The sequence below is a fragment of the Chanos chanos genome, chromosome 9 (genome assembly GCF_902362185.1).
Source record: "Chanos chanos chromosome 9, fChaCha1.1, whole genome shotgun sequence".
Lineage (NCBI taxonomy): Eukaryota > Metazoa > Chordata > Actinopteri > Gonorynchiformes > Chanidae > Chanos > Chanos chanos.
Genome location: NC_044503.1, coordinates 14,286,589 through 14,358,677, shown reverse-complemented (window position 1 = coordinate 14,358,677; position 72,089 = coordinate 14,286,589). Strand labels below are relative to the sequence as shown.

Below are 72,089 nucleotides of genomic sequence, written 5' to 3'. Positions count from 1 at the left end.
TTGGCTCATCAATAATTAGATAACAGGACAAGTTTTTCCTCCTGGGAACACATTTTCATACCAATAAAAACATTCAATTATGTAGCTGTAAGTTTTATTAGCTCTCCTCATGGTAATTTGTCAGGGAATGACATATTGATCTTGGGACAGCTGCTGCAGTTTATGAAGAGACTTGTAGCCTAACTATTCAGATTAGCAACTCCGTTTAAGGATAACATACGCTTTCCATTCCAAATCCGGGGAGAATGTTTCTGTTAAATTTCACGTTGGAGTCTCCGGAGTGTGGAGAGGGAAACATTTACGATTCTTGCCAATTAACTCCGAGGCAAAGGCCTCTTTAACCAAACCGGATCCCTTTGCAAGAGTACCATGCTCTGAAAGACTAGAAAATTCCTTGGACATGGCCAAGTAGGCCTACTCAGAAGATGGCATAAATCCGAGCAGCGAGGTCTCCAGAAATCTAATCTAATTATTGCCCTTCAAACAAAGTGCAGACAGATCTAAGAAATCTATTAGGACATAATTGTATCGAGAAACCGTTTTGAAGTACCATGTGGTACTTTTGCCATAAATCAAAAACAGTTGGTCTATCTAAGTGTGTTTTGATGGCTCCGTGTCCTGTTCCCAGCAGACAGTAGTTCTTCTCCACTCTCCGCTTTAGTAATAATGATAATAATAATTATTGCATCCTTTCCTCAGAAACAAATCTATAAAACGGCAGAGTTCGTATCCCCTCTGGAGCGCCAATAAAGTGCTTCCACATGTTCCCCCCCCCCCCCTTTTTTTTTTTCCATATCCTGCTGCGATTCTGGAATTTCGTTTATGTACATTGTCAAACTTCTCACAGTGTGAGAATAAAAGTAAGAAAAGCAATTATGAGCAGGGTAAAAAGCAGGAAAAAGGGAGGGAGAGGGGGAAGATGGAGATGAGTGGTGGGGTCTGGGTGAGAATTAACCCTTGAACGCTTAACCACCACCATCCCCCGCAACCCCCCCCCCCCCCAACCCCACCCCCAACAAAAATCAACGACTATGGTTTATTCCCAACGGCGTAGCCATTCACACGAGAAAGAGTGTTGGCTGTATCCCATGCAGTGTCCCTGCTGTAAAACCGACAGCTCGCTCTCTAAGCTTAACGTTGCCCTTCCCGGCACAAAACCACTTTGTGCCCCGGTTTACACAGGGTCCTGAGAATAGGAAACTCTTCCAACCTCAGCCCTATCAGATGTGCCGCTCGGTTATACTAGCCCCTTCGGCTTCTGAACTTCAGTTTGTGAAGGACGTGAGAAAACAATCAAGGAAATCAAGAGAACAAGCTGTCGCCAAGAAGCGTAAACAAAGTCAGAAAATGTGCGACAGACCACAAGATATACTTTACGCTGTGTGTTTGCATTAACATTATTGTGTTAAAACAGATAGTTTACACCGAATGTTATGTAGTATATGTTAAAATGTTATATTTATGTCAGAATATTAATATCACAAGACGGGTGTAGCATTTTGTATTTCCAATCCAGTGTCTTATGTATTTTTAATACAGCTATGCAAAAACAATCTTACTCAAAGCATCCTTTGATCACCACACCTCCAAATGAAGCATGTTTTCACTGGGCTGCAAAAGTGTGTAGTCTTGTGGGTCTCTAGAACTGAAATTGGGAAATGCCAAAATAGATTTAAAAAAAAAAAACCCCTTTGGCACAGCCAAAATAGTCCAATAAACTTTACAGTGGGGGGGGGGGGGGGGGGTGCTGCGCGGCACACCCAGTTGTTTGAGATCCACGGTTGGAATATCCCAGCTTTGCCACAGTCGTTTACTGGCCACAAGTGATTACTGCGGCCTGGGTTCCAAGGAAAAGAATTGTTCCTGTTCCACTCCAAACTGATGAGTAATCCAGCATCACTCTCCCCCTTACGTCTCTGCACCAGTCACTGATGATCAGGCACCCATGGACTTGTGGGTAGAGTGGAGACTACTCCAAGTGCATTGTGTCACCTAAACTACGCCACTCGTAGTGTGAAAATATGAGTGATTGGCTTCCCACGTGCGCCAGCCTGACACACCATGACTGAACACACAACCATGTGCTGAGAACAATTATGAGATCACGCTTTATTGAGCATTCAAAACTGGGGAGAAAAAGAGAGAAGAAGGAGACGTGACAAAAAAAAAAAAAAAGAATTGTACAGACTGCACATAAGTTTGTGTGTGGATACGTTCTCATCAGAACAGACTGGGAACACTGGAGGACAACGGTGAGTTGACTGGAATCTGTGTTCTGCCATAAGCCTTTGTCTCTTTCAAGGTTAGATAGACTAATGGTTGCGTTTATAATGTGTAGAGAAAGTGGAGATTAAAGACAGTTAAAGAGCCAATCTAAATATATATTCAACGAGGCCCGTTTTGTGCGTGCGTGCATGCGTGCTTACAGACATATACATCTTCATCCTCTAAAACTGCAGCTGCTAGAGGACCCCACGCATACTGCCGAAAGCATCCTGGGAGCTTCCACACATGGAAAATATTTACATTCAAGAAGCGCAAATTGTGTGCAACACCGCAATATGGTATGCCCCATACCCTACCCCCCACCCCCCCATCATTGACTATAGACTAAATAATGCTATGAAATATACATATACATCAATATACGCAAACCCACACACACACATAAACACACACTAGAACTGTGTCATCAGCTCTACAGCTGTGGATCCCTGGAAAGGCCTAGAGGTTAGAGAGGCGGACTAACTATCTCCCCCGCTTTTTCTTGACGCCCTCTGTCTGTGATTGGATCACTTTAGAGATGAGGGAGGTGGGCGTCCAGATGTGAGCCTGTCTGGAGCACACTGAATAGGAGCCAGATGTTAAACCTCTCAAACAGGAGAAGTGTGGAAGATGGACCACCTCCCCACCCCCGCCATCCCCCGATTAAGAACTACCACCATCATCACCATCAGCACCACTTACTCTCACACACACAAACACACACACACACACACACACACACACACACATACATACACGCCCCCGAGCTATAATTAGCAGCCTCTGATTTGAAACCACCATCATGGACGTGGTGCCAGCATCTCCAGAGCAACTAGGATGAAGATGAAACTGTTTAAAGAAATGGTTTGGGAACCTGGGAAAGTAGTTGAAATCAAGCAGTAGGAAAAATATACCATTGTGAGGAAGAACAGAAAGCTGCGTATAAGATACATTTTGACGCGTTCCAGTGTGTTTTTGAATATGTTAAGATTCACGCGAGAAATCATCAAAAATGCCCCAAACGAGACAATGCACCGACGTTTCCAGATGTAGTTTTACCAACTGAGTTCCCATGTTCTTTTAAAATTGTAGAAAAGAAGCAGTGTGCTTCTAAATCTTCAAACTGATTTCTGCACGTTTACTGAGTAACTGACTAACTTTGCTGTATAAGATGTAAGCAACACAGTTCCAACACACTAAACTCAGCTAATCAAGATTTTGAGGAACCAGCAAAAACCAGTGCAAGGTGATCTGGACCTGGGATGGATCAAGAGGCCCTTGGATTGCCCTTTACCCCTCTCCAAAATTATTGGTGAAAATGAGGCAGAAAAGAGAGAAGCCTGATGGATCTTATATAAGAACTGCTGACCTAAGAGTCAGAGAAATTCACCATGAAGGAATAAAAAAAATGATTCGCAGTGACTCCCAGTGCAGCCTCTAACGTGATACTTCTGATTCATATCTAAGTAAATCTGCCACGATCTTCTCCACAGCTAATAAGCCTCAAAAAGCACAGGCACCATTGTAAATCTGAAATGAGCATGTAATGCAGGAACAAAATATCAAAACCATAAGGGGAGAAAAAAAAAAATACGATTAAATCCACCCCTCTGCGAGCACGAATAATATTTTCATGTCCAATTTAGAGGAGAAGTGGAAAGCCGGCCTCTTTGGTAAAGAGTTAAGTTAAGGTTTCATTGCTGAGGGAAGACGTCATCTTGGCTGAATGGACTTGAATGAGACTTGCAGCCACTGTAAGAGCACTGTTATGGCAACACCACGTCCAGTGTGTTTAGACTACGCTACAGGAACGGTGAGGTCACGCCGATGATGTAACCTGAGGGGAAAAAGTGAAGGGGACCAAGAGGAGGAGGAGGTGGAGAAAGGGAAGGAGGGAAGGGAAGGAAAGCACAGCCGTCACGCACTTACATTAGCCAGACGAGAGCTGCAGGAAACAAGAGACGACAGAAAGGTCTGGAAATGGATGATGGCGAGGTGCGTGCACGCCTCAAGAGCGCCCGATGACAGAACTGAATAGGCACTGGAGCAACTGGTCTGGGGTTTTGTTTTTTTTTTCCTTTTTTTTTTTTTCTTTTTTTTTTTTTTTTTTGGTCATAAACAGTTATGGCAAGTACTGGGTGACACTCTGGGGCCCTGTCGAACGTCTTTTAAGAGCAGTATTCACCAAAAGTGCTTTAAAACCTCAAAAAGTTGAATGGCAACTGAGCTATAGGTATTTTATGAATACACATGGAGGGTTGTTTTTTTTTTTCCTTTTTCTTTTTTTAAGGAGTTTGTGTTACAGAAAACGTCTTTTAGTGAATGGAAAATATTTTGCGAGGAGCTTTTAATCATTTTAAGCTGATGATCAAACAATTCACTCTTATCTGGTACACAGACAGTACTGGCCGATGAGAATGAAAGGGAATCTCAAGAAGCAAAGATAAGGAAGAAAATAACTGTCTCACGAATAAGTTTGGAAATCGATAAGATTTAAAATTTGTTTGAAGAAGTACATTTACTTTTGATTTCCTGACCCTGTCTAAGTGCATTCCTCTGAATTCCTCTGAACACAGCAAAATAAATATTGTGCAGGGTGGCAACAAAACAAACTATGGAGGATTTTCTGTGTGGTTCACTACTCAGTGAGTTTCCTGCAGGTCAAATGGGTTTGCTTCTACATTCCATCATTCTACCATTCCACCATTCTACCATTCTATCATTCTGTCTGTCTGTGTGTATCTGTAATGACTTGTCTAAGAGCAACAACACACAACCCAATCCCTAAGGATGCCAAAGTAAACAACAGGTCCTGAACTGCGCAGCTTCTGAGAAGGAGAGAAGGGGGGGGAGACAGCGAGGGAGAGAGAGAGAGAGAAACAGACGGGGAAAGAGAGTGAGAGACAGGGAGGGAGGGAGAGAGAGAGAGAGAGAGAGAGAGAGAGAAGCATTTGCCGGTTGTAATTAAAGGCTTATTTTCCTCCGACTGTGGAGCATCTGCTCGATACACCTGCGTGGGCGAGCGTGCGTCTATCTGTACATCTCCTTATCTGCAGCCCCACGCTGCCAGCGGTGCGGGCGTCCCAGCGGTGAGCAGAAAGACTTTAATGGAATGCATGTGCCTCAGTCAGAGCGTGCAGCACATGCTAGCTTAGTAACAGAGGGAAAGCTCAAAATCAGTGATCTTTCAATTAACCGCGTCAGCTCCTGACACACCGCGCCACCACAAACACAGCTGAGATATATATATATATATATATATACACATTTTTCATAATAAATCTTTTGGTTTTTCATTTTGTTTCGCTCTGTTTTGTTCGGTCTTTGGGGTTGGGGGTGGGGGTTCCAAGCAAATGTTGAGACATATTTGCATCTGTTCTTCATTAATCGCACAATATAAGTTAAACTGTGTAGAATTTCTGACATCTTTCTTCTACATATAGATATCAGCTGTGATCTTTGTTTTTGGCAAACTATTTTAGAGAAATAAGTATCATCCCCTTCCAAACTGCCCTTTTTCACGCAGTGTTTTGGACCATGCATACATTAATCATTGAAATTGCAAAATCAGATCCAAATCTTTGCTTCTGGCCCCCAGTGATGCTTTGTTACACGTCTGTTCTTTAATGCAGCCCAATCCAAAACAGCTGACTATAAAACGTTGAATGGATTCATTGTCTACGTACAATAAAGGGACATTTGGATACCACTCTGAGCCTGGATATTTTCGCACTAGAATACGTCATTGTGTACACTTTATGAAACCATAAGGAGAAGGATATGGATGGTCAGCATGGCTTAATCTCACTCCTTTTCTTCAACGTTCAAATGCTGAATACGAGTCTATAATGACTTTTTCACATAATCTTCACCTCACCGGTAAGTTTAGTCACTGTATCATTTTAATCACACTGAAAAGTACTCTCAGTCAGGTTCAGTCTGTTCGGTGAGGCACAACTTTAAATGAAGTTTGAATCAAATTCTGCTCAGACAGAAAACGTGAGAGAGAGAAAGAGACAGAGAGAGAGAGAGAGAGAGAGAGAGGGAGAGAGAGAGACATTTTGCATGCTAGGTCCTCTCAGTGTGGATGAAGTATATGAGGAAGAGCAGACAGCTGGGCTAGGAAACATGGATCTGATAATGAACTGAGAACTTTGGCAGGCAGGCACCCAGAGAAGCTTCATCTATGACTGTGCTCTACCGTAACATTCAGATTCAACTGAGGGCACAGACAGAGGAGAGAAACAAATGAGTAAGATGACAAAAAGTAAGAAAGAAGGAAAGAATGTATTTGCTTTCATAATAACATTTACATGGGCTTTCGGCTGGCCGCGAAGCAGAGCGGACGTCGTGCAGTCATCCCTTCAAGTGATTTACAGAAATTTACCACATTCAAACTTTGGTACAGAACAATAAGACTCCATCATTCCATCCAACAATGCAACAGTGAAATGTGTCAAGCCTACTCCCTATGCAGGGTCATGTGTGCTGTACAGTTAGGCCTTTTTAAACACACACACACACACACACATATGCACATGTGCATGCACACGCGTACGCACACGCGTACACACACATACACACACATTTACGCACACACATATATACACACACACATACACACACACGTTTACTTTTAGCTCTTTTGTCTCACTTGCTGACCTTGAATGTAGAGGTTATTAATCCCATTATGCAAATGAAAGTGATAAATTGTGTCTTCTTTTTTTTCCCTCCATACATAAAAATTCACAATACCTCTGTGGGCTTTCCTGCTATTCAATTAAGATAGAAAGCGGGAGGGGAGAAAAACAGGAGTGTGTGCCAACGTTTCAAGCCGGTGTTCAGTTGACAAACCACAGGGCATGACAGATTGGCACCACACAGCACCCCCCCCCCAACACGCAAACACACGTGACCTGTACAAGGACAGTTGGCAGTACCTACTGCCCAGTAAAGCAAGAAGTACCCCCCCCCACCCACCAACACACACACACACACACACACACACACACACACAAACTGACTGGAGGTTGGCACAAGGTCAGCTCCACACAGGGAACCAAAAGCCCCCCCTCAAAGGAGCCTCAGCCATAGACATCTGTGGATTAGTCACACCTAAGGAGAAAATAAAGCTCTGGCAACCACGGTGGTCGTCATTCTCCACACTACAATACTCCCATATGAAGTCATGGACAGTGTTGAAAAAGCGTTAAATTTTCATATATATGTTTTGTGCTTAGCAAGTGTATATGAATGAAGGGGGCAGAGGCCTGCACAATGAGATGGGATAAATCACTAATGCATATGTGAATTATGCATGGAAGACCAAAATATACAGCAGAGCACAAACTCACACTTTGCACTTTACGTTCCATAGCAAAATAACACATTGAAGGCCATAACCTATTAGCATTTTGAGAGGGATTAATCCACGTAACACACTGGTTTAAAAGCTAGTAAAGAACTGTATGGTGTTTATGATAATATTCCATTAAAACATTGCTATAAGGCAAACATACATGATTACAAAAAACCAAAGAGAGAATAGTTTTATGAGATTAAGTGAGATATAACAGTCCAATTCATACTGTGTAATGTGAGCCTGTGCTCTTAGCGAGCACTGGCTTGTTTTTGGCAAATCGTTGGCGTGAGTGGTTTGAGAGAATAGAAACAGATATTTTCAGTATAGTCATGGTAACAGCTCTGAGCACAAAATAGAAGAATATGACCTCTATGACGAAATCTGAAAAAAGAAAAAAAAAGCAGGTGTAAAGATTATGGTGGTATAGCAGGTGTTTGTGTTTTTTTATAGTTAAGGAAAAACATATGTATACACATATCTCATATCATGATTATGGGCTAATGCCCATAAAGTCAAGTGCCATATACGTACTTCATGAACTCTGTAGCATTCCTACAAACAAATGTATGAAATTTAAACAGAATTTATTTGAAGCTGACAAAATACAATCACTTTTACGCTCTGTATTTGGCTCGTATGAAATCGGCCAAGAAGCATTCCGTGATACATGTATTTTCCACATGATACAATGTGCAATGTACATGCCACATATGTGACTATCACATAATTCCTCCACGTGGAAAGTTCCAGAAGCTGATCACTACATTCTGTATCCTGCCCTTTTATGTTGATGAGGCTGACGGCGACTATCAGAGGCAGGTCTGCGCTGAGGCTATGCCAAGTTTGATAAAATTCCTTAAATATGTAGCATAAAGAGTGAAAAAACAAATAAAGTAATCACATATGCTGTATTGTATTGTAGACAGATAACTCATACGTAAATCTATCTGTATGTGTGAACTGTATTATTGTGTTGTATTCTATTGCATTGTATTACTCTTAAATCATGCATAAATTTATCTGTATGTTTTCATTTAAAGATGACATGTAGGCCTAGTTGTGAAATACAAGCTAATAATACTGTGTTTCTAGAACATACTGTCCTTCATAAACACCAGTTAGACAGAAATGTATCACGTCTCGTGATTTTAGTTGCTTTTTTAAATGTGTTTTTTTCTGTCCTTTTTTTTTTTTTTTTTACGTCAGTGTGGCTGACTTTACAGACTCCTCTCCCATCATTCTACTGTGCTGAAAATCCTTCTTCACGCTGCCCGGCAACAGACAGGCTGACAGTGTGAATCAGTGTGACGGCCATCTGGGGCTCTGTGCAAGTCGTGCCAAAGCACACACACACACACACACACACAGAAGAGAGAGAGAGAGAGAGGGAGAGGCTTTGCATTCCTCCAACAAAGAGATTATCTCTGTCTCTTAGGTCTTCCCTTCTGGGAATAATTGAAGTCATAGACTATCAAGTGCAAGAGATCTAATGGTTTTGCCAGACAGAATGCGTGATTGTTAAGACACTGAAGATGTGAACTGGGATATTTTTCATGTCTTAGGATTTGATCATTAATATGGGTTTGTTAGCAACCTCGAGAATTTACAATTACATCAGCCCAAAGAATGTCATCAAAAAAAAAAAAAAAAGGCAGAGCAAAAGACTAAAGAGCAAGAACAATAAAAGTAACGCAGCATTAACTGCACACATTAATATAACTGATTCGTACTGTTCTGGAATTATTTTCCTGTTCTTAAACATTATTAAGTACCACAATACTAATCACATACAGGCACATGCTGGAGTCACTACATATCATGGCAATGCATTGAACATTCAGGTGTGAAACTAACACACTTGTTTTCTCAGCCCGCGGGAGACTGGCAGTTAGCAGCAGGCACCTCCTGCCCCAGGCCGATCCGGACGGAGGGGGTCTTGGCCGCGGGGTCCTGGCCCGGAGATAGACCTGTGCGATCGAGCGCGAGCTGGAACGCCGCCAAGTCATGACAACATCTCCAGCCATGGACTCTGGGAGTGATAAATCTAGTAAAAAAAAAAGAAAAAAAAAACGGGCTGTGCACAGGCACGTTGGAGAATACGCTATTGTCTAATGCACGCACAACCCAAGCACAGCTGCTGAAGCCATAAGGCTGGAGTGTACAAGGTTAACCCATTCAGGTACACAGAGTCCTCTGCACTGCAGTCCAATCTGCCTCAGAGCGAATGACTCAAAGACTGGTATACCCAAAAATGGGTCTATCTGTCTGTCAGTGCAAGCTCCTGAAAGTATAGCTATAGAAATATTACTATCTAAGTAAACTAACTAACCAACTAACTATATACAGTGTGTGTTTACTGTTTACTGTGTAGTAATTTTGTGTATGTATGTATCTGGTAAGAAAGGGTAGTAATGTGTAGTAATTTTGTGTATGTATGTATCTGGTAATAAAGGGTAGTTATGTGTAGTAATTTTGTGTATATATGTATCTGGTAATAAAGGGGTTTCAAGATTAGCAGTTTTCTGCAGCTGAATTTGAATCTTGTGAATATAAAAATCCCTCATCCAGCCTGTGTGGATTTGACATTAACACATCATCAGTTTCCATGGTGACTGTGTAAACAGGTCCTGTGACCTGGAAATTCCACGCTGGTAATGTTAAGTTGGATTGAAAGTGCAGTGCCTGACGTATTGTAAAACACATGGTTTCTTTTGGCTTTAATTGTCGGCTGAGGTTATGCTGTCGCTGACGGGAGAGGTTGCATTTTTTTTCTGTACTTTTTATTTCACTGTAATAAGCAGCTGAATGCAGTCAAATTATGATTAATGTATGCGTGTGTTCAGCCTAGATACTCAGGCACTATATGGTACACACACAGCTGATTCATTCTGGTTATTCTGAAATAATTTAGAAAACTATTTGTAAATGAGATATAGGGTGAGAGAGAGAGAGAGAGGGAGAGAGAGAGAGACAGAGAGAGAGAGAAACAGAGAGAGAGGACAAGGGGATATATAGAAAAAGTCACAAAAAATACCTGGGAGATACAATAAGACATCATTTGGCTTACTGTAAAGAAAGAGAGAAAGAAAGAAAGAAGCAAAGAAAGAAAGAAAGAAAGAAAGAAAGAAAGAAAGAAAGAAAGAAAGAAAGAAAGAAGAGAGTGAGAAACCTTGGAGTGCTATCTCTTGTGTGTGAGTTCTAACCCTGCAGCCTGTATTCCTGGGTGTCTGTCTGGTATAGATTACACTGGCTTCCCTCCAAGCTAGAGCCAGACCTCTGTGAGCACTCCCTGATCAAGAGAGTGCTCTTTGTGCTGAGCTGACAAACCACAAAGTCAAGACAACATCTGCAGGAGGAAGGGAGGGGGGGGGGGGGTATCTGCAGGAGCACCCAGAGATCAGTATAGTATGCTTCCCTGCGTACTCATACACTCGCACACATTAACAATACAAAGTCAGATGGAGCTAAAGCATGGCCTATAGTGTCTAAGCTATAGCCTGTGGCACGGTGTAGGCTACAGTGTACAGTGTAGACTGTACTGCACAGTGTAGGCTCTAGAGTACAGTGTAGACTGTACTGCACAGTGTAGGCTCTAGAGTACAGTGTAGACTGTACTGCACAGTGTAGGCTCTAGAGTACAGTGTAGACTGTACTGCACAATGTAGACTCTAGAGTACAGTGTAGACTGTACTGCACAATGTAGACTCTAGAGTACAGTGTAGACTGTAGTGCACAGTGTAGGCTCTAGAGTACAGTGTAGACTGTACTGCACAGTGTAGGCTCTAGAGTACAGTGTAGACTGTACTGCACAGTGTAGACTCTAGAGTACAGTGTAGACTGTACTGCACAGTGTAGGCTCTAGAGTACAGTGTAGACTGTAGTGCACAGTGTAGGCTCTAGAGTACAGTGTAGACTGTACTGCACAGTGTAGGCTCTAGAGTACAGTGTAGACTGTAGTGTACAGTGTAGGGTATACAGTGTACAGTGTAGAGTGTAGTGTACAGTGCAGGGTATACAGTGTACAGTGTAGGCTGTAGTGTACAGTATGGGGTGTATAGTGTGCAGTGTGGGGTGTAGTGTACAGTGTAGGGTATACAGTGTACAGTGTAGACTGTAGTGTACAGTGTAGGGTATACAGCGTACAGTGTAGACTGTAGTGTACAGTGTAGGATATACAGTGTACTATGTAGACTGTAGTGTACAGTGTAGGGTATACAGTGTACTATGTAGACTGTAGTGTACAGTGTAGGGTATACAGTGTACAGTGTAGACTGTAGTGTACAGTGTAGGGTATACAGTGTACAGTGTAGACTGTAGTGTACAGTGTAGGGTATACAGTCTACAGTGTAGACTGTAGTGTACAGTGTAGGGTATACAGTCTACAGTGTAGACTGTAGTGTACAGTGTAGGGTATACAGTCTACAGTGTAGACTGTAGTGTACAGTGTAGGGTATACAGTCTACAGTGTAGGCTGTAGTGTACAGTATGGGGTGTATAGTGTGCAGTGTGGGGTGTAGTGTACAGTGTCTCTTTAAACAATAGCAATGGCTGACTCATGATTGCTCCTCTGAATAATAATAACTTTTGAAAACACACTTTGGGACCTTTCTGTTCAAAGGTTTGACCTAGTTCTAGTGAACAACCAGGCATCTAGACATTTTATTTCAGCTTAGATTTCAATAGCTTAGTAGTATCGATAAAATGACCATTAAAGTGTGAAAAACTGAAATCAGAATACATATATAAAATGAGTCTGGGTCAACTTAAAAGGTCAGGCCTGGTCCTAGTGACAAACGGATGTAGGTATTTCATTTCATCTTAGCACATAAATACAATTTTGAAACTTCTTAGAAATTCGTGAAATCATGTAACACGTGAAAAAAATGTTTTTGGGGGTCAGTTGTAGAGGTCATGCTAAGTCCTAGTGACCAACCAAAGGATGTAGGCATTTCCTTTCACCTTATATTTCAATAACACCCTAGTATTGATGAAATAAACATAAAAATACAGTTGTGAAACTTCTCAGAAATTTGTGAAAACAGATTATAAGTCAAAAAAGTGCTTTTTGGTGTCAATTTCAAAGGTCAGGCCTAGTACTAGTTCCAGCTTATATGTCAGTAACACTCTAGTGATGATAAAATAAACACATAAATACAGTTGTGAAAGTTGTTAGAAATTTGTGAAATCAGAAAACATGTTAAAAAAGCGTTTGCACAAAAATTGTATTGTTAACTGGATGGTAAAACATGGAAAAGGAGTGTTGAATAAAGATGGTTAAGTTGATTTCAGCTCTTAGTATTTGTTTGTATGTGGGTGTTTTTATGGGACTGTAGTGTACAGTGTAGGGCATATAGTGTACAGTGTAGGGTATACAGTGTGTTATGCAGGCTGTAGTGTAGAGTGTAGACTGCAGTGTACAGTGTAGGGTATATAGTGTACAGTGTAGGGTATATAGTGTACAGTGTAGGGTATATAGTGTACAGTGTAGGGTATACAGTGTGTTATGCAGGCTGTAGTGTAGAGTGTAGACTGCAGTGTACAGTGTAGGGTATATAGTGTACAGTGTAGGGTATATAGTGTACAGTGTAGGGTATACAGTGTGTTATGCAGGCTGTAGTGTACAGTGTAGACTGCAGTGTACAGTGCAGGCGGTAGTGTGTGCTACAGTTTGAAAATGATGCTATCATTTTTTTTTTTTTATCATAACTAAGAAAGAATAAATGGAGAGGTCTGGTGAAACTAAACAAAATAAGAGAATATAAACTTTCAGTCTCTAAATCTGTCAGTTAGCCTAATACCTCCTATGCCCTTGTCTTTATTCTTGCATTATTTTCATTGGGAGGAGGATATGGGGTCAGAATTGACATGGTTTTTTGCAGTACCACTTTAGAATTCAACTTGGACTTAATCCATTAGTTTCAGCAGAACAAAGGAACCTTAACACAAAATCAAACAAGGACCTATGTGTAGCACAATCTGCTTACAATCTGTTTAGGAAAACCTAAAAGAGAAAGCAAGAGAAAGAGAGAGAGAGAGAGAGAGAGAGAGAGAGAGAGAGAGAACAAATCCCCAACTTTTTTTTTTTTTCAAATTTCAATTAAACACACACAGTAACTATTTCACTTGCAGGAACTACTCATAAGGGAACAGTAAAAAGCATAATAATGATGAAAAAAAGGCTTGTTTTTACGTGCAACAGGGTGGACACACATGCCCACTGTTCACAGGTTTTAACTGAAAGCGATTAATCATCTTTTAAACATAATGATGTCAAATCCAGTTTCCTTACGCCACCTCTGCACTGGTTTTAATGAACACCGTTCTGGACCTGAAATGAGCCTTTGTAATGAAGTATTTTGTCTGCCGGGCTATTCCCGTAGAGTAAGGCAAGAAGTGGGGGGCAGTGGATGGAGGTGTGTGTGTGTGTGTGTGTGTGTGCATGTGTGTGTGCGTGTGTGTGTGTGTGTGTGTGCGCGTACGTGCATTTGGGGTCGGGGGGGAGGGGGGGGGGGTCATTTTACAGCAGCAAACCATTATGGTCATTCAGATTAGCATACAGTAGTTTTAATGAAGAGCAATGAATAGTTCTAACTCACCCTGAGGATGTAGTAGACTGGACAGAGAACAGAGAGCTCAGTAATTGAGATTAGGATTCTATTGCATCGCCATTTGTTTTTTTATTTCTGAGTTTTTTGTTTGTTTGTTTTTTTCTTTCAACAGTACATCAGACATGTACAGACAAGAGTTATGGTGTGAGCATAAGAGCTTTATCTGAGCAGAGGGGACTTTCTGCTCACACTCAGCTTCAGTTCTTTCTCTTTTAACATTGAGATAAGCAACTGAAATGGTTACACTTGTTTGAGCATAACATTAGGACTCCGAATTGGCTTCCTAAGAGCCTCTGTGTCTGATAGTGCAACTTTTTTTTTTTTTGATGTAGAGCAAGAACCAATATTGCACAATAACAGGCAGTTTTTTAGCAATAAGTTGTGGAGCTGGTAAACAACACTATTCACAACTCATGATAAACATTTTTAAACATGCCTTAAATATAATCCAGAGTGAAACAAAATGTCCTGAAATCCAGATACACAATATGCAACTTACATATAATTTTGCAAACAATCTTACATAAATGTGTTATGTGAGAGAGCCCAAATAATCTTAACATAAACTGTGTCAACCGCATCCACTAAACCTGGTCCTGTTCAGACAGAGGACACAAGTACGGACTCAGTCTGGTTTACGCAATGGGCTGGACTGTCAAGTGTGAAAGGTAAGCGTGTGTAGGATATTTTGGTCATCTGAGGTCTTTCTTATTTCTTTCTTTCTTTCTTTCTTTCTTTCTTTCTTTCTTTCTTTCTTTCTTTCTTTCTTTCCTTCTTTCTTTCTTGTGAGCATGAGCACAAAAGCTTAATTCCTGTCTGAAAGCTTTTTATTCTCATGTTTGCTGTAACCTGAACTTGCCGTTGAATTATGAAATCTGAAACCCTGTAGAGGAAGGCTGGGGTGTGGAGGGGGGGGGGGGGTAAGAATCACTCTAGAAGCAGAAAGGAGACATTGCCAAAAAAAAGATGCAACCTCTTTATTTGAAAACAAAGGTTATATAACAAGACGCATTTTATATTAATCAAAAAATTAATGTTAACTTTACAATTGCAGCAGTTTTCACCATTAATGTCCAACACAATTCATCAGTCCCACAGTTTGACTACTTTGTTCTGGATTTCTCCTATATACCACTTTCTATAGCAAAAGAATAACTTTCAGTCAATAAGCTTAGGTCAAGGCAAGTTTTCTTTCTCTCTCTGATTCAACGCTAATATGACTCAGAAAGAAGAGTCACAACTCACCTCACAACTAGACAAGATTTAAAAAATAGTATTTATCAAGGTGATAGGTTGCTGGTTGGCCTAGGTTTTGAAGAAACGGGGCAAGCACTGTTATCCCAAGCCAAGAACAGTTCAACATCACTATTAATGGAGGCCACATAAAGGCGCACCCAGTTTCCAGTGCTGTTTTAAGCCATCTATTTGTTTCTCACAACACTCTGTGTGAGACACCATCTGTACATAATACCAGCATAGAAAATAAATGCATGAAATCTTCATGTACCCCCTTCCATGCCTTTGAAGGAATGCTGTGTTTTTCACAGAACACAGACGCCATGGGAGGCTTTTTAACAGACAAGAATGGCTTAGACCTGGGCAGCTCAAAATACGAGGTGGGGTGGGGTGGAGGGAGGTTGGGGGGGGTCCTTCGTTTTGACAGACTTTTTGAGACCTGCTCCTGTGAATGAGGAGGAATGGAGAGGTATTCTCTGTGGCCTCCGTGTTCTGGACAATCACACTCTGGGCCTCTGCTTCTGCAGCTGGATGGCATATTTCAAAGGTCTGAGCAAAACAAAGACTGAAAGAGAGAGAGAGAAAGAGAGAGAGAGAGAGAGAGAGAGAGAGAGAGGACGGGGGGGGGGGGCGTATATAGAAAAAGTCACAAAAAATGCCTGGGAGATACAGTAAGTCGTCGTTACACACCCCCCCCCCCCCCCCCCCCCCCCATCACCACCACTCTCTCTCGTCCTCTTCTGCTGTACACAGTTTCTTTTCACTGCATAAACAATATGAGTAGCAGCTTTGAAAGTGCGTTTCTCTGTGTTACTCACCCCCCTTGGGGAGAGTATCCCTTTCCTTTCTTCTTTTTTCCCTCCATCTTCACGAGAGAGAGAGGCAACAGAGAGATGAGGAGGGAGGAGAAGAAAAGAGGACCATCACTGAAAGCCTGAGGAGCGGGGAACCTCATTGTAAACAGGATATGTAGTAGCCTTTTTGAGCGATGCTGAAAGAGGAGGTGGGGTGGGGGGGGGTAGGAAATGTCTTTCAGAACAGTCTCTCAGTGGCATGAGATGAACAAAACTTCAGGTTGCACAGTTCAAACTCACTTATTACTTTAAAATATTATGGCACAACAGCAGATGGAGTGTTGCATCTATAATGTTACTGAAGGTGAATAGAGTGTGAGAGCAGCCAAAAGAAAAGGCAGCCTTGAAAAAGTGGCCATGTATTGTATTCCAAAAGGGAGAGATTTTGGGGGGGGGGGGGGGTAAGGATCCCCACGACTCTTAATCTCTTTGAGGGATATCACCAGTCCAGTCTTGTGCATGTTTGGGACTACACTGCACCTGACGCAATGCATCAAAAATTGACAATAGACGATCTCCTCAATGGTGCTGTGTAAGGAACACACAAAAGGGGCATTGTTTTCTTTGAGAACATGAAATTAATATTAATGCTCTGAGGGGGGTGAGGTTTCAATATGCCTTTACTTTTTGACAGTGCCCTGTCACACACATTCCCCCATCCTGAGCCCCATGCAGGGAATAACTGTACAATGTTCTGTTCTTCATCAGACAGGGAGAGCGAGCCCAAAAGGCATGCATCCAGGGCTCTTACCCAATTACACACTGCAACATATACGTACGCGCACACACACATACACACACACACACACACGCACACACACAGAGATTGCTCATGCTGACTTCATTTCATAAAAGTTCTTTTTTGGTTTTGAGTGCTTTTTGGGTTTTGTTTGTTGTTGTTGTTGTTGTTGTTGTTGGTTTTGCTTGTAGGGTTAAGTCCCCATGCAACGCCATTCAAGTCCCACCGAATGTTGAGATTTTTGGTGGTATCACGTCACACAAGAGATATGTGAGTCAAGCCCCCGAGGATTATGGGCCAGGACCCAGAAAAACCCAAGCATTTCTCTCTCTCTCTCTCTCTCTCTCTCTCTCTCTCTCTCTCACTCACTCTCTCTCTCACTCTTTCTCTCTCTTTGCCAGCTGCTTTCAATCCCAGCCCAGCACACCTGTTTTTATTTATTATTTCTGTGGTTGATAGGAAAGGAAAGGGATTTTGAAACCTCAGGTTTATTCACTCTGTTAAAAAATATAATTTTACGGTTTTGTTTTCTTATGTTGTCTTGAGAGTAACACCCCCCCACCCCCCCCCCACCATCACTCCTGGGAGTGGGAGAAACATAACTGAAAAGGATGGCTAATGCTACATGACACTATGACCATTGTATGGTTAGTTATTAAGTAGGTTTATGGAGGAGATATTGTCCTCTATGATCTATTTCCAAACCATTTATTGTTCGAATAAAAGAGTCTAGGGACCAAATGAAGAAGCAAACACATGAAAAATAATGTACAAACCTGAGTGGTTTCATACTGGATGAGTAATACAAATGTTTCTTAAGAAATGCAGCAGTTTATTTCTGTAATTAGTGTATTTTTCTAACAGAAACTAATAATTTCACCTTCCAAGGAATACTGTTGTGTAAATGACTTCACTGGAACAAATGGTCAGTTAATAATTGTTCCATGTTTGGTTTGAGGGAGGCAATAACCAGATTGCAACAATTACTGGACAGGTTTTGCACTTGGATATTATATGAGCATATGTAAGACATGTCATTAAGTCTGGCATTGTGCGTCCCACCATTGTCCCCCATATTCTAAACACCCTAAACACTGAGATGAGGAGACTTGTACATCACGGAACATCTGAGTCATCATGCTCTTTGCTCGACAAGTATTTTGGATATAGTGATTGGGGTCCTTGAAGATAAAAGTATAGTAGATTTTATTATGTATAATATTTCCTCCCACAGAACAGCTCAGAGTCCAGCCTCATCTTGATTTTATATATATATATATATATATATATATATATATATATTTTTTTTTTTTTTTTTTTTTTTTTTTAGGTAGGTAGGTTAGTCGTGCACCTGTTTTTCTAATTACTTAATCACGTGTTTTCTTGCTCGTATCAGTTCTGTTTTATTTTACAGCGTAAAATGGCATGTCTCTCAATTATAGCGGTTAGAGTGGGTCATATCAACTGCAGTGATAATTCAAAAAAGGATAATTACAGCGGTTTCAAGTAATCGTGATACGTGGCGTACTTGATCAAGCAATCAAAATGAGTCATGATTAGTTTAGCTATTCTGCTCTCCTGGAGAGAAACTGTCACTTCACTGGCTGGGATTCGAAAGTGCCAAATTTACAGGAAAACCTGAATCGTAATAGCCTTAAATGGATTAAGACACACTTCAGTAGTGATTACTGGGTGATTTCTATATCAGGTCCGCTGAATGAACGGCTAACTGCTAAAAAAATGCAGTCTGTCAGATTTCTTCCTCCATCTCATTTATTGTCCTCAGGCCTTTAAGAATTTAAGAAATTGTAGGAAAAGTGTAAAAAAAAAAAAAAAAGAAGAAAAAGAAATTGTATGAAAACGCAATTTCTTTCACTTATAATTAGTAACAGGTGATCGTGTTATGAAAAAAGGAGACAGACAGCTATTGAGTCGTGAGGTAGGCAACGCTGGCCCGGTGTAACAATCTCCATTTACACCGTTCCCTAAAAACATAAAATCTACAAAAGGTCTACACACCGTTTTGGCACTCGCGTCAATTACAGCACTCGTTTGGTATGAAGTCACTGCAGATTGTAAAAAGAAAAACTCTTCCGTCAATGACGCTTTTGTGTGGGAGAAAGCGGGAGAAAGGTTCCCCAGATTAATTGGATCAGTGATTAAGACAGAGGCATCTCACCCGGCTGAGCAGAGACAATAGTCGCATGCTAGGCGCCACATAGGGCTCCGTCTTGAACTGACACATGAATTAGTTTGGTAAGAAAAGAGAAAACAGAGGAACAGCTGACTGTGTGCGGGCTACGTTGAGGGATTTGCTTTCACACTAGGACATTACTAGAGGATATGCATTTAGTGGTTCAAAACCTACTCTGATATGGATTTGTAAAAAGAACTGAATGTGTGGCCCTTTTCTTTCTCCAATGAACAGTGTGTCCATTCACAATTTAAATTCACTCAAAATAAAGTAATTAATGTGAAATGGTGGGTTTGCCCTTTTGTACTAAGACTGTTCAAATAGGTTCACACTGAAACAGGATGTATCTGGAAGAAATACAATGTGTGTCATGCCTTTTCTGCCCAAATGACAAGGGAGTTCTGCAAATAGTTCATTGCACGGACAGCTAATACTATAGCGCTCTTGGCACGCTGCCATTCTTAAAAATGAAGAAATTCACAAACGTTCTTTCGTAACGTGGTGACTCAATTTTTACATCATCGGACGGCGAAATGGTAAGTACAAGGAGGATGAAAAACGATGGCGCATGGTGCTAACGCTATGCCTTAATCCCGTTCCGTTAAAGAGAATGAAAAAAGGGGTGCTGGAAGATGACAACCACTCCTCCCGTTGTCCGCGATAACAATAACCAGTCAGTCTCGCAGCAGTTTAACCCTCTGCTGCTCTACTCTGCGTTGTATTGTGCAGATTCTATGCCTCCCGTCCAGTGAAAAGGTTTCTTTTAGCCGTGAATGGCTAATGAACTGCATAGTGGCATGCTGGGTGCGCTGATTATGAGAGAATGCTCTCAAAACACATTTGTGTCACCGCATCCCCTCCAGCTAGCCAGTCTTCCAGTGATTAATTCTTCTTTCTTTCTTTTTTTTTTCTCATGAAGACTCTTAATTATGTCCTCACTCTCTAGTCAGAACCTGTGCTATACACTGTCAGTGTAACCACACCTCACATAGCGGCCTCCACCGTCTAGCGCAGTGCGTTTCAACGCGATTTCAAATGTGGCCGCTTTTTTGTGAATGACATAAATTTTTGCTTGTAAAATAGTTGGAGCACTTAAGCACTGCAAAATAATGCGGTGTACTTTAGTATAAATAAGAGAGAGAGACACTTGGAGCCCGGAAAAATATGAGACATATTGCTGGTGAGAGGTGAGAGCTTATTCCTGAAGAATCCAGAGTAGACCAATTACAAACTTAAGAGTTGATCAATTGTCTGAACTGATATAAAATACAAATCTATTTATCTAATAAACTATTAACAAAAATTGTATTTTTGCCCTGCATTTACAGGGCTTTGAGCAAATAGCACTATTGTTCTATGTGTTGTTGTTGTTTCTAATTAAACATTTGATTTTTGCTTTTGCACACCTGTTTCAAAGAGGTAGAGGAAAATTGAGTCTGCACTCCTCTTTTGCCACGTCGCCATGGTAACATCTGGGCACTGTGACTTGGCAAAGCTTCATTTATGGAGTTGCTAAGTGCATGAATCTGCCCTCTCTCTCTCTGTGTGTGTGTAACAGCTCCATACTTACAAGTTTAGCAACTGTTTTTATGTACCCAGTGACTGAAAAGGAAATGACTGCAGCTAGCTTAATAGAAGAGTCGAGAAGAAGTAAAAACAGCTTATTTTTATTGCTGTGTTGTAAAATTGAGGTAAAGACATGAAGATTTCCTTAAAATAAGTGAGGCTTTTGAATGTTTTTGGCCTTTGTACAAGAAAACTAGTGTCAATAGTCAAATTTCTTTTGTTGCTTGAGTTTGAAATAGAGAGGTCAAACCAAGAAATGATGGCAATAACAGGTAAATTGCATAAAATGGACTTTGGAGTAGGTGGTTTCTTTTTTAAGACTCAAGCTTTTTTAAGGATTTGAATCACGAATCTTGATATTTGCAAGATAATGTCGTGCCATCTAATTTTTTTGAAAATTATGTGAGCGAGTAAGCTGTTTCATACAAACTGAACTGGACCTGGACATTCATGCATTTGTGATTAAATGATTTCGGAGTAAAACATCACAAATGACACCTGTTTTTCATGCATGCGTGTGGCTGCGTGTCTGTGTGTGTGTGTGTGTTCGCCCCCTATGTGTGAGTTTTAATTAGGATGATTATAGGTAAAGCTGCTGGATAAAGGTTAGACTGGTCCTTCTGGGACTGAGCAGCAGGAAAACCATTAACCTCAAACTGGCAGTGAGAGGGCCAGGCCAGGGCCCGGGTGGTGTGGGGAGAGAGGTGGGGTAGGAAGAAAACAGTGAAGAGAGATGTTTGAGGATTAGTCTACCACAACCTTTTCACACAAGAGAGCATCTATATGAATTATCGTCTTAAACAAACAAACAGACAAAAAACTAGTGAAAGCTAGAGCTAAAGCTAACAATTTGTAAAGCAAAGGGAATTTCAGAAGGAAGAAAGAAACAAAGAAAGAAAGAAAGACCTCAGATGACCGAAATATCGTACACGCGCTTACCTTTCACACTTGACAGTCCTGCCCATTACATAAACCAGACTGAGAAAGAAAGAAAGAAATGCAGCCTTCTCACAGTAACTTATGAATAAATGGTGAAGTTCTTCCCTCTACTATTTGTTCATCATTTCTAGGTGCACATTTTTCAAGAATTTTAAGACACTGAGCAAAAAGAAGAAGGAAACAAACCATTTCAAACACATCCGCGTTTACAAAAATGAACTCGTCTGAGAGAAAGCATGCAAAAAAATCTTTTTTTTTTTTTTAATTTAAAAACGTGTTCTTTGTGATCAAGGTTTGTCAGGGCAAAGATAAAATATTCCCTACGTACAAAAAGTCTTTTTTATTCATTGAACAATCTTAGTATCCTCAGGTGCCTCTCCTAATGGAAATCAGAATACATGATAGAAAAGGTCCCTCTGTGCCTTGAACACTGGACTTTTCATTTTCACTATCAAATAACCAAAATGTGAAAGGGAATTACTCAGAAACTCAAAAACGGCCTGAAAGACATTTTTTTCCCTCTTACATACAGGGACCGCCTGTTCAACAAAAAAAAATAGAAAATAAAAAAAAAACAGAAGAAAAATATGATTTTTCCATTTTGAAGAAGAAAATTGAAAGCTGAGTTATTGCAAAATGAATTCTAATATAACTGTCTTTGCCATATATTCTATGATTAAAGCTAAGCTAAGCTACTGGTGGTGCTCTTTAGAACCAGCGGGTCTCTAAAGACCAAGGAGAACATAACTGAGTTAGTGTGATTAGATGTACTTGACCTATGGTTTACAGACCTAAAACTTGAATCTTCGACTTTAATCATCCTTCGATGAGATAAAGGATGAAGTTCCATATTTCAAATGATCACAAAGCTTTTCATATTTCATTTTATTCTTATTTTCGAAAAAAAAAAAGATTTGTGCATTAACACCTTAGGTTTAAATTCGTACTGGCAAGCAGGGGTGGGTGTATATGCAGAAAATAAAAGGAATAAAAGATACAGCGGAGAACAGCAAGTGGAGAAGAAAAAAAAGAAAAGAAAAGTCAGCGGTGTTGGGACAATTAATTGCTTGTGAAGGAAACTGTGCGCTTAGAACTGATCAGAATCAGTCAGCCGCCATTTCAGCTGAAAGCCAAGTGTTTTACACAGCAAGAGACTCCGTAGTGCTGATGCATTTCCCACTCCATTTACAACAAAGGACACCCTGATAATGAATCAAATCAGAATTAGGATAACTGCTGTCTCTGCACTCTCCTCAGCGTTAACAGCAGGCAGGTGGTAACGAGGGTACAGATGCTGACATGGGGGTGAAAGGTACTCTCAGAGGCAAGAGGAGAGGGAGGAAGCAAAAAAAAAAAAACATGCTCCATTAAGTCTGAATTAAATAGCTGACAGCCCTACTGAATATGCCCTTAGCCATTAAAACCAAAAAACTTGACGTCAAAGTTAAGACTCTTGTGTATGCGTACGACGCGTTATGCCCTCTCCCTTTGGATTTGGTGTCATTTACACCCCCAGCCTCACCCCAATTATGATTCAGAAGTTGTGAACGTCATTTTAAACCGAGGTATGTGCCCCAACCTGCCTGCCTCACCTGTAATTAAAAGTCAAGTCTAATTGATCTTACAGCTTTAGAAATACACCTGTGTGTTTGTCCCTTTGTGCTGAGTGATGTAGTTAATGAACGAAGCAGACAGTGTGTAGAGTTGGAATATGACCTTGATGGTTTGCCAAAATTCTATCAAGGTCATAACAAAAGTTTCAGAATTAGACTGTTCTTTGAAAACTCATTTCTGAGTTTCTTATTCTCATTTCTTATTCTTCATCCTATCAGCAATGACCACGTTAATGACAATGGACTTGTATTTCCAGTACATACTGGAAAAGAAATACCACATTATTTTTCATACTAGCAAATGAGCAGGTGTAAACACATGATAAAGAAGAGTCATACAGACAAGGCTGTAGACCTGGTTTAAATGCATCAGCACCGTATCATACTCATTTCAAATCATTCTGAATCATTCTGACAATCTGATGCAGTAAACAGGCTCCCACAACCAGACTAGAAGGACCCAGTGGGGACTTGGAGAACCTCAGCAAGGGTGGGGTGGGGGGTGGGGGGGGGGGGAGGGAGAGGAGGAGGAGGAGATATATTTGAAGAAGAGCTTCTCTGGGCGAAATGTAACGACCTTGATCTATTTGGCGGGAATTCTTTCCACACCTCTCCCTCATAAATCCCCACGGCCAGTGCCTCCAGATAGTTTTGATGATCAATAAAACATAATTGAATTTTCTTCATATATTTGACCACGTGTTTTATAAAACCAGATGGAAAACTATAAATTTCAACGTCGAACACCAGCCAATGACATGCTCTGTAAATAAATCTCCCAAGATAACTGGAGTCTTACACCTCAGGACCTGCAAAAAGTTACAAGACCTTTATATTCTTCCCCCACTCCCATCATATCTATCCTAAAAGGCAAAGAGCGAGTGTGAAGAAATATGAAGAAAGCTTTAAGACAAACGAGGGTCAAATTAAGACATTTATGGTCTCGGCGTAATAATCTGCTGATTAATTGTGAAGCCTATTGACTAAATTTGTGTGAAACAGATAGGATGCTTGGTAATCTTCCAAAAACTATTGCATTGCAAAAGGGGGAATTTTTTTTAAAAAAAATCTTGACAAGGAAAGATATAGACATAAAGAGGCATCCTTAAGAGACAAACATCTCTATGCAATTACAGCTTTCAGAGCATCTGAGGAGATAAGAGAGAACTTTTTTTTTTTTTTTTAAGTGTGCGAAAAAGGGAGAGGAAATTAGCTCCGTGTCAGTCTCTCCACCTGAGTCTCCAGTGAACCAATGCGTGGCAGCAGGCGTGAGTTAACGAGGCAGCTTAGTAGGCCATACAAGATGGGTTTGACCTTCATTCCCCTCCCAAACCTCTGGCGTAATGTGCGGATCAGTGGATTAGCTCTGGAGCACCGATGCCCGACTAGTGCCCGCCTTTGAACTTTACAGCCGACAAACAATCAGCCATGTCACAGACTAGGGGAGTGAGAAATCAGCTCAGACAGACCCTAAACCATGATGAAATTGCCTTCAGGAGTACTTTAAACATTCTTTTTCTCTCTCTTTTTTTTTCACTGAAGTTTGCTGTTCATGTAAAATTATCAAACGCTGTAAAATTATCAAACACTTTGACAATTCATTCTCCTAGTAAATTTTTTGCTGTGGTATTTTGTAGATTACAGACTACAGACGTCTAAAAAAGTCTCATCCATAGAAAACAACACAATTACAGACGCACGTGTGCATACATAAAGAAAGCCTAAACCGCTTAATAAGCTGGGTATATTATTTTTTTCTTCCTTTTACTTCCTTCACTTCAGATATTAAGTCCGTTTTTCTCCCGGAGGCCTGCTTGTGTGTTGACCCTTTTGGGCTTGGTGCTAACACGGCAGCTGTCTGCTTTAGTCTCTGGAGCAAAGTGAAGAAAATGCACTTATAATTTAATTACCTCACAAGAATCATGCGTTCAGTTTCCTGCAGATTTCCTCTTCCAGCAAAACTTATAGAATTCTGTGTGTGTGTGTGTGTGTGTAAGAAAGAGAGAGATAGTGTGCGTGTACAGCAGGCTATCTGCTGCTGATCATAACAGATTACTCTCAAACAATGCTTCAGGAGCCTCTTTCAGATAAACCTTGGAAGTTAAATAGTTTATGAATGCATTCTTTAGCTGTCCTTTGAGAAAACCAAACCAGGCTCAAATATAAGTCTTATATATAATATTTAGCCTGGTCTTGGCATCAACAGTACTGTGGTTGTGGCCTAGTCTCTCCTCAGCATTAAGGTGAAGTTGTGTTAAACCCAGAGAAGAGCTAAACATCTCCACACAGGTAGCAGGAGCAGAGTACGGCCTTTGATGATTCTCAACTTTTCCCCAACCCACCAGGGCATCGGTGGATTTAACCAGAGCAAAGAGGGTTAAGCCTCTGGAGCTGCCGCTGGATCTAAAATCCTTCTCTCCATCAAAGCCTGGCTAATACATTCAACTCACTGTGTGAGGAGAAGAGTAGCAAGGGACAAGAGTCGAACGGGGAGACAGAGAGAGAGAGAGAGAGAGAGAGAGAGAGAGAGAGAGATGAAAAAAGAGGGAAAGAGCTAATAGAAATTGATCTTCTGTGTTCATTTTTGACATCAACCAGATATAATTTCAATAATAAATGACATAATAATTTAAATCATTTCAAACAGGCGCCATCCTGTTTTGTTTGTTGTGAGCATGTAAAGCCCTTTGAGACTGTAAACAGTGATACTGGGCTCTAAATAAACTTGAACTTGAACTTAAATGATTTCAGCAAACGTCAGATTCCAACAACCATTTATATGTCATCACAGTATCACAAGTTAACAACAGACAGTCATCATATCAGATTTTGTGCAATTATGCTTTTCATTGACATTCCTTTCATCACAGCAGGCTAAAACAATTTTTTACAGCCAGAATGGCTGGAGTGACAAACCAAGATATATTGAAGACATCCTAAATGTTCCATCTAATTAGGAATGAATAATGTGGACGAAAAAAAAAAACCCTCAACGATTTCCCTCAACATGAAGCTCAAACTTCCCTGCAGACTTGAACAAGCAGGTTTACACCCTGTCCTGCTTTTCACTTGTTAAAATAAACCAGGCGTTCAGGCCCCAGCGGGCTGAGAGACACGCTCTTCCCAGCCTCCATCAGAGACAGCTGAGACACCATCTCCTGACATCCCTCAAGTCCCTTAAAAGGCTGTGCCATGACAGGTCTCCACAGTGAGAGCTGTCACACCGACGCCGGCTCCAAAGCTCCGCATCACCATCATCATCTCCTGATGGGCAACGAGCTCCACCTTTCTCCCTCTTCCCTCTTCCCTCTTCTTGCACTTGTCAAGGTCCGACAGTCGCCACGACAACCACTCAGAGCCTGGCCGGTTTCACCTGCAGTGGTCTCGCGCAGGAAAATGCATAAATAAACAAATAAACAGAATGTGCCGGAACCGCACGCTGTCTCCCAGTTAGCAGGCCGGTCAGCCCACTTTGATTCCTCCCAGAGGACCATCAATAATGCATGATGAAGCCCCTCTTAACTACCCCCCCTCTGTCCCCGACCATGTGACTCTTCAGCTGAGACTGGGGTGGGGTGCAGGACAGAGGAAGGGGGGGTGGGGGGCGTGATGATGCCATTACAATGCATGCACATCTGCAGACATCAATATCTGACAGCGGGTATAGGTTGGGATGCCTTCCAGTGTCATAGCCCCAGGGGATCATGGGAATAAAACCATAAACAGCCTGTCTCAGTTAACATTTGAAACTTAAAACAAAAAGGGAAAAAGAGGGGTGGGGGTGGGGGGTATGAATAAAAAAACTCATACACATCCATAAATGTGTGGAATTTACAGAAATAAATCCCAAACCATCCTGGTTGAAATTTCTAATTCACTGTCTACAGTGAGGCTCATCTATAGTCGGCATATTGGAAGCCACAAACTAGTCATGTGGGTATTAGAAGGCTGAAAACTGGGGTTGGGCCACTTATAGTCTAGTTCAGCAAATCATCATTTTGATTGGGGAAAATCAACAGAAAAACTATATTCAGTGTGACTATTCACTGTGCTTAAGCATTGTCATTTCCAAGGTTATAGAGAACCCAAATTCTCATCCTTAAATTTGGTGGTCCTCCAGTTAGAACAGCAGTTTACCATTCACGTTAAATTAAGAACTCATTAAGAATATAAAAACTTATTACGAACATCTTTACCTCATGAATCAACAGTGTGCACTGCTTAATGAATTTAGTGCACTTTAGTGATCATTTTCATTCAGTCTAATGGCCTTTAATGTTTTCTGCGGTGTTACTGGGTTTACAAATGGGCTTTTTGCTCGGCCTTTACGGGAGTTTTCGTCAGTTTTGCTTTAGGCTGACCACGAGAATGTTCAGATTTATATTACTCCCTTTTACCATAATAATATTTAACACAGTTTTAGACACGGCTAAAATAGGACTATGAAAATGAAAGTGACGTGTAATTAAAATGTAGAGCGGCATTACAGTGCTAACTGTTAAAACGATTCACGTCCATTCGTTAATATTCATTTTAAACCGTACTCATCACAACATTGTGCATCAGCCAGCCAAACACCACACTGATGATTTATTCAATGTTTCTAAACAATTTTAAAAATCAAAGATTATGTCATAATAGTTAAGATTAGAAGCTAACTATGGTGGGCAGCCATGGTCTAGAGGTTAGAGAACCAGGCTTGTGACCAAAGGGTTGCTGGTTTGAGTCCCTTGGTCAAGGCGCTCATCCCCATTGCTCCCCTGGGCGCAAGGAATGCTGTCTACTGCTACTGTGTCTGGTGTGTGTGTTCACTAATGGTGTGTTGTATGGGTTAAATCCAACACACTGGTAGTACACACACCTTTTAAATGCAGAGGACAAAGTCGCTGCTCGCTGTTCAAAGTGAGCCAGAATGGCTGAGATTTACATTTACATAAGCTGCAAGAAACCACACAGCTTCATAATATATGGGCAGTTAACTCTTGAGTATGACGCTAGAAATGACTGGGTATACCTTACAAATGAAAAATAATGGAGCTCTTGTTAAAATATGCATTATTGGCCTTGCGTAATTTTCTTTTTTCCGTCAATTACTGTCTGTGCAGATACATCAGGAAAATCACTAACTGCCAACAATTAACCCTTTTCAGAGTCTAGATCTCTGCAAATGACATTTAGCTAAAGGATATATTATAAGACGGCCCTTTGTGTTCATGTAATATAATTTTTCACTGAAAGAAAGGCCAGGGACAGCATTGGTTAGAACAATATTGAATTTAAAAGCCTATATATATATATATATATATATATATATATATATATATATATGTATGTATGTATGTATGTATGTATATTTATATATACACACACAATTTGAGACAATTAAAGTCTTTTTTATGTGTCATACTGATTAAAACCAAACACAAAAAAAACGTTTTACAGTTAAAAGCTTAATTAAATTTGTCCTCATTAGCAGTACAGAAACCCCTTTTTTTCAAAAGAGCAGGAAACACTTGAAATGTAAAATAAATCTTAATTTTGAGATTCGGCTGAACAAAACTAACTATTAAACTCATACACAGAATATTCTGTCGTATTAATACATGTTTGCAGTACATTGCAAGTTTTAAACATGTTTTTGGTGCTGTTAAACTGCATAATAGGATGTCACCAAATCTGGAGAATGGCCCTACTCTTTTGCATGGGTCTTAAAGGAGGAAACACAACACCAATTAGGTAGCATGAAACATATCCTTATTCTCAGTCTGGATCCATATCCATGACAAGTTTCACTGTTATCGACCACTACGAGGAAAAATCTGACTGTCAATAGCAGTGGACTGACTCAATATAAATCAGAACAAATGAAAAAGACCGGGGGGGGGGGCTTCAATATTGTCCAACATCCAAGCAGACACCTGATGGAGTTCTCACTAGACAATCACCCCATGCACTGCTCCAACTCTCACAGACAGACAGGTCCAGAACGCTGTATCACGGTCCCCGTGGACATTAAAGCAATTATTACCCATTGACCGTGGCAGGAGTTAAATGCTGCGTTTAGTATTCATGAGATGCTTTCAGGATCTGCTGCTGTTCTCACTCACCCTAGAGAACACCTGTGGATGTCCTCAGAATTAGTGGTAAGGGAGGGAAAATGTCAGTCAAGGAGGTCCTCCATATCATTTGATTAGCACAGCTGGGATTCACTTTGTTAACAAGTTGACTTGTAATAAAGGAAAGTTCTATCCTGACCAATAATCTAACAACTGTATTTGGGGGAGTTTCTTTTCAATAATAAAAGTGTATGCTACAGTTAGCGTCTCTCTCAGATCTGCTACTAAAATCACATCAAATCAAAACATAGTCTTACTATGAGATAACGTCATGTATCAGCATGGTACTGTGAAAGTGTCCTGCATTGTAGGCTCGTCTACCGCTTTTTCAGTGTACGCCTATGTGCTGTATCATAATGTAGGCCTTCCTGCACAACAGTACAACTGCTGGGAGGTTATCGTTTGAAATGCAAAAAATAAATAAATTATCGAATGAATAAATAAATAAATATGCCGAAAAGTCAAACAAAATCAGTGGGATCAACGCCTAACGCTGGCTAACGTACCTTTTGGGTCCCACACTCAAAGGCCCATGTACTGACACTTCAAAGAGGTGATGCGGTCGATTTGAATTTCTAATCCTGATGCCATCAACCAGCCTAAGGGGATGGATGAGAAGAACTTGGCCAAAACCAGCGCATTGAGGAAAACTATAGGCCAAAGCGACCGTGCACCTAGTGCACAATCAGTAAATGAACACACAATAAATGAATACATATACAGACGATAAAAACAATCTTAGCCACAGTCAGAATCGTTAAAGCGCACGCTGTTTTTCAGGATCATTAAGTGTTTCTCATTTCAGTGTTTTATTGACTAGTTAATTCTGCTCCCTGACATTCTTTAGCAGTGGTTCTCAACTCCAGTCCTGAGGGCCCCCTGTCCTGCACGTCTTTGTTTTAACTCTTCATTATCACTTGAGCTAATCAAGGGCTTGATGAATAATTGATCAGTGGAATCAGGTGTGTCAGTCCTGAGTTAAAACAAAGACATGCAGGACACGGGGCCCTCAAGACTGGAGTTGAGAACCACTGCTCTATAGCACATTTAACTGAATTCGTGAAGAAAGTGCTGTTTTCTGTAAACGAAACAAACAAAAAAATCTAACCAAATTTAAAATGGCAGCAAGGGGGTTCGGCACCGCAAGACGCTTCTTGATTTGGAGATGCACCTGCTCGAATTATCATGTAAAATGTCAAAAATGATGGAGTAAATTTATTGTATTTTGTGATTTCATACATTATGCATCAGTTTTCAAAGCCTGCGACAGTTTTTGGAATTTGAATTTTGGTAAGACTGTTTTGTGGATTGTATTTAGTCTGTAGCAAGAATGGAGTTTTTTACGGTTTTGGCAATCACGCAAACTCTACAGGTATACGATGACAAGAACATACTACCAATATAGCCTACAGTGAGGTTTAAGACCTGATATGTCTATGTGCACTCTTGCTCCAAAGATGGGAAATAAAGTCTCTAAAATAAATACGCAAATTATATGTGGAGCGTAAATTCTCACAGCTATTTCACAAGCAAAAAGTTGTCAATTACCAGTCCTCAACTGAACTTCAAGTTAGCAGGCTAATTTATGAATCCCATTTCATAGCACAGCCCTTAGGTGCTATAAACTTCCGCCTAGCTTTCAGAATCTGCCATACAACCAGGCCACTATTGATCTACCATTTACAATTACCTTTCAGTTCTGCCAGCCCCAGGTGGGGGTCCAAGCCTGCTGTGCTGAACCAAGGGGATATAATCAATAGCAGTCCTTCCTGTGGCCTATTGGGGAGATCGCATAGCCACAGTGTCTATGGGTCCCTGCCAGCTATCAATCAATGTGACCCGCTCCATAATTACTATAAACAAGTTCAGCCCTTGGAGACACAGTTTTGTTTTTCAAATTAATGCACTGCATGCACCATGTAAGTGAAATTTTAACCCCGAACTCTTTATGACTATGACCTGGATTTTAGAAAGCTTGTGGGCAAATAAGGTTTTACACTGCTGGTCGGTCAGATTTGGGTAGCACACAGCAGTTATGAGGCTGCTTGTGAAAGAAAGAAAGAAAGAAAGAAAGAAAGAAAGAAAGAAAGAAAGAAAGAAAAGGGGGAAATCAGTCACACTATACACTCTCTGGCTACGTTTTCAGTGTCTCAGATAAATCAGCTCAATACAAATGGAATGGAATTATGTTCTACTCCAAGAACCAAACTGCTGCTGTATATCTGCTTTACAGTAATAGTAAAGAAGCTGAGAACTCTGTTTTGCTTCTGGCGAACTGAAAGTAATAATTAGCAGAGGAAATAGAGCCGATCTACAACTTCAGCATTGTATAATCAAATGCAACAACAGAAAAAACACACAACCATTGCCTGCGTTACGCTATTAAGGTCGATATTCCAAATGCACAGCAAAAAACAAAAGGTAAAACAAAAAAATACTAGTTGAATAGCGTCATAATTACGAATTCATTCTCTGCTGAAATGCTCTGTCACCATCTAGTGGCAGAAGCGGCACTCAAACGCCTAAATTTGTACACATTAATACCTTGTGTACTTCTGAACGCTGTAGAGTGAATAACGTATGCAAAGTTTTGCTATACGGCGATTACTGGATGACACCAATCCAAACTTCAAAAGAAAAGTTAAGAAGAAAAGAAAAAAACTGCTACTGTAAAACGTTGAATACAGATTGCAGTGTCCTCCAAGAGAGACTGAACAAAGAAATGCCTCAATTGATATAGCTGTATGGCTCTACATAACTGTGAAACTGATACCAAAACGTATAATTAATGGCAAACCGAACATTACCACCATAAGAAGCTCACAAGTATAAATTTGTGTTATCGTTTCTGTTTGTTCCAATTAAAAAAAAAAAAAAAAAAAGCTCTACACGAAATATTGTTAGAACAAAAAGATTTTAATACATGAGAATATTAGAGAAATATATGAAGCATGACCATACAAGTGAACGCAACGCCGAGGAGATGAACAATAATCGCCATTCTACGCTCACTTTGCAACGCTGAGCTGTTGCTAAAGAGCATCAACCATTAGAGGTGCCTTTGATCCGGCTGCAGCTAGGCTATCTCCTATCCCACTGATCTCCAGTCTTGAGGCTCAAATACATTCATCCATTACAAGTCATTCCCATTCTCCACATGAATCAGGCCTCAGGAGCATCGTCTCCCCCTGCTATGATTTAGAAGCGGCGTGAAAGGAACGCTGCGAGAGAAACTCAAAGACGTGCCATCCTGATTGGAAGAGTAATATCATCACTTGAGACGGGTTGGACGGACGGAAGGGAATAATTGATTCTGGTGAATCAATAATTCATTCATGCCACAGTGTTAATTAAGTGAAATTAAAGAGAATGCTTGAGCAGGGAACCGTCTGACTCTGCTTCCTACATCGAGAGCTACGTTGATTATTGTTTATTAACCGGAGGGAGGAGTTTTCATTTCAAACAGAACTAATATTGGTATACACTAATTTGTAACACTCCGTAATTTACATGTAAAGAATTAGAGTCTGTGAGTGTGTCTTCTACTCTGATTAAAGAAACACTTCTGTTATTGTCCACCCTTCCTTTGGAATCCGTGCGCAGCATAACAACATCAAAATACACTCCCAGAATTTAATCTAACTAATTCTATGTGTTCCGTGTCAGCGTGGAACCATCTCTGAGGACTGTCCTTATGGTCAGTTACAAGGAATTGCCAAAATAAAGGAAACATTCATACAAAGTGCATTAATAGGACACTGGGCCGTCATTAGCTAACAGAGTAGCTTCAGTATGATTTGTCTACAGTGGTCCAAAAGCACTGCAGAATGGATGTATATCCACTGTTTCATAAGAAATTCCAACATTGGTATTTTGTAACTGGTTATGGAAACCACTGCCTCAGGCATCATTGCATAAACTCCTCATTCAAATTTTATGCTGTGATCTGTTTACTGCTTCTTTTTTGTTTGTTCTCGTGCACATCAAACTATTCAGTGACCAGTCATGCCCTGTGAATGATAACCAGTCCCCCAGTATAGAAATTCTTCACTATGGGATACATTTAATCTCAAAGAATAGTCCTGTATTTACTGGTGTTTACCCTGTCCTCTGAGAGGTTGAGTGGACTTAAGCCATGCCAGGACAATGCACCCAATGCTATAAAATAACGAGCAGAACTCTTCACCTTGAGAAACCAGCACTGAGTTCTGTAGGTGGCTGTTGGCATTGATCTGTATATTGAGAGCAGAGGCAATGATGATTCATCCATATATACACAATTTATGTATTGCACTGCTCAGTAGAACCGTAGCCTACATGACTTTATTGCACCACTGCACTCACAAACACGTTTTGTATGTACTGCAGTCTGACCAGAGCATCCATCTCTGTGAATTTCTCAAATTAAACCACCTGCAGTTTCACAGTGAAACCACCTGCTGATAATGGATTTATATTTGTAGTCAGTTGGCTGTTTGTCTGCATCCCTTGCATTTCAAATCAATGTACAGTCATAACTGTATAGAAACATGCTCTTTTGACCAAGGTTGACCCCAGATGATAACGACTTTCCCATAGATTCCCCAGCCAATATTGCTGCTGTCACTGTTCTTCATAAAATATCAGCAAATGAAGTGGTCTTCATTATTGACGCTTCTGCCAGAGGTGCTCCAATGATATCCTCTGGCAATATTTGCCAAAACATCAGTCAGTTGGGCATGGACAACATTTTTAGAGGCAAGCTTAAGGGTAACGCGATAATTGTTAATTAAGTTACTCAGGAATCACATCTGTGTTGAAGCAATATCTTTCAGTGTGTTTTTTATCCCCCATTTACTTATGACTTTCCTGTGTGTGTTCGGCAGAAACTGCATACAATATGTCTCTCTATCACACAACACACCGTGGAATATTTTGTACAGCTACACGTTACTTACTAAAGCATATTAGTGATGTGCACATTTCACTTTAACACTGCCTGTGTATACAGTTTTTCGCTGCACCTAAGCTCCAATGTACGTGCTATTAGTAAACACTCTTTAGGACTAACATTTCATACGCTCAAAACGTTCTGTGCTGCATTATCCAAAGCGAATGGCGCGGTCCACTTGAACTCGGACCAGGACCAAAGATTTCTCTGTGTTGAAAGATTGCCACTACACAACCTCGTTCTGAAATGTACACGGAAGTAAAATTTTCTGGTCGTCTATGTCTCCACCCCTTCAACTCATCAGTCAACGTGGGGTCCTGGTACGACTGCAAGTAGGTAATTTCTCTGCTTGCATGTTTAACTTTTTGTAGTTTATTGCTGCGCTTATTTGTACAGTGACTTAAGCGCGGGTTATACTGGAGCTTCGCTTGCTTTCTTTACCTCGCATAGAGCAAAACCCATGTTAGACCCGATTCGCACGTCTCATCATTCAGTGGGTGAGTTAGCGAAGATAGCTAGTACGCTAGCCTGCCAGCAAGTCAATTAACTCGAGATATAATGTTGACGACCATGTTGTCACATTAAATGTCGTAACTAACTTCGGTCAAGTGAAGTCTGTGACACCACTGAACTTCTTTAGCACTAATGATTATCTGTACTTTAAAGTATGCGCTTGCTTAAACATATGCTAGTGATGGACGGGTGAACTAGCTTGCTACTGGCTGTCTTAACGCCCATATGTTATATTGTATTTGGTCGGTGTTTTCCGAAGTTCGGCAGCTGTTCAAAAACCAAACCTGTCTATGGCAGTGGTTTTACTCCCATCGTCTTGATTTAATAGTCATGGTGTATGGGATAATTTTGTTTGTACCTAAAGGTGATGTACATCTTGGAAGTAGGTGCTGATGAGATGATGTGGTGGGGTGGGGATGTCCCTCTAAACACAAGAAGTTTGATCCGGAAGGCGGATGTACTACTCAGAATACTTAACGTATTATCAGGACATTCTTGATAATCTCTGCGTTGTTAAAGACCTAACACTCGGTGTCCTCCCTCTTCCCCTCAGACAGAAGCAGAGTCACTAGCCAGTGAAAGTCCTTTCTTGGCTTGGGCTGGACTCAGATTTGACCACACGGAGTTAGTTCGAAGGTGCCGCTCAGCCATGAGTACAAGTGCCAGTCTGCGTGCGCATCGGGTCAAGGCAGAACCTGCTAGCGACGGCAACAACTGGTCAGATAGTGACCACGGCGGAGGGGTCCGCGTTGAAGAAGGGGGAAGCTTTTTGCGGAGACTGATGGAGCTTCCAACCCCACAGCTGTCACGGCATCAGCTAAAACGGCTGGACGAACACCGGTACAGCAGCGCAGGGCGATCCCTGTTGGAACCCTACATGCAAGGATACTGGGAGTGGCTGGTGGGCCGTCTTCCCACCTGGATGGCTCCGAACCTTATCACCATTATCGGTTTAGCCACCAACATCCTTACTACTTTGATCCTGGTCTACTATTGCCCCACTGCCACAGAGCAGGTAGGCTTCAGGTCCTGGTCTAAATCAGTGTGGTTTGTGGCACCACCATGTTAATTGTGCCTTTGTTTTTTTTTTTTTTTTTTTTATAAGCAGTCATCCTTAATGTCATTAAATGCAAAGAGAATTAAGTAAGACTGGTGAGCTTCAAAAAATTTCTCAGAGAAAACATTGTGCACTTGAAGTGTAGAGATGTGCAGTGTGATTCCATAAGCAGCAATACTTTTGTTGCTGTGTTAATCTGAAGCTGTTTCATTAAAATGTGGTGGAATGCATTTAAAACGGGATTATTTTTGCTCCACCATTCAAAATCAAACAGCTTAACATATTAAAGGAAGCAGCTCCCAACTGTGTCAACTGAAGGATATTCATCCGTATCTCAAGGAAACTGCACTGTGTGTTTGGCTGTTTGGCTTCATCCAATTAGACTCAAGGGTTCTGTAATTTTGAGCATCATTTTAATGAGTTCAAGTGAGATAAGCAGCACCACAAATAACAAAAACTATAAGTATCACGTGGTTTATGGTACAAATGCAAACTCAAAGAACCAGTTCTCTAGAAGTTTCTCAGTTTTGGCTTTTTGGTGGTTTATGGTTTAAACATGACTCCACAGAGGCAGCTCTCCAGAACTTTTGTCTTTACCTCAATCACATTTATGATTTATGGTGTAAATCCAACTCCACAGAGTCATTTCTGCAGAATTTTTCTCAGCTACAGCTTATTTTAAATGAGACTTGCGTTAGCTTTAACCTTACCCATCCTCAGAGTGAGTTTGCTTAAACAGATCTATATGAGATGAGAGAAGTTTTAGTCTCAGTCCTCAGTGGAAGAATGTGACTTGTGGACAGCTGTTATTCAAGGTCACTTCATATGTAATTCTGACCAATGGAGAAGATTGTTCTGTTGATAACGGGCAGGTCCAGATAACGTTCTTTATCTTACTGCCTTGCATAACTGGTTCCTTGTATCAGTTTTACTTGTTTGCACAGGCTTGAGTGGTCACTACACATGCACACATAATTGTGACCTCAACTGTAATGATCATATAACAAGTGGAAGAATTTTTTATTTTGGGTTTCCATTATAAAATCATCAGGAACTTTGTATTTTTTGACCACATGAGAATTCTGTTTGCAAAATGACCCTTTTTGCCCTCATAAAAAAAAACTCTTAAAGACTGTTTGAATCTGGCTTCTTACCTCTCCCCTATTTACACCCTGTTTTTTTTCATCAGGCACCTCAATGGGCATACGTGGCATGTGCTGTGGGTCTTTTCATCTACCAATCACTGGATGCCATCGATGGGAAGCAGGCTCGCCGCACCCATAGCAGCACTCCACTCGGCGAGCTCTTTGACCATGGATGTGACTCCCTCTCCACAGGTGTGTGACCAGTTACAGATCTATGTTATGGTTAGAACTGGATAACCATTAAACCCTATTTAAACCCTAGAAGTTACTCTTCAAACTCAACCCATGCAATGACCGAGTTCATTCTGCGTGAGAAGATACAGTCATAAAGCCACATACTTTACACTGCACACAGTGACAGCTCAGTGTACTTTAGGCTGGCCACAGGCAATCAGTTGTTTATGAGCACACAGCCTGATTCAAGAATGTAGCATATTAAAATAGTTATAATACGCAGTGAATGATGGGAGCATGAGAAGGGACTGGACCGGCTTAATTCATCTGTATTCACTAAATGCCTTGGTAAATCCCTCTATAATTTTGTTGCACGTAACAAATAAAATATAACTGTATATATGCTCTAGGGGGAAAAAAAAAAAGACTTAACTTGACATAAGTCATTTCAAGAATTGAAATTTTACTTCAACCTTTCTCTTCCTCTCTGTACTTGCCCTTTTTTTTATATCGTAGTATTTGTGGTATTGGGGAGCTGCATCGCTGTGCAGTTAGGCACTAATCCAGACTGGATGTTTTTCTGCTGCTTTTCGGGCATATTCATGTTCTACTGCGCCCACTGGCAAACCTATGTCACTGGCACCCTTCGCTTTGGCATGTGAGTGGAGTAGCCTAGCAGTCTTATCCCAATTCAAGTTTTTCTTTTTCTTTTTTTTTTTTTTTTTTTTGGACAGATTCAAACTTGTGATCAAAGCTAACTTTCAACCTTTCCCCAATGACTAAAATGTTTTAAAACTCACCAAACTTAAAAGTTAGATTAATTTTAAGTACCTTATGCTTTCTTTTCTGGCCAAATGATTATGAAATTGATTTGACTTGATGTTTCTGGTTTTGAATTAAGTTAAATCATCTCTTATTTCTCCTCTTAATTGCTTTGTCCTGTTTTCCAATTTAGCATTGATGTGACTGAGGTGCAAATCTTCATTATAACCATGTACTTGTCATCTGCTTTTGGAGGAACAGCTTTTTGGCAGTCCTCGGTAATTCTTTTTTTTTTTTTTTTAATTCACTCAGACAAACAGTCTTCATAGAGTTCATTGTAATGACAGTACACTGCGGCAAAATTCTAGCTGCTTGTGAAACACTGTTAAGGTTGATGTAGTGCAAACAAAACTGTAATATATTCATCATTTAAAAAAAAAAAAAAAAGGAAAATTAGTACCAGCATGTTGTGATTCCCTAACCCTAACCCTAAGTTTTAGCCTGATATAATATCACTAACTAGGGGTATTTTGAAATTATTGCAACACCGTAAAAGAGCTTCATTCAGTTGTCTGTACCGATAGGGAAAACATTGGGGTTATCCATGAGATTATCCGTTTTATCAGCCTTAGAGCCAGCAGAAAAGATGGTGTTCCTAATTCTGTCATTTGTCCCAGATTCCAGTGCTGAATATCCAGTTTAAGATTGTCCCTGCCATCTGCACCTTGATCGGGGCCATCTTTTCCTGCACCAACTATTTCCGGGTCATCTTCACCGGAGGCATGGGCAAAAACGGATCCACCATCGCAGTAAGTTGAGTCAGCCGTTGAGTAAGTCGAGTTTCGGCGTTACAACATGCGGTAGTAAATCTAACGTTATACTGGCCAAAAGATAACAAGCCCCACCCGTTTTAGAACTTCCACTGCTAACCTGAGTCTCAACTTGTGTTCCAGATAGCGAAATAACACCTTCTCACAGATCTCTCACACAGATTTTCGAAGTTTAGTTCTTAAATATGTCTTGTATTAAGGTAACACTTCAAAACGTCCCTGCCCCCTCCCACCTGTCCCATGTGACTTTGTTTTTTCTTGTCCTCTCAAGGGAACGAGTGTCTTATCCCCGTCCTTCCACATAGGTGTGGTGATGACTCTGGCTCTAGTGATTTATAAGAAGTCTTCAGTTCAGCTTTTTGAAAGACACCCCTGTCTCTACATCTTATCCTTTGGCTTCGTCTCAGCAAAAATCACCAACAAACTGGTGGTGAGTGATATTCTACACACTGTGTGTGTGTGTGTGTGTGTGTGAGAGAGAGAGAGATTTGGATGGGAAAACCTCTGTCCTCCCTCCTTTTCAGCATCGTTGTTTCTCTATTTCCTTTATCTTTTATCTCTTTATTTTTCTCAGTTTAAGCTGTTTGCTCATGATACGTACTGAAAGAGGTCTCTTATTGGACAGGTTGCTCACATGACGAAAAGTGAGATGCAGCGGTATGATCTGGCCTTTGTGGGTCCAGTCTTGCTCTTACTGAATCAGTATTTCAACAGCTTTATTGACGAGTATTGGGTCCTTTGGATTGCCCTGGTAGGTGCACATAACTCCGCTAATGGTTTCAACTGGATTCATGTTCTGAGAACAAGGAGAATTTCCATGTGAATGTGGATTATATTTTTAGTAGTCTTTGCTTTCTGTGTTTTGGCCACTTGAGTCCAATTAATAAAACAAAATATGGAATTGTTTGATTTTAAATGTTCACTGTCCTGAGCACAAACACGTTATAGGCATATTGTGTATTTTTGAGAGATGTAGACTAAATGTCTTCTCTGTTCAGGTCCTGTCTGGACTGGATCTTGTGCGCTACTGCACGAGCGTGTGCAATCAGATCGCTTCACACCTGCACATCTCTATCTTCAGGATCAAGCCACCGGAAACTATCCCTAATCCGCAAAACCACCCCAACCACCACTAACACAGCCAACCCTCAACTCCGACCAGTGTTTCCCTACGAGGGTCAGATCTTCCAATGAACAATAGAAATGATGACCAGCTCGCAATGGGTAACTTCTATTCCAGTAAACGTTTCATTCTAGCTCAGAGCCTGAATGTATTTATGCAAATGTTTTGTCAGAATGTTTGTTGAGAGTTTGTTGAACATGTAGGATATGAGGGAAGATGTTGTTTTGTGGAGTGGAGGAGGGAAGCCAGAAAGTCATTTGCACCCTCCACTGTGAAGTCTAGTGAAGGTTTCCTTTATTATGGTTTCTGTGTAAGACATTAACCTCTGGAAAAAAAAAAAAAGTTAGATTGGTTAATGTTCATTGTTACTTTGTGATTTGTTCACCAATAACTAATGAGTGTGTTAATATAATCTTGAAAAACACACAACACAACACGATGTATGTTGTCATATTAGTTACCTCTAAAACTCTTACCTTATCTGTTGTTGGGGTGTTTCAAAACAAGCACTGAGAGAAATGAATAAGCAGAGAACTTAAATGCTAATTTAGATGTTATGCTGCTTTTTTATTTTTATTTTTAACAAATACCTGAATCGCTCTGCCATGAGCACAGCTTTCAGTAAATGGCCAATAAACATTTCACCAGTTAGTACAGAACTAAAAAATCCAACCAATGAACCAACGCTCCTAAAGAAACCCATAGTATGTTTGCACAGTGAGAGCGGAAAGGTGTACTTTTTTTGTTCAAAAATCAAAAAAAAGGTGTTGATATTCACTTCTGCCTGTACGTGGTGCCATTATCATCTCTATAAATGCAGTGAGTTAAGGTGAAATTCGTGTGGAAAATTTCTCATGAATTGTACTATCTGTTGTGTTGGCCTTAAAATATTTCAGACTAGTGTTAAAGTACAAAAAAGGGAGTTAAATTATTTGGGACATAAAATAAGTAATGTGATAATTGTTTTTTTTAATGTGTTCAAAAATCTGTTAATGGGACTTTTTTTGTAACTGTTTCTTCCACCCACTCAGTCCAAAGACCCAGTTGATTATTTAGATTACACAGACGGTGATGGGTTTTAACTTGAATCCACCATGAATCATGTTTTAACAAGATGTTATTGTAAAGATACTCAGATGTTGACACAGAAAATGGAACAAATGTGTCTCTACATGAGCATTTATTAGTTTATTATACACTTTCGTCAAGAGCACTCGATAAAAGGAATCAGTAAATATATCATTTAACTAACATAAATGCCAGAAATAGTGTCAGTTTACACACCTGTGTCAATGTGATTAGATTTATGTACGTCTTTTTTAAATGTGTGCCTTTTTACTTTCACTTGAAAAGTTTTTACTTTAATACTTTTAACTTTTCATTCGGTCTGTTATGAAGATATATTCTCCACTATGCACACGTAGCTACTCTAACCGTTCTGGCTAGAGTTCAAGAGGGTAAGGTGACATTTCTGATCGTTTATGGTTTAGTGGATTGTACCATTTAGGACTAATGGAAGGGGGTGAACTGAGACATGAGCTCTTCCAAACTCCTACTTTTTGACCTCTACCTCTATGCATTTGTGTATGCGTTTTCCTTGGGTTTACTCCATAAATGACATCAAAAACTGTACAAAAACCACATTTTAATCTTTTTCTGAATATAGTTCAGTACATTTAAGACTGGTTTCTCCTGAATTTTTCGCTTGATCTGTGCCTTTCCTTTACATTCCCTTTAAAATCAGTGTTTGACCTATGTTTTGCGTGCCAAAATGTGCTTGTGCAGTGGCAACAAAGTTACACTCCGATTTGTTACAGGTATTTCATTACACAAAGGGTCTTTATTTATCATGTTCATTGTCAACAGAGTCAGATATAGAAGTTATGGTACAGATGCTATAAAATGTGTTCATCTCTAGGTATACAAAGAAAATGATTTTTTTTTTTTTAAAAAAATTAAGTGTACTTGAGTCACAAGAGTCAGTCTCTATCTCTCTCCCATTCACGCACACACAGACACAAACACAAACACACACTAGTCTCCCTCTTCTTCCCTACATTATTAAAGCAATGCAAAGTTAGCGACTGTTGTATCATTTAATGGGAGTCAGCATGCCTTCTTTCCAGTCCTAATTCACAGTCCAGACCGTAGTCACATTAAGAGAAATATTTTCAGTGTCAAAGGTTTGATTTTGTTTCTGTGTGTTTCCATGTTAATGACTCTTATTGTATGTTCCGCTGTAACGCTTTTCTGTTCTCATCCAGCGTACTGATTTAAGCCATATTAGTTAAACCTGACCTTTTGCTCAAAATGTTTTAAGGGAATTTTTTTTGTCACTTACGGTTGATGTATCCCTAATTATTGAAATATTTGATTTTTTTTTTTCCCATTATTTTTCTTTTCTGTTGATTGAACATCTGACATGCAATAAAGACTGCTATATTTATGGTAACTTAGCATGTGTTTCAGTGTCCTTTGTTTTCCTGCTTCTCTCTGTGCGTGTGTGAATGATTGCTGAAAATTGTAAATTTAATTTTCATATTCATTATAAATATTTTCATATATACAGCACACACACACGCATACATACGAACATAAAGCATATCTCGTGTGTTTATGTTTATCAGTTTGCCAGGCAACCACTGAGCTGGATTTCTCTTTTCCTTCTAATGAGAAAGTGAAATCATGCTGAATGAGTGTCAGCTGACTGAAGTCACAAGAGTTTGGGGGGATGGGGGGGGGGGGGTTCTCACTGAGAAAAACCTTCCTCGCCACTCAGAGGGCACTCATAAAGGACATGGCATTTTAGCACTCACTCAGAGAGCAGCTCATAAAGGACATGGCATAATAGCACTCATTCAGTGCATCTCAGAGAGTCTTTACTTTTTCATCTTCAATTTGTGCGCGAGTATGTTTATTTGACTAAATTTACACCGTCTTGCATCTTCGCAGACACACAGGACTCGGGAGGTGAGACAGATCAAGCCTTACTTGACCCTGACTTCTCAATGCAAGCATTTTAGTCCAATTAACCGTGTGGGAGACAGGCTCTGCTGGACTTGTGACCATACCGTAGCTGAGAGTGTGAAGCTGACGTGAACGTCCCGCAGATAAAGTCGTGAGGACGTTACAGTTGACTCTTGCACATTAAATCAGAGGAACTCTGCTGGTTAGCTTGGTTTGGTTGTCGTGGGGACCGTAGTGGTGAGGGAGCAGCGGGTAAAGTAAGATCCTCATCTCTCTCCATGTGAGTATGTGCTGGTTCCATCGAGGGCTGGGTGCTCTCCCTGTAACCTTTTTTTTTTTTTTTTTTTTTTTTTTTTTTTTTTTTTTGTTTGTTTGTTTTTTTTGTTGTTTTTTTTTAATTGTTGATACATACAGACATACATACACACACATGGGACACATAACATAGAACAAGACATCACATTGATCCTGTCACAGAGCCATTATGGTACAGTTGAAGAAGAAGAGGGGAAAGAAGAAGGAGGAGTAGATGAGGAGGAGGAAGAAAAAGGACAATAACAATATCAGCAATAACAACAACAACAACAACAACAACAATAATAATAATAATCATCATCATCGGTATAGTTATAACACTGAGTGATCATAAGTGATAGCAGTGACAATGATACTAGTAGGAAAGGTCAGTAATAATGATAATGGTAGTACTAGTAATAATAGTAATAATAATAAATAATAATAATAATGATAATAATAATAATAATGTAGTGATAGTAATGAAGCAGGAAGATAACATTTAGATACCATTAAAGGAAAAGGGGAGAAGAAGGAAGAAGGGGGAGAGAGAGGAAGAAAAAAAAAAAAAAAAAAAAAAGGGGGGGGGGGGTCAATTTGTTGGAAAGTTCAGAGCTACAAGGATGGGTTCCCAGGTGTTACTGAATAATTTGGTCTGTTTATTGTTTTTAGCTGTGATTCGTTCCATTGAGAGGTAGTCTGTTAACAGATTAAGCCATTGTGATATTGAAAGTTTGTGCCTGTATTTCCAGTTTAGGAGTATTGTTTTTTTTGGCTATTGTTAAGGTGACAAGTATGATCTTGTGGTATTTGTGAATATGACTGATGGGTGTGAGATCTCCTAGAAGGCAAAGGGACGGGGACAGTGGAATGCTGTGACCCAGAAATTTGGAGAGTTCAAATATTATGGCTTGCCAGAAATTTTTGGTTGGTGTGCATTGCCAGAAAGAGTGATAATAACAATCTATTGTGTTGAGGGTGCATTGTGGACAGATATCTGTATTGGTGAAGCCCATGAGGTGCATTCTACGGGTGGTGATGTGTGTTCTGTGCATGACCTTATACTGGATTAGCTGTAGTTGGGAGTTGTTTGTCATGGAGAAGATGTTGCTACATATTTGTTTCCAGAAACTGAGATCAGTCTTAATTTTTAAATCTTTTTCCCAGTTTGTTATTGGTATAGGTAGTGCTTCTTCTTTTGGTGATGATATGTGTTTGTATATTTTAGATAAAGGTTTCTCAGATGTTGAAATGGATGCTATCTTTTCTATTAATGGTGGTGGTTGTAAATCAATGTTGGAAAGTTGTATTTTATTTTTTAGTGCATTTTTAAGCTGGAGGTACTGTAAAAAGTTTGGTTGGGTCATGTTATATTTCTGTGTTAGTTCATGGATGGTTAAGAATTTATCATTTGCAAACAGGTGTTGTAAGTGGGTGATTCCCTTACTTTTCCAGGTATTAAATGTGAAGGCGGTCTTATTGATTAAGAAATCGGGGTTGTTCCAAATTGGTGTGAGTTTACATGGTTTAAGTGGGTGATTTGTGATCTTATTGGTTTTCCACCAAGCTTCCAGGGTTGTTGAAATGGTGATGACCTTATAGCAGTTATGTTTTTTGATTGATTGGGGTAAGAATGGCAAGTCTTTAATAGAGAATTCTTCACAAGCTGACTGTTCAGTTTCAAGCCAAGGATCTTGTTGCATGTCTGAATATGTCCATTTCATTATGTACTGTAACTGATGAGCTAAGAAGTAATGGAGAAAGTTTGGGGCATTTAAGCCACCAAGCTGTTTGCTTTCCTGGAGTGTTGAGAGTTTAATTCTTGGTTGTTTATTTTTCCAGTAAAATTTTGTGATTATTGAGTTTAGAGTAGAAAACCAGTTGGGTGTTGGGAAGACGGGAGTCATTGAAAAGAGATAGTTGATTCTTGGTAGGATTGACATTTTCACTGCAGCTATGCGGCCAGCAAGTGAGAGTGGTAAGTTATTCCAACAACTTAAACACTTTTCAGTGGTTTTAAGAATTGGTGTGAAGTTCAATTCAAACAAATCTGAAAGGTTGGAGGAAATATCAATGCCAAGATATCGAATGTTACCTGTAGGGATGTTTAGTGAGAGCCTGGGTGTCACAGCATTCCACTGGTCCTGGTTAACTGGGAGAATAATGGATTTTGACCAGTTGATTGAATATTCTGAGATGGCAGAAAATGTCCCAATCAGATTGAAAATGGCTGGGAGTGATGTAAGAGGGTTTTGTGCATATAGTAATAGGTCATCTGCATATAGACTGACTTTGTGGGTTGTGTTCAGAGTGGTGATACCAGTGATTTGGGTGTTTTGGCGGATGGCAGCTGCTAGGGGTTCAATAAACAGGGCAAATAGTAGGGGTGAGAGTGGGCATCCTTGTCTTGTACCTCTGTGAAGTGTGAAACGTTGTGAAATTATGCCATTTGTGATTACTGATGCTGTGGGTGAGTTGTACAAAATTTTAATCCATTGGATAAATGAATCCCCAAAACCAAATCTTTCTAATGTGGAGAATAAGAATGTCCAGTTAACACGGTCAAATGCTTTTTCTGCATCTAATGACAGGATGACTGTATTGTTTGTTTGGGTTTTGGCTATACTGATTAGATTGAATAGACGGCGCATGTTATTTGATGAATGCCTACCTTTAATGAAGCCTGTTTGATCAGGGTGTATTATAGAAGAGATGACTGTTTCTAATCTCATAGCTAGTGCTTTACTGATGATTTTAATGTCTGTGTTAATGAGAGATAATGGGCGATAGCTTGAGCAGAGAGTTGGGTCTTTATTAGGCTTAAGGAGGAGTGATATAAGTGCTGTATTCATATGGGGTGGAATGACAGAGGAATGTTGAATTTCAGCGGTCATTTTTATGAATAATGGTGATATTGTTGGCCAGAAATGTTTGTAAAATTCTGCTGGGAAACCATCGGCTCCAGGTGCTTTGTTATTTGGCATTGAAAACAGTGCTTTTTTAAAATCGTCTGATGAAAGTGGTCGATCTAGATTTATTACTTGAGTTTTATTTAGCCTGGGGAGTTTGATATTGTCAAGAAAAGTTTGAATTGCAGAGGGATCACATGTACAGTTGGATTTGTAAAGGTTGTAATAAAAGGACTGAAAGGTTGCTGAGATATCATTTGGAGTGGACACGGTTTTCCCTTCAGAGTTTTTAATGACTGGTATGATTGTTTTTTCTTGTTGTCTTTTTAGTTGATTTGCCAGATACTGTCCAGATTTGTCATTTTGTTCAAAATGGTTATGCCGGAGTCTCTGTATAAGGAATTGGGTTTTCTTATTTATGATGGTATCAAGTTCGTATTTTGTTTCAATGAGTTCTTTACGAAGGTCATCAGATGGATTTTCAGCTACTGACAGAGTAAGCTCACCAATTCTCTGCTCAAGCTTTTTTTCCAAGTCTTGTTCTTTCTTTTTTCTGTGAGTGGAGTATGAAATGATTTTTCCTCTTAATACTGCCTTAGCTGTTTCCCATAATAATGTAGATGAGGTGAATGGGGAGTCATTCAGTTCAATAAAGGATGTCCACTCTTGTATCAGGTATGTGTTGAATTCTGAATCTTGCAGTAATGATGTGTTGAAGCGCCATCTAGTCTGTGGTTTTATGGAGATTTTGTTTATGAGATTGAAGCTAACTGGGGCATGGTCAGAAATGATAATTGGGTGAATCTTTGCATTTCCTGTTTTAGATATAATAGAATTACTTATTAAGAAGTAATCGATCCGGGAAAGTGAATTGTGGTGTGGAGAGTAATAAGTATATTCTCTGCTGGTGGGGTTATGTAGTCGCCAATTGTCACTGAGACCAAAGTCATTTATGTATTGTTGCAGTGTTTCTGATGATTTCATTGGTCTGGAGAATTTTGTAGTGTTTGAGCGGTCGAGGTTAAAGTCCATAATTGTATTGAAGTCACCTCCAAGAATGATGGTCGTGTCAGAGAAGTTCATAAGCTGAGCAAAAAAGTTGTGAAAAAATGTGGGGTTGTCCTCATTGGGTGCATATATGTTTGCTACTGTTAATTTGATATTGCCAATGGAACCACTGATTTTTCTTTTCTGTTGATTGAACATCTGACATGCAATAAAGACTGCTATATTTATGGTAACTTAGCATGTGTTTCAGTGTCCTTTGTTTTCCTGCTTCTCTCTGTGCGTGTGTGAATGATTGCTGAAAATTGTAAATTTAATTTTCATATTCATTATAAATATTTTCATATATACAGCACACACACACGCATACATACGAACATAAAGCATATCTCGTGTGTTTATGTTTATCAGTTTGCCAGGCAACCACTGAGCTGGATTTCTCTTTTCCTTCTAATGAGAAAGTGAAATCATGCTGAATGAGTGTCAGCTGACTGAAGTCACAAGAGTTTGGGGGGATGGGGGGGGGGGGTTCTCACTGAGAAAAACCTTCCTCGCCACTCAGAGGGCACTCATAAAGGACATGGCATTTTAGCACTCACTCAGAGAGCAGCTCATAAAGGACATGGCATAATAGCACTCATTCAGTGCATCTCAGAGAGTCTTTACTTTTTCATCTTCAATTTGTGCGCGAGTATGTTTATTTGACTAAATTTACACCGTCTTGCATCTTCGCAGACACACAGGACTCGGGAGGTGAGACAGATCAAGCCTTACTTGACCCTGACTTCTCAATGCAAGCATTTTAGTCCAATTAACCGTGTGGGAGACAGGCTCTGCTGGACTTGTGACCATACCGTAGCTGAGAGTGTGAAGCTGACGTGAACGTCCCGCAGATAAAGTCGTGAGGACGTTACAGTTGACTCTTGCACATTAAATCAGAGGAACTCTGCTGGTTAGCTTGGTTTGGTTGTCGTGGGGACCGTAGTGGTGAGGGAGCAGCGGGTAAAGTAAGATCCTCATCTCTCTCCATGTGAGTATGTGCTGGTTCCATCGAGGGCTGGGTGCTCTCCCTGTAACCTTGGTCATCTGGACCTGTGCCACCTTCATCATCTGCTACATCATCGCTGTTCTGCTGGGTCACGTAGACCCCTTCATACCCTACATCAGGTGAGAGTCTGTTCAAGATCTAGAATTTTTTTTTTCTTTGTTTGGCAGGGCACATGAAGTGGGACTGCTGTGGTTAGTGGGGAGACATAAGAACTGGTTTCAGTGTCAGGCAAAAGGAATTTAATTCATAATGAAATCAATAGTAGGGAGCAGATGTTGTCCATGAGTATGTGCATGAGTATTTTGTCCATGAGTATTTTTTCAAAGTTCAGGGGGGTAGAGGCTTTAATAAGCCATAATTAATCAATTATCACCTCTGCAAGAGAGAAACAAAGTGAATTGGAATAGAAGTGAAGAGTCTGAGGTTAGAATTGCCCTGAAGAGCTGATCCACAAACAGCTGTTCCTACACCAATTACAGCTGTTCCTATACAAATTCTAAGTCTAACAACTCAAAGCTCACAAGTATGGCTGGTCCAGGCCCAGCGTGTAAGACTTATCTCTAACCAAAGTTGCAAAGCAGGCTTTTGAATATGTTACTGTAAGTTAAATACAGATATGAATTGGCATCGTGAGAACATTTGTATGTTCGAAAGATTTGTTTCCAAAATTGTTTCACGCATTACTCTGAGCTAGCTTGATGTCTTGAGCATCACATGATGTAGTCTTGGATTTTTGCACACATACATAGGCTCACATGACGGATCTTTGGTGACTTTTAGGAAGAATTGGAGAGGGGCATCTCTGTATTACTCTCTTTGTTAAAGGGGGTATGGGGAGGGGTTTAAAAGTTAGGCTTGAAATCATTTGTTTTCTCCCTCCTGTCATGAGACTCCAGTCACTTTCCAAGCCACTTACTGGGTCTCACATATTTTCAGTGAATGAATGTGTTATTTTTGCGTGAACTGTTTTGTTTATTTTTTGTGTTCGCAGTGACACAGGCACTGAGGACCCAGAGCGTTCTGTGTTTGGTTTCATGCTCACAATCTCATCCTTTTTAGGTAATCCTGCTTCTTCTGCCTCCTTCCCATTGGACCTAGGTACTCGCGCTGTTAACCGTTTTAATTTTCTGTTGTCCTTGAAACCTTCATATTTCACATTCAACCAAACATTTCAATAGACTCCCCCCCCCCCCCCCAGCATATTGCTTCTTCAGATGTTTTTTCCATCACTTCAACCTGCACCTTGTTTTGAAACATCCCACACCGATTATTTTCTTAATCCACATTATAATCTTCACAAAGCTGTAAGATACGAGACCTCCTGTACTACTCAAAGAGGCGTTTAACAGATAACAGGACTCATTGTTTTGTACTGGGATTTTACAGGCGCAGGGACTGTTTATGTAAGATACAAGCAAGTGCAGGCACTTATAGCAGACAGCGAGTTTAGCCTGCAGCTCCTCAACTATGTGGGCCTTCTCCTCGGCACCTTCAGCTGCTGTGGCATGTGCGTGGTGGCAAACTTCCAGGTACACGCTGTTTAGTAAATCAGATCTTTGGTGCAGTGTTTTGCAAGCCATATCTGTTAGGAGGATCTTTGCAAATTGTCAGCAGATGATAGAACCCAATATATGGTTTTGAGATTTCTCCCTCTCACTTTCTTTCTTTCTTTCTTTCTTTCTGTCTTTCTTTCTTTCTTTCTTTCTTTCTTTCTTTCTTTCTTTTTCTTTCTTTAGTAATTTTTCATGATTGAGCTATAGTCAGCGAATTGGTTTCATAAACAGAACCGAGTTCCATTGTTTCCTTATTATGTTAGTTTAGCTTACAGTATGTGTGCAAATCTATAAGAGCTTTCACTTGTAAAATTACACCTTGAACCTCCCAAGTGTGTCAGTGGAAAATCTGTCACAAATGGTCTCAAAACTGATCAGCTGTTTTCATTATTCCTTTTATCAGGCCCACAAACTGTGAATATAACGCGTATCTCTTTTTCTGTGTATACCATTCGTTTGTATCGGATATATTTGTGCTCATTGTGTACTGCACCCTTTTTGCCTTTCGCAGAAAACAGACATGATATTCATCCATCTGCTTGGTGCAGGGTTGACTTATGGCCCTGGAGCTTTGTATATTCTGGTGCAGACTGGGGTGTCCTACCGCATGCAGCCTCGTTTCCATGGCAAAGACATTCTGTGGGCACGAACAGCAGTTGGCGTTTGGGCGCTGGTCAGCATTATCATCTGTATCCCTCACAGATAGATTATAGACTTTTTATGTCTAGAGTAATTCATGTAAAAATTCACATTTTAAGAAATTCACATCAGTAATCATTTGCCCTATTTCAGCTGATTTATTTCAGAGAAAAATACTTTTTACCTTCAAGGGATATCACTATGGGACTCAATCAGGCAAGAGAGAAATGGAAGGAAGAACTAATTAAATGGTCAAAAATATTTCTTTTGGAGAGAGGGGTCTAAAAGAGAGGGGTCTTTAGTCTAAAATTCATTAAGCAAACTGTGTAAGGAAGATAAAAGATGGAAGAATACGATATTTCAGTCCTTCTGACATGACAAAGTATCAAAACATCAGGTGAAAAATTTCAGTGTTATCCCTATGCAGTAAGGTTCTATGATTCTCAATTCAAAGCCTCCCAGTGTTTGTGTCGTCCGTCTTAATGTACGATGACTTGCCTGGAGTGGACACAGTTCAGAAGATGCACTGGCAACCTGGAGAAACGGTAAGAAACTTTGTGTAACCTTATTCACGTAACATGTCGTGTGATATGAGGCATAAGCCAGATAAAAAAAAAAAGCAAAATACACCGAACCAAAGTCATCGCTTTGTTTATCTTACTTTGGCTGTCCAGTGTGTTCTGGAGACGATAAACACAACACATGCTACATTGTTACAGTTAAATACTCTTGTTTCTATAGTAACCAAACTCATCCCACATTATTGCTTCGTGGGCCGGCTTTAAGGACAAGGAATGAGATTTGCTCAGTGCTGGGGGGCCAGTCTCTGTTGAGAATTACTGATTAGTCCGGGAAAGCACCTTAAAATTGCATTGCGTCCATGGGGCCTGTGTTGTGTGTTTAAGGGTTACGTGGCTCACCAGGTCAGCGCAGCTGCAGAATGGTTTCTGACTTTCTCCTTTATCGGTTTCTTTCTCACTTACATTCATGATTTCCAGGTAAGGAGGGTATCCTGTTACTTATGCATACATTCAGTTTTTCATAGTTCTGTTAATTTTTCTTAATCAGTTACATCACAGTGTGCACGAGAGGCACTTATATTATACTTTTCTTTCCTTTTCAACCAGAAAATAACTTTGTGGATACAGCCCATCCTACAGAGTAACCACCTGTATGATTACTCTCAGTATGATGGCAGAGAACACATCCACCATGGAGAACGCTCCCCTCTGTTGGCAGGAAACATATGATGTAGTCACTCTGCCCCCTAGTGGTGTGGATGTCATACGGCAGTCACTCTCAGGATGATCTACGCCTCTCTGTACAGAGCATAATGGGCTTTTCACCTCCTCTGTTTCTGAGACTAGTCATTGAGCAATTTAAAAAGAAGACACTTAAAAAACAATATTAAAACTGATAAAATCACTGGAAAAGATAGTCCCTTCCTTGACAATCATGTCAAAGCTGTTAACACAGACCGATTTCAAAGCCCTTCTATCCATTAAACTGAGAATAATAAAATCTTAAAACATAACAGTGGAAGAGGTATTAGTGCCTTAAAATCACGTGGTTTAAATACAGGACATAAATCCATTTACACTTCTCAAATGGATGGTCCAGTGAGAAATGAGACATAGTACAGTATATAACATGTATATAACATATGTGACATATGACACTATCAGGGCTTTACAGTCTTAGATTTAGAAAATTATGTAGTTACGTATCAGTGAAGAAATTGGGGTATTTCAGCCCACAAGTCTTTAAGTCTTGTGTTCCATGAATGTACTGTATACAGGGACTGTATTACTGTAAAACATACAGGACTTCAGCTCAGCCAACCATTACATTATGTTAATATCTTGTAAAACTGTTACTGGACCTTGTTTATAGCCTTTACTAATCATTATATTGTCTGGTCACATTAGTAAGTTTGTGATAGATGCATTTTTGGACTGACTGTACCCTTGTCACCTTCCTACCATTTTGAAAATATGTATTTTTAAGCAATAAAACCAGCACCATATCATTTTTTTTCCAACTTGAGTATATATATGTTATATGTTCCAAGAACATTGAAAATAGATTTTTACCTATCTGATTTGTAATCCTTTCTTAAAGTAGGATGAATGTTTGATGGAGTGAAAGCAAGAACAGTTAAAAAGCAGTGTCTCTTATTTATTTATTTGTTTGTTTGTTTCCCGATCAATGTTTCCATTGGCTCAGCTCACATTAAACTACAGGCTCAGAGTTGATTAATCAAAACTTTCTGCTTAAACAAGCCTTTCCCATCAAAATTACATAAATACACACGCTCACACAATAGCTTAGTTCATTAAAAATAACCCCACAGACCAACTCAATATTCAGGATGGAAACATATAACAGGACTAAAACACTAATTGCATATCTACAGTGTATCTGACAAACAATTTAAATAATCTAAAACAAATGTCCTATCTACACGCATAATAATTATGCGACATCCATTTTACTCATTAATGAAAATGACATTACAGTCACTCTTGTTCCATATTCTTTTTTAGTGTTTCTTCGTCTTCTGTTTCACCTTTGCCTGATATTCCTTAATCTTTTTCTCAAAGAACCCTAGAGAAACAATGCAAAAATACGAAAGGTTGAAGATCAGAAAAAATCAGTGCCAAAGCAATCCATGAAAGTGAAAAAGAAAAAAAAACATAAAACCGTTCTCAAGAACACCTAATTACAATATTTACAAAACAAAATCAACTAAATAGAAATGGCTACCATATAAGTTAACTAAATTTTGAGTACCAAATGGCTTGTTATTCCTTACGCTATGCCACACTGATATGAGTAACCAACTGTTCACGGTTGTGGGCATTTGCAGACATTACTTGTCACCGTCTCACCTTCCTGAGAAGCTGGCCGCTGTTCCATCTCCTGAATGAAAAGGTCAAACATCTGAGTTTGGACAAACTTCTTCACGAAGTGTCGCGTGGTCTTGGACTCCAGCGCCTTGCAGAAGTTCTGCTGCTGAAACCTTCCGGGCTCTCCGGGCTTTTTGCGTTGGATGTGCTGTGCGAAGTGGCCGACCGTTTTCACGAAGAATGGCAGAAAGGCCTCGGGGACCACCTGGTTCAGCTCCTCCATGGCTGGAGAAAAGACGAGCAGTCACATTTACTCACTATACAGCATCACAGATTTCCATCATTTATATATGAATGCTAATATGCGAATCGATTCAACCCCCTGAGAACTTCAAAGTTATTCAAGGAATGAAAGTGCAGTAGCACCTCGAGAAATTTCATAGTAAGAGAAATTAGGAATCAAACAGAGGTGTTTAATTAATCAAACAAGAGAAATGGCTATATACCAGCAACATAGGTTGCACAGCGCTACTCATGTACAAAAATTACTCACTAGCTTTTTCATGCCTGGCCCCCAAGGCCTGCAGTATTTCTGCTTTGAGTTTCGGGGGCAATATTGTGTCTTCATCTCCTACCTGTAAAGACAGACAAAATTGTAGTTTATATACAGATAACGAGGCAATCTACAAAAGACCAAATTATCTACAAATGACCTATTACTGTCTCACCTTTTTATTATATCTGGTTTAAAACTTACCTGTCCACGAACAAAACATTTAACTACAAGTTCTTTAAGGTTTCTTGAGCTCAAAAGAGTGTGGAGCTACATGCTCTATCAAAATAGAACAAAAAGATATTTTAATATTGTTCTGGTCACTTGCTATTACTGAGGATGTAACGTAATGTAAATCTAAGCTGTACTTGCTAAAATTTCAGTCTTACTAGACACTTATGGCAAACTACTTTTAAAAAAAGTATGTTGTCTGATACTTACTGTTCTGATGAAGGTTTGCTTTTTGCCCTCTGACAAGTCAACCGCAAGGAGCTAGAAAAAACAGAACCACAATCGGCATCAGTCTTGCTAGAACTAACAAAGGTATCTATAACTGTCTTGTGGAGGACCCACTCACTGCATGTACACAACTAAACTCACTGTGAGGCTGAAACACAAGGTCACCTCAAAAATATTTTCAGCTAAATGAGACGCGGCATTCTGCGCAATGCGGTTTGAACGACAGCTGAGCTACAGAAATCTATATTTAAAAAGGAAAAAAGAAAAAATCTTTTTGTTTTTTGTGCCACTCACATCGCCCTGGTCAATGACTTGGTCCTCAAGGCGTTTTTGCACGCCCAGCAGGTAGGGTGTGGGCGCCATGACGACGTCAATCAGGATCTCGGGCACTATGGAGATGAGAGTGTGCTGCCAGATGAAAGGATGAAGGAGCACAGTCACAGCATGGATGACCTGAGATAGGGTTCTGAGGAGGAGAACAGGGTACATTCGTTTAACGGAGGACTAAACTAGAGTGTGATGGTGAATATCAACAGGTTTTACGCCAACGCATTGCTGCAATGACTATGAAATGACACAGAACGGAAAATAAGACAAAGTAGTTCACATAAACACAAGAAATGGGAAATTGGCCAAGGTGATGAATCCCATAGCAACAGTAGGTGGTGTCATGAGGGAACATCCCAGATCACTAACATACACTTAACATAACAACAATATTAAGTACATTTAAAGTACATGATGTGACTCTCCATTCTGAGTGGACTCTAGCTGTGTTTGGTTCAATGTTTTTCTGTAAATGGGATTTAAGCATTGGTCTTGTTTGATGCACCTGATTGAGTTTGCTAGGTTGTCTCTCATTCTGTCTTACGTCAAAGTTTGTGAATGCCCAACTTTGTCTCTTTTGATGGGAATTTTAGGTGACATATGGGCAGAAATTTGGTGGTGTAAAGACAGCATGTTTTGGAGGGTCATTGTAGTTTGCTTTGTTAGGAGACTGGATGTTATATCATTGTTTTAATCTGTCACGCCCTGTAACCCAATGGTGGATTTCCTCTTTTCCTCAGGATCACGCTTCTTCATTTTCTTTGTCTGTTTTTTGTTCAGACACAATAACAACGACAACCAAAAGAAAATTTTAATAGAAAGGAACAAATGGACATAAGGACGAACCATGGATTAGCCAGGGTGGCAAAGACTTGCAGAAAGACAAACATTTGCAGAAATCCTTTAACTGACTAAAAGACCTGTGACAGACCTGTTTGGGTTGTATGAGTGTTCAGTGTTTTCAAATACTGAATAAGCTTCTTGACCTTATCAGGTGTGTGTGCATGTGAATGTTAATGTGTGTGTGAGAGAGAGAGAGAGAGAGAGAGAGAGAGAAAGAGAGAGAGAGAGAAAGAGAGAGAGAGAGAAAGAGAAAGAAAAAGAGAGTTTATGAGTTTATACCCAAGCTCCTCTGCAATGAATATGATCCTTCGCTCCAGGACAGCGGCAGCAAACACCTGCACCACTTCCTCATCGGTGAGGCAGTGGAAAAGCGTGCGAAAATCCACATGCTCCAACCAGGAGTCCACAGGCCGTGTCAGACTGATGATCTGGAGGTGAGAAACAGGAAACACGAGCAGCTCAGCACGTTCATCTTAAAATCACGGCTGACAGAACCACTGCCCTGTTACGAATGACCACACTGGGTCTCGGTAACACTTTTCATTCGGTTCAAAAAAAGAAAAGAAAGAAAAAGAGAGGGGAAAAAAACCAAATAAAAAAGATGTTTTTTTAAGTTTAAAGCTTTTAAAAAGATCAATCAAAACATTTTAAAAGATAGAAAAAGATTGAATGATAAAAGCTATAACAGGCTATTGAGTTTGTTGTTTAACTCAGTTCATCACCTCTTTACACCGTGTTGGCAAACAAAATGGGCTATGGATAAGCTCAATCATGACAGCTTACAAAACAAAAAGAATCATTCAGTACCCTGTCTGTGATAGATAAGATTAGTCATGACATCTTAAAAATAAAGAAAAAAAATCACTCAGTATTATACGTTCACTGGACTTCAAAATAAACTGTTAACCGTACCACAACCAAACCATAACACAAACCAAGAGATTAACATATGATCACAGAGGTCTATTTACGTCACAGTGAAAGAGCAGATGGTGAAAAGCATGGATCTACGGGCTGATGCTATTCTGACAGGGATCTCTGGAATGCAGTGAGAGTGGAGGGATCAAGGTATTGTAAATTTCCACCTCAGGCAAAAAGAAAAAAAGACTGATTCAAGTTTAAACAGACTAAGACACACCTGCATGGAACAGCTTGTTTGTGAGGCCTTATAGCATTCTCTGGAAACCAATGACTGAGTTTCCTACTGGTATATCAGAAGATCTAGTGTCTTCACAAACATGTACCGACCTGTGCACTTGGGATTCAAACTGGTAAAACCATTTATTGTGCTGTTTTCACTAGAGCCTTTGTGGTTCAGCTTGTTTGTCCAATATCCTGAGATGCACTACGTCTCTCGCTGCCTTCAGCAAAGATACTTGCTTAAGCAACCGATCTGAGTTATGTTTGCATAGGCTACGGTGCTATTAGTTAGTTTAAATATGTTGTGTACACTTTTTCAAGGACATGGGAACGGTTGCACCGGTGAACTTTTGGTGTTCAGATATAGTTATCTCACATGTGTTAGAGTATACCCATGAATCCAAACATTTCTGGCTGTTAGTTTCTCTCTGCTAAGGCTATCTTGAGAATAATTCAGATATATAATATGGCATGGCTTCAAGGTAATGTGGGGTACAAAGGCGTGGCCCCCCTCAGATCGGCAGCAGCTGCCACTTAGCAGCTATGAACAAACAAAAAGGTAACCCCAAAATGGCTTATAACAGCAGTTTCCTTATTATGAACAGTTTAATCAAGTCATTGCTCATTTTTAATTAACAAACCGATGATAACCACCCCACCTCAACAGCCATGGATAGCCAGTCCCTAACACTAGGACAGCTTTGACGGATAGCTTTGAATGATGAGTCAGAAGATTATTTAAATTTAGGTTTTAGGCAGGAAAATGTGATCTGATACCTTTTTATAGTGCCTTGATGCTCAACACTGACCCTCAAGTCCAGAAGTCCAGTTTGACTTTCTGACACAAACCATTGTTTTGTAGAAAGCATGCACACGCCTGTTTCTCAGGAAATTGCAAATTACTAGGCAAGCCTGTGACCGTTACTGTAAGAAGCTTTAGTATTCCTGGTGTAGCAACAAGTTGTCTGTCGTCCTCTGAATGTTTACCTCAGTGCCTGCGTCAGGGATAAAGCTCTTGATTTTCACTGTGTTGCCAGGGGCAGGAAACGGCGCCTCCCTCAGGCTCTGCATGAAAGGGTAGATCATTGCCATGGAAATCTGCCTCCTCTTCTCTACCTCATCAAAGATCTGTAGCGTGGAGGAAGAAACCCAGCAATAATGGATTCAAAGACATGAATGGATCTTTCAACAGTCAGACGAATGCATCACTGGAAAATAAGTTAGCATGCTGATTTATGTTTCAGACAACGCATTAGTAAATACTTATGGGTTGGGGAACAGTGTTCTTTGTCACCTTGGAGAAGAGTCCAAAACATGCAAGCTTGCTGATAATGCAGTAAGCCTCAGGTGGACGTGCTCCATTGCCTTTAGGCTGCAAGAGAGAGTACAACAATCTTCCATTTAGAGCACTACTTTTAAACGTGAACAATAAAACCACTCCATCAACAAAAGTTACCAGTAGCCTTCGGCAGTATCCATTCCTACGGCTTCCGTCAATTTCAGTCAACACAAAGGAGAATGTTTCACTGTAGACAGACGAAAGGGCGAGAGACAGAGAGAGCTTGTGATTGTCCTTTGATATATATTAGAAATTAAATTTAGCTTCAGCTTCAAGCTATGACGTAGGATTTACCTGCTGTACTCAGTAAGTGGAGCCCACTTAATGCCTTCCGGGAAGCAGAAGAGTGTTATGGCCTTGAAGGTCTTCTCCTCCTCCTCTTTTTGGAATCTGATCATACCATCCCTCTGAGAGACACAGAGGAAATTAAAGAATGAAAGAACTTTACAGAAATAACAGTATGGTTGTGATTTCATAAGAGGCACCTGCAAGGAACTCTAGGCACACTCTAGGGATCTATGCATTATTCTATTGCCTTAGGGCTCACTCCACCTAAACAACAAGAGTCTGTCCCTCACAAAGAAAGGATTTTCATAGTTACATATTCTGTTGCTCATCTTTTTAGACTATCTACAAGACTTCATTGTCATGGAGCAAAAGACTGGCAAATTTCTAATTTTGGGTGTCCAGACACTGAAATCTCTGGTTGACTTTTTCTTGAATCTCCTTCATCATTCTCAATAATATCATAATGACAGTGATCATAATGTGTTGTAGACTTAATTCAAAAATGATTTAATTGATTTTTGCTACCCATCAACACACAACACCTCAATATGACAAAGTGAAAACAGGATTTAGAATTTTTTGCAATTTATAAAAAAAATTAAAGAATAAAATCGCTCATTTTCATAGGCTTTCAGACCCTTTACTGTGATACTCTAGAGGTGTGTGTTTAACTTAATCGTAGTCCACCTGTGGCAAATTCACTTGACTGGACACAATTTGGAAAGGAATACATCTGTCCATATAAGGTCCTGCAGTTCACAGTGCATGACAGAGCAGTTGTCAAATGGAAGATGTTTGGAAGAACCAACAGTGCTGCAAGCGCTAGCTGTCCAGCAAAGTTTGGTATCTGGGCAGGAAGAGCCTTGTTCAGGGAGATGACCAAGAACCCAACGGCTACTCTAACAAGGCTTTAGAGTTCCTGACAATAGAGGAGACCAACTGCTAGAAATACAACCACCTCTCCACATGCTATCAATAAGACTTCTATTGTACAGTGGCTAGACATAAGTCTCTCCTGAGTAAAATGCAAATGGCACTTAAAAGAGGAAAATGATTCTCTGGTTGGATGAGATGAAAATTGAACTCTTTGGCCTGAATGCCAAGTACCATGTCTAGCAAAAAGCAGGTGCCATGCATCACCTGACTGATACCATCCCTGCAGTAAGTCACGGTGGTGGCAACTTGTTCTGTGGAAATAGTCTCAGGGGCGATGGCCACATCACTTGTCAGGATTGAGTGAAAGAGAAACGGAGTCAAATACAGAGAGGTTCTTTAAGAAAACCTGCTCCAAAGCACACGCAACCTCGGACTAGGGTGAAGCTTAACCTTTCTGCAAACCAGTGATCTGATGCACATAGCCAGGACAATGCTGGAATGGCTTTGGGACAAGTCCCTGAATGTCACTGAGTGGCCAAGTCAGCCCAGACTTGAACCCTTTAGAAAATCTCTGGAGAGACCAGGACATTGTAGTTCACTGGCAATCTGCAAGGAAGAATGGCAGAAACTGCTCAAATCCAGATGTGCAAAGCTGGTGGAAGAATATCTAGGAAGTCCCACAGCTGTAATTGCTGCCATATATGGTCTTAAAAAGTACTGAATAAAGAGTCTGAATTATTATGCCCATGAGAGGTTTCAGTTTTTTATTTTTAATGAATTTGCCAAGAATTCTAAAAATGTGTTTTCACTTTGTCATCATCAGGTATTGTGTATTGACTGATGTAAAAAAAAAAGAAATTTAATCCATTTTGAATTAATTCTATAACACAAAAAACATGGGGAAAGTGGAGAGTGGTCTGAATACTTTCTGAAAGCACTGTATGTCTTTGTCTTTGTCAACAATTACAGTTGGTGGACTTGGAATGATGACTTACCTTAGGGAACTGATAAGTTATTTGAGGTTCGTAAATCCCATCTTTGGTCTTTTTGAGGCTAACAACTACTAAGTACTCAAAGAAAAACTGTCCACAATAACGCTGCTCCCTATTTTCTTCCACTGGTGGAAGTTCTGTGTCAGCTGGTAGATCCAACTCCTTTGTAGTTCCTGTGGAAGATATCTACTTTAGCTTTTGTATGAGGGAAGAAAACACACCAGGACAGACCTGTATGGAAAAAAGATTTAGTTGTCGTCTCTTGCAAAAAGACTGATAACATCAAAGGCCTTCACGTGTAACATAATTTCCTTACTGGAGGTATCTTTAGGGTTGTGGATTTGTTAAGAGTTTCAGTCCCCTGACATTTCAAAAAGAAAAAAGAAAAGACAAATATTCCACCTTTCCCGGATGTTCAGAGAGTCTCATGAGATTTGGCATCAGGTCACTCACTCTTGCTGATGATCAAAAGTTTCCCACAACTCCCACCTTGGCAACAAAATATGATTTTTTTCTGGAGAAACTGCACCATGCTTTGCTACTAATTAGTGTTTTCCATGGTGGACCATTAATCTTAAAGTAGCCTCTCTTTACCACATGTAAGTCAATCAATAACAAATTAATTGCAATGGCGTTGCAATGGAGATTGAGAAGAAAGCATCCCAAGCAATAAGGAAAAATACTGACAGCAGTTTACTTCTGAATATTCGAGAGTGTACCATTGCACAATTCCTAAGATATGTCACAAACCCTTTGTTACGTGACACGCAACAGCAATGCCTAACAGAGTCCTCTATGGTTTAAATGACCACAAAAAGACATGTGAGTGGGGTCCTGTCATGCAGAACCGTAGCCTTCTAATTAACCCGTACGCCCATGAGCTACACATGCAAAAGGCACTGTTGGCAACACTTTTGATAATTAATTCTTTAACAGATCTATGTTATATTCAGACAGCAACTATCCTTGTAAACACAGTCATGGAATGAAGGATAGATTTTTGTGAGTATGGATGTGTCTGTGGAAGAGACTAGGAACATGCTGAGGCAAGTATTCATATTCATTCATTTGTACCGCGGAATTTTATGTATCAACATTTTTGCTCATGTCTAAATAAATACAAATGTTTACACTGTTACAATTTGTAAGGTCACTGAAAGGTGGCTACACTGAGACATTGACACATTTCTATGACGAGAGGCTAAGGATATGACTCATAGCACAATTCAGAATTTCAAATGAACAGGGGCTCAGGGAAGAGCAACAAAATCTTCGTTTCAATTCATCTACTCAAGGCAATTCATCTACCGTCACAAAAGGCAGAAAACAAGCATAGGCAGATCTTTGGTAAGCATCAGAGATACCATTCCCTCATCTTCTAGCTTCTGGAAAAAATCTCTTAAAGCCAACCTTTCACTTTCCTGCCACAAACACAACACAAATATAAACAAAAGGCAAACCGGGGGATGTGTTTTCTTCTGGCCTGTCAACTGCTTTCACCATGGCAACACGTGGTGTGTACAGCAACATATATCTACCTATCATTTAATAGCGGCTGATTCCACTCCTAATACTTACATGTTTATCTGGAAGTGAATATGGTGGCAAGAAAAGACATACACATGTTTATATCCACTGTCTCCTGTTACCACCACAATACCTTTAGAGACTAAACAAAGTCAAACAACTTGAGAGCGTCACCAATAAATCTAATCAATCGCCTTATAATTAAAACAAACATTGTTCTTGCTCTGTGTTATTGTTACACTTGGTTGGGATCCTTTAAAACATTGGCCAATGGAACACTCTGATCCCAGGACTGTTTTCAGAGTAGAAACTGGCTCCAAAACTTTGTATGTTCAAAATGGATGACGATTTAATTTACTAACAATTCAAATTTGCGATGCACAGAATCTTCATTTTAGCTACATCATTTATGGTACATTTATAAAGCTGCAGGTTCATATACAGCTTCATATACAGTTCATATACAGCTATACAGTGTGGGCATGTTAATGGGCTAGACTACTACTTTTGATATTTGTGGATCTGTTTCATACTAGAATGTGTCTTGCAATTTTTTTTCAGCTTTTACAACAGCGTCAGAATACATCTGATGATACTGTCAATGCTGGAAATTTACCTAATTCTCAGACTTAAACAACACAGGCTTCTGCCGAGCTGAACGGTGCCAAAAAGCACTGAAGAAACAGAGCGATAAACTTGCGATGGCATGTTCACAAGTACATGTTAACACCCACTTACATACTAAAAAGCTAACTCTGAAAGTGTGAAGAAGAGGAAGCAGGAAGTAACTCAGGGCAAGTCTGAGGAAGATAAATGAATCAACATATTTGGTTCTTACGGTTCTTAATGTGAAGTTTCCCTCTGAAGGAGGACCACATTGTGCTGAGCCTCTTCCCCATACCTACATCATAACTGTCCTCCTCACCAGGCAGGATGGCACCTGATTACAATAGGACAGAAGGAGTTTCAGTCACCCCTTTCAATGATAATTTATACATTATCCTGGATCTGCAGTAAACAAAATAACATTAACAGTAACAATCATCATCATTACATTAATGATTACATTAGAAAAGTTTTAACACGTTTCACTCTCTCTCTCTCCCTTTCTTTGTCCTTAAAACGCACACACACACACACACACAAATGTGGACATGTCCAAATGAGAACAAAGCGACCACATTAAAACTGTGTTTTAACAAACTTTGTGTTATGGCCAAAACAGCAAATAATGCGTCAAGTTATATTCTTATTGGATATTACGAATTTATCATACATATCTATTGACGCCTTTGACTCAGCCAAATGCACAGTAATTTCTATTTAGTCATAGTAATGTTCAGCTACCCGATACTGTTTATCAAGAACAGTATTTGCGTAGGGTAAACTCACAGGGGTCGATTTGTCAGGTTACAGAGACTGTTTGACAAGAAACTGAAAATACATCATACCACCAGCATTTCAACAATAAACTAGATACAGACGCAGAAATTACACGTATGGTTAAACAGTACTTTTCTAACCTTTCTACTGAACACTGCACTGTTAACATGAGTACTGCCACATAACTGTAGGGACTAACTGACACGTCCCTCGGGCTGTTTAACAAGTTATAACATAATCTGCCGCATCTTGATCTACCAGTTGGAAATGACTACCCAATTTATTTCAGTTATATTGTCTGCCATCTAATCTTATCATGACGCATTCTGTTTTAATTGTGTGAACACAGAAGAATGCTTAATAAGAAGAAAGAGAGTCTTTTAATGATCACGAGTGGCATTTCTTATTGTAAGCAACTGATCAGTTTACAGAAAAGATCGATATGAGTTTTGCGTCCTAAGCAAGGAAAATTGCGTGCTAAAAAGCCAGATTCGTATTTACTGCAGTACGCTTTCCGTATCAATAGCAAGAATAAACAATGAGCTTTGCTTTCAACAGCCAAAATGTAGGTAGGGCTGCTTTTATATTTATATTATTCTGAATTCACGGGTTCTTGTAGGCTAAACGTGTAGACCTATTTTTCTGTTTTTCTTTCTATTTACGCTACTGTGTACGAGGTATATACAAGTAACGGGCTTAAATAAAGTCTGTTGTCTGTCCGCTCGTTCTTTTAGCAAAACAAAAACAATTTTCAACAGCTGGTAATCAGGGACACTCACTCTTCCGATTTTGGGGAAATCGTAGTTTTCTATGCCTTCTTTTCTCCATCTCAAGTGTCATTCCATTCATTCTCAGCCAGGTTGTCTAACAAGTAACCTACTGTGTTTCCAATTTACACCAAAATCTGAAAAATCCCATTCAACCGGCGAATAAATGCGTATAAACTCGTGCAGGAGTCATGTTTGGCGGTAAACTGCTTGGTCTCAAACGGCAGGTCTGTAATCCACTGAGATCGTAGCTTCGTCTTGACGCAGTATTAGGAAATTACTTTCGGTACACATCTTGTTTGTTCGAAAATAATTCCCTGGAATTTGTTGAAGTAGGCTACCGAGTCCCTGACACACTGTGTACAATTTTAGAGTCCTGTGTCACCTATCGAGATTAACTGATATGAATTCAGTTTTGTGGGCTTCAGGCGCGTGGACGTATTAAGGTAACTCCAGGTAATGACTTGTCTAATGTGTTTTCCATCCTTATGAGTGAGTGGGTGAGTATAAGAAAACCGCCCACTTTTGCTGACTCTGGGCATAACATTTAGGCAACACCTTCTATCAAACCCTCTTTCGAAGGCACCTTATGAGCATTCAGATCGCAATGTGCGTAGCTTTCAATGTGAGTAAGGCCAGATAGTTCAGCTGATTTGTAATATTTCTGCTCAGAGGTAGAAATGTAAGTGTGATGAGATCTGTAGGCTACCTAAAGCAACAGCTGTCAGTATATGACTCTGTCCCTTGCAAGTGTCTTTGCACCTTTGTTTATTTTTCTGCTGGTTTTTACATGATTTTACCTTTATTTTTTTTCCTCCACTGACTTAAACTGATTTGTAATGATTTACAAAATTGCATGGAGAGTGCTTGCACTCAAGGTGCTTCCACAAACTGTTGACTCAAGAAGAGTAAACAGTTATGCAGCTATGGCACTGTCGAAGTTCTTTAAGGTCACAGGAAATCTTGCTAAACGGAAAGGCTTGCCAAATACAGCAGTTGCCATGCGTTACAATGTATTTCAAAATGACTGAGGTTTTTGCTCCTAACACCAAAACTTTCAAGGTCCTAGGTGAAGCAATGAGGAATGCTGAAAACTTACAACAATAATGACATTACACAGATTAGATAAAGAAAAAAATAATCTACATGGAGTTCTGTAAAGTTTTTGTCTATTGTGCATAAGGAAAGGAGAAAAAAACATTACCTTCTTTTTCCTCTGCAGTTTCTGGTACTGAGTGAAGACGCCTCTTTTCTCCGAGTCCACCATTGGCATTGTCTCCCTGAATTTCTTCTGGTCTCTCTGTTTGGACAGTAAGAGGAGACATTCTCTGGTTATCTTCGTGATGTCAGTCCCTCTGTCTCCCTGTCTACCTGCTGTGGTGTGCATACTGACATATTGATCTGTGTTTCTCCATCAATAAATTTGAACCCCAGTGAAAGAAGATAGTTGCAGCTGCAGTAAGGATTAGCCTTTTTCAGTTCTGCATGGTGTTGTCTGGGCTTAGCTATTGTTCGACTAAGCTGCATTTTGAATATAGAAACATCTAAAGTTTAACATCCCGGTTAAAGTCCTATGTCTAATATCTTTTACCCAGTCCTTTCAGATCTATGTGAATGTCCTGGGGTTTCAGCCCAACGCCTACAATCGGAAGACATAGCAGAAGACTCACGTTCACTGTTTTTTTCTCGAAGAGAGGAAAATGCGTGTGCCCCTCTCCGCCGTGATCCAATGTTTCCTTCATCCTCCTTTTCTTGTCTATCTACAGGTGATCAATAAGATAAAATGCTGTAGTGGCAAAACTCAGGTACTGTGGATGTTTCTCTAGTCTCTCCTTAAAGATTTTTGGTATTTGTTTCTTCATTAACTTGATTTTTTTCATGATTGTGTCAGCAGTTGGAAAAAAAGAGTTTGGACAGTTGTATATGATTAGTACAGTGTAACCCTAAGATACAGATATTTGATGGATGCAAAAATGCTAAAATGGATTATGGACGCAAAAATGATGGATGCAGAAATCCCTAGTATATTCCAAATGGAATATTCCAGTTTCTGTAAGCATTTAAACACGTTAAGTCTGGTTTACTTACTCTTTAGACGGAGGGAAGAGAAGCTCCAAGATCTTCTCTGAGACATGTTTACCCACAGTCCTCTGCTCTGCTTTTACCTGTGTTTCAATCAAAATTCACAATTGATCACAGAAATGACCAGGTGTATACAATGGACAGCATTGTAAATACGTGGTTTATTTTGTGTTAAGCATTCAGATCCAAGTGAGATGAGTTTGTATAGTTAAAACTGTCAACTGCGTTCAGACAGTCAAAGATGACATCTCGGATGATATTGAAAAGAGAACTGACTTTCCCAGAAACACGTTGTGATAATACAGACAATGCATTTCAACACACTCCCGTGTGACAAAGTGTTTTACTCATAGTGTTGTGTCAGTCTTAGTCTGCGGCATGATAAGAATGATAAAGTTCACTGGCTAACTGTTTACACTTGCTCTCATAGAACACTCACTCTCACTCACTCATTATCTAAGCCGCTTATCCTGATTCGGGTCGCGGGGGTGCTGGAGGTTGTGTGGACTTTTCTGTCCTGCAGTCTCAGCTTTTTAACACTGGTGATTGTCACTTGTCTACAGTGCTCTGCATTTGTTTTGTTTGTGTTGACAAAAGTTTTGTCCTTTCCTTAAAGTACAAGGCGCAATTTTCATTTAACGGTTCTCTGCCCTTTGTTCCCTCTGTAAATATTAGTGCACTTACTGAAGTTGAGGGCCTTTGTTTCAAGAAGCAAATCCACCCTTACATCCAGGTAGTTTGAGCTATAAAACTATGAGTCATTTTTGAGTTCCTGCGTGGTTAACTGTTTGCCCAGGAGTTGAGTTTCTGTACCATTTCACTCACTCACTAGCTCATGGGTAAGAGAAGTTTCTTGAGGTTGAAGAATCCTGACTACCAACACTCAGATTATTCCTTGTATGGTAAAGTAGATGTTTATGGTAAAAGTTCCAGTTTTACTTCATTTCACGACAAAAGTTTGATTTTTTTAAACAAAGGCAAGGTGTGTGTGTCTGTGTGTGTGTGTGGGAGGGGGGGGGGGGGTGTGGGGAGAGATGAAAAGCAGTTTTATGTGTTGGTGGTTTAACCACATATATATGTGAGTGAATGTCAGATATGGTTAATAAAGAGCACAATAACCAATTCACTGTTTCACAGAGCTACCGTTTTAACTGCTGTGCTTATTAATTCACCATCTAACTGCATATTTATTTATTTTTTCCCAGTATAACTATAATATAATGTAGCATTGCATCTAACTCCATATTACTGCCATGGAATTATCATAACAGGACAGTAGTACTTATATCAGTTCATTATGCATTATAAAACATAACTCTAAAAGCCATTACGCATTATAAAACATAACTCTAATTACCATATGCAACAATGTACTAATGACAACATGCTAACACTTAGCATCCAACCTAAACAAATGAAGTCACCCACTTTTTCTCATATGGTCAATAACTCAATGCAATAAACCATCCAAATGTGTGTCTTTAAATAATGCACATCTCACATTATTTGTCATCATGCTAAGACGTTGGCAGTTGATTCATGGTAGATAGAAAGCAATGACATAATGGAGATGTTGTTGACTTCCTTCCAAACCTCATTTAAACACTCATCAGAGGCTCTCTGTTATAAAGATGGAGACTCTTCCTCTCCCATATATTTGTTTGTATGTTTTTGTGAGAGACCCAAAAGTGGGAATGCACATGAGCTATATATAGCTTACTATCCTCCCCAAGGAAAACTGCTCACTAAACTCTTCCTGTTGCTTTAGTGTCACCCTGAAAAGTGATCATGATACTTACAAGGTAATGAGAACAATTTAAAAGATGTATAAAGCTAGCTTTGTCATTAACTGTCAGTTTGGGCTGTTGAAATCTCATTGGGAGTTATCTTGCAGCAGCCAGAATTACAGCAATTGCCACAAAAAAATGGCTATATGTTTTTTAATTTAATACTAGACCTAGTTGAAATACTCTGAAGATCTGTTAGTTATTGTTTGTATTTTTCATAGAGCTGGCTGTCAGTCAGTGCAATCCAGTTTTAATAAACGATATATCTGCAGAATGCGTTTTGTGTTGTCATTGGCTAAGATTCACACTAAGGACTATGGCTCTGGACTCCTGCCAGGAAAAACAAAGCTAAAATGCACTGCTGTAAAGGACAGAGGAACACAAGAATGTTTGAAAAAAGACAAGTCTCTGAATTAGCATAGGGTACAAGTCTCGATAAACATTTCATACGAAGGCTACATATTATCCACAAGGCACTGGGAGACCATTAGGCTTCATTCATTCAGGCGACGTTGGGAAGGGAATGTGTTTAGTTGTGGTAAAGTTTAATCTAGTCTGTTTTGAGAGGATCTGACAGGCCTTTGAGACTTGACAGAGTAGTTTGCCCCACCCTCTTAACACAGAGGAAACAACAACAAGGGGTATTTTAAGCCCCACAGTGCTCTGGGAACTTTGGGGGTCCAGCTGTAAGATGTTCACTCCCACGAGAGTCATCTGCTCTGTCTTGTTAGTCGGCCCTTCATTTGGCTCCCCCCTCTGGAAGTCCACTGGAAGTTATGTTTTTCTGTGGGATTCTGATTCACTCACACTCACTGTCCGGATTCAGTCATCTGGTCATTTCACCGTCTATTCTACTAAACCTTCAAGAATCTCTGCTATAGTTAATCATAGCAATGAGGTGATACAAAACTCAAAAAACTGCGCTTTTCATTAACACATGATTATTGATATCTGAGATCACCAGAATTGCTCTGGTCAATAGTTGTAGTGTGTGGAAAGGGAGTGCTCTGGTATTCAATAGTGGATTGCTTTCATAATTTAGTACTTTGTGCTTTAAGATCAGAGTATCAGGTGGTAAAGTTAACATCCATTATTATCTTTAATGTCATGATAGGTCATTTCTGAAATTCTACACATTGTTTCACCTACAATGATAGGCTGATGTCAACTTGATATCCAGCAGCTGCTAGCTTCTCTTGAGAGACTCCCATTTATTTCAGGGGCCAGTTCTTAGATCAAACCCTATTCACAGAAGGAGTTGAGACTGGGCTCCACATTTGCAGTTTCAGGGTAAAACTTTATTTCAGTAGTCCATAGTAAAAGAGGACTCCATAATCAGCTATTCTACTTTTGTGGTCTCATTTTCTGAGAAACGAGCAAACATTGTCTGCTAATTTTGCAGATGAAGAAAGAGGACAGGACTGCAGAAGAGCTGACCTTAAATGTCATGCCCTCTTAAAGTCTTTGTTTCCCACAAAAGCTACAGAACATCATTGTCCTCTCCAGGACAGGCACCAACAGGTAGGAAGCTTTTATACCTCTTCAAAGAGCACACTGTTGGGTAATGGCTACCTGCCCTCTCACTGGGACGGTTGTTTTATGATTTATAGCAAGCATGTGATGTGACAATAGGTAGTAGTAAAAGGCTAGTGTGACACTTTTTTCTGCCTCCCTTTCAATTTCTGCTCCTGAAACACAGACCAATATGTCTCATGTCTAGATTGAGTTTTCCCACGTGAAATTAAAGACAGACATGGTCACTCTCTGTACAGTTGCATGCTGTATTTATGAATATACAAAGACCAGTCTGACCTGTCCCTCAGACAACTCTGCCCACATGAAAAGTGTGAGTGCTTTGTGTACATTTGTCAATGACTGACTGACCTACATCTGTATTTCAGGTTTTTTTCTTGCCCGTAGAAAGATCATTGCCAACAAGGCATAGCATAGTGGTGGGTAATAGTAAATATACATACACACACACACACACACACACACACACACACACACACACATATAGATAGATAGATAGATAGATAGATAGATAGATAGATAGATAGATAGATAGATAGATAGATAAACAAAACTCTTAAAAAAAAGATTGAGATGATTGACTTGCAAATTTATAAATATTGAATATGCTTTGCTTTCCCTGTCTGAACGTTTATGAGCTCTGAGCATTGAGCGGAGGTTGCATGGTGACAATTTTAACATTTTTTTTTCATTATAACCTGACATGAGTCAGGATAGTTCCCTATTGTAATCAAAGTCAATTGAGACTAAAATAAATCCTATGCAAAACAGCTATGAGAAGGTCAGGCATTGTCAACTAGGGTTCAGCTATGGATGACTGCAGACACTCTGCCACCACGATGCCCATGTATTTGTTTAAGATGCAAAGCAAAACAAACAAGGCACTCTTAATCAGCTGACTCCAGAGACCAATTAAGGACATGAACAGGCAGTTTCAACAAGACCAGTATCAAGAATATCACAGAGATAGCAGCTTGGGTCAGGTAGCAGTGTGAAGTGGTGATAGGAACATGATCAGTGGCCTCATAAGATGTGACAAAAAAAAACATACTTACAAACATGCACATGCTCACACGAGTCACCGTTCACCTTTTTTTTCCAACAAGCAGATGAGTGCATGCCCACAGAAACCAGTGTGGCCAATCGCTTATTTCCCATGGTGTGACATATATGTATATATAGTGTGTCACACTTTAATGTGAAGTGCACTATTGTGTGAAGTATACTGTGAGGTACAATTTCATTGCATGGTTTAGGCCTTGAAGTGTTAGCCTTAAACATTGGAGGTTAATGAAATATATATAAAAATAACACATACAAAGCCATTGTGAGTGATCATCTCCGTGGTGGGTGGAGACTCTTTAGTTCATTCTGTGTGGCCTTTTTTTTGACGGAAGTTACCTGCAGTTACGCTCTGGTGAGATCAGTTACTGGACAAACTTGATATTCTTGGAGCATAAAAGCATCACCCATATATTTAACAGCAGGCCAAGAACAATATATGAGGAAATTAATAAATAATCATTTCCCCTTTTTCAATACAGTGTTAAGAGGAGTCTCATTTCTTGGTTCTTCTTATAACATCTCATCAACCTCATTTTATCATAACAGTGATATCAAATTATGCAAATTATCATTTTGACAGAAAATGAAATTGTGTTTTGCACTGGAAGTTGGTGTATTTTACAGAAAAGATCAGTGTGGGGTTTTCTCTCAGTGTTTCACTGACACTGAACATTGCATTAACCATGATGCTGATGCTTTCAACCGAATACCAACCATGTACCCACTACCCCCCCCCCCCCCCCCCCCCCCCCCCACCCCATAGTGTGAAACTCTCGGGGAAAAAGTGTTGAGCAGTTACTTTTCATCATCAAGTAAGAGGAAGTAATACTTTTTTGTGATTATGCTACAGGAAATACAACTGATATCTTAGATAAATGCCACCAGTGGCCCAGATAAACCTCAAACTGAAAGCGTTGTGTCTCTGAGTCTGCAAAGTTAGTATCAAAATAATTTCTCATAACATGTTCATCTAAAGTACAAGAGTGACCCAACAGCTATCTATTTACTGAACCTACTGACAGTTCATTGATGCATCCAAAGGGACACATGCAACACGTCTGTACATGTCTCTGACCGAGTGTGTCTCTCGTAATTCATCATAGTAAACAGCACGTATGGTAACAACCTTGCGGTTCTGGCTATTAGTGTGAAGGTGACTCACCTCAGTGCACTATCCTTTAAAGTTATGATGCAGTGTCACTGCACTGTGACAAGTCGATGGTTCCAATCCAACCTGTTCAGCACATTACCTAAAAGATGAAAACGTTTTCCGTCACACCATGGTCCCACGTCCTTCTGCCTGTTTTCTCGAAACTGCATGCACCTGTTCCCACAAACCTCTCCCTCTCTTTCACTTTCTCTCTATCGCAGGACACTACCTTTGCACTACTCACTCACTCTTTGATTACTCTATCTGTTTTTTCCCCTCTTTTCTCTTTTGTTTAGTTTGTCCTGTCCTATCGTATTTTACTTCTGTTGCTCTCTGCCGCTCGAAGTTAATCAGTGTCTCCTCTCTGCTGCTCAGTGAGACAGTGTGCTCATTGGTAAGCTTCTGCTTTCATTTCAGGAAGTGTTTAGCAAACAGTGAGAAATGAGGCAGACTTTGTTTCAGAGAGAGAGAGAGAAAGGTGGGGGAGGGAGATTCCTCCCAGTAACTGATGCTTATCACCTCAGTTTGTTGGATTAAAGATGCACAAGTCAAGTGCATGACTAAAGCCAGACTTTGCCCCCTATTTTATGACATCTGTCTTGATATTAGCCTCTTACACAGTGTGTGTGTGTGTGTGTGTGTGTGTGTGTTTGGGTGTGTGTTCACAGCTTATTCCCCTGCTTTATTG

At 40.0% G+C, this 72,089-nt stretch overlaps 3 protein-coding genes across 5 annotated transcripts; 2 read left to right on the top strand and 1 right to left on the bottom strand.

Moving 5' to 3' along the window:
- Positions 1 to 34,700: 34,700 nt before the first annotated feature.
- LOC115821405 (choline/ethanolaminephosphotransferase 1-like) lies at positions 34,701 to 40,039 on the top strand. Its single transcript, XM_030785234.1, has 9 exons — positions 34,701 to 34,754; positions 35,489 to 35,950; positions 37,182 to 37,329; positions 37,828 to 37,969; positions 38,267 to 38,351; positions 38,751 to 38,882; positions 39,175 to 39,333; positions 39,529 to 39,654; positions 39,902 to 40,039. The coding sequence occupies exons 1-9, from the start codon at positions 34,701 to 34,703 to the stop codon at positions 40,037 to 40,039; spliced, it is 1,446 nt and encodes a 481-aa protein (XP_030641094.1).
- An 8,198-nt stretch (positions 40,040 to 48,237) lies between these two features.
- On the top strand, positions 48,238 to 51,691 carry dram2a (DNA-damage regulated autophagy modulator 2a). The gene is made up of 7 exons (XM_030784589.1): positions 48,238 to 48,368; positions 49,241 to 49,308; positions 49,636 to 49,778; positions 50,314 to 50,491; positions 50,904 to 50,986; positions 51,347 to 51,439; positions 51,569 to 51,691. Exons 1-7 carry the CDS (start codon positions 48,238 to 48,240, stop codon positions 51,689 to 51,691), a joined length of 819 nt encoding a protein of 272 aa, XP_030640449.1.
- Positions 51,692 to 52,631: 940 nt separating this feature from the next.
- On the bottom strand, positions 52,632 to 65,929 carry dennd2da (DENN/MADD domain containing 2Da). Of its 3 annotated transcripts, none has more exons than XM_030784587.1 (15): positions 65,873 to 65,929; positions 65,455 to 65,544; positions 64,989 to 65,084; positions 62,473 to 62,574; positions 60,111 to 60,280; positions 58,246 to 58,358; positions 58,069 to 58,138; positions 57,907 to 57,984; positions 57,600 to 57,740; positions 55,752 to 55,900; positions 54,597 to 54,768; positions 54,285 to 54,335; positions 53,844 to 53,925; positions 53,318 to 53,575; positions 52,632 to 53,048 (listed from the first exon to the last, which is right to left on the bottom strand). In XM_030784587.1, the coding sequence occupies exons 1-15, from the start codon at positions 65,916 to 65,918 to the stop codon at positions 52,984 to 52,986; spliced, it is 1,683 nt and encodes a 560-aa protein (XP_030640447.1). In that variant the 5' UTR covers positions 65,919 to 65,929; the 3' UTR covers positions 52,632 to 52,983. The 3 variants fall into 3 exon arrangements, with proteins under 3 accessions (XP_030640447.1, XP_030640446.1, XP_030640448.1); XM_030784586.1 differs by having other exon boundaries at positions 53,333 to 53,575; XM_030784588.1 differs by lacking the exons at positions 64,989 to 65,084; positions 65,455 to 65,544; positions 65,873 to 65,929 and adding an exon at positions 63,797 to 64,233 and having other exon boundaries at positions 53,333 to 53,575.
- Between the last annotated feature and the right edge of the window lie 6,160 nt (positions 65,930 to 72,089).

Bases quoted from the DNA above. Each gene is read 5' to 3' on its own strand.
- LOC115821405 (XM_030785234.1), top strand. From the start codon at position 34,701: ATGTCTCCACCCCTTCAACTCATCAGTCAACGTGGGGTCCTGGTACGA. The intron at 38,883-39,174 runs GTAAGTTGAGTC...TGTCCTCTCAAG, and splicing joins AAAACGGATCCACCATCGCA to GGAACGAGTGTCTTATCCCC. The intron at 39,655-39,901 runs GTAGGTGCACAT...TTCTCTGTTCAG, and splicing joins GGGTCCTTTGGATTGCCCTG to GTCCTGTCTGGACTGGATCT.
- dram2a (XM_030784589.1), top strand. From the start codon at position 48,238: ATGTGCTGGTTCCATCGAGGGCTGGGTGCTCTCCCTGTAACCTTGGTC. The intron at 48,369-49,240 runs GTGAGAGTCTGT...TTGTGTTCGCAG, and splicing joins CCCTTCATACCCTACATCAG to TGACACAGGCACTGAGGACC. The intron at 50,987-51,346 runs GTAAGAAACTTT...TGTGTGTTTAAG, and splicing joins ACTGGCAACCTGGAGAAACG to GGTTACGTGGCTCACCAGGT.
- dennd2da (XM_030784587.1), bottom strand. From the start codon at position 65,918: ATGTCTCAGAGAAGATCTTGGAGCTTCTCTTCCCTCCGTCTAAAGA. The intron at 57,741-57,906 runs GTGACAAAGAAC...TCCACGCTACAG, and splicing joins GTTTTGGACTCTTCTCCAAG to ATCTTTGATGAGGTAGAGAA. The intron at 53,926-54,284 runs GTAAGTATCAGA...CTGTCTTTACAG, and splicing joins AGCAAACCTTCATCAGAACA to GTAGGAGATGAAGACACAAT.